General features: G+C 38.8%; 2 protein-coding genes across 3 annotated transcripts; one reads left to right on the forward strand and one right to left on the reverse strand.

Annotated features, from left to right (window-relative positions):
- Window positions 1–21,431: 21,431 nt before the first annotated feature.
- On the forward strand, window positions 21,432–28,982 carry LOC149819809 (tubby-like F-box protein 1). Its single transcript, XM_089983359.1, has 4 exons — window positions 21,432–21,925; window positions 25,736–25,823; window positions 27,415–27,544; window positions 28,116–28,982. The coding sequence occupies exons 1-4, from the start codon at window positions 21,548–21,550 to the stop codon at window positions 28,693–28,695; spliced, it is 1,176 nt and encodes a 391-aa protein (XP_089839485.1). The 5' UTR covers window positions 21,432–21,547; the 3' UTR covers window positions 28,696–28,982.
- A 14,013-nt stretch (window positions 28,983–42,995) lies between these two features.
- LOC149819810 (multiprotein-bridging factor 1b-like) lies at window positions 42,996–55,791 on the reverse strand. Of its 2 annotated transcripts, XM_089983361.1 has the most exons (4): window positions 55,538–55,791; window positions 46,189–46,272; window positions 43,367–43,449; window positions 42,996–43,284 (listed from the first exon to the last, which is right to left on the reverse strand). In XM_089983361.1, the coding sequence occupies exons 1-4, from the start codon at window positions 55,677–55,679 to the stop codon at window positions 43,165–43,167; spliced, it is 429 nt and encodes a 142-aa protein (XP_089839487.1). In that variant the 5' UTR covers window positions 55,680–55,791; the 3' UTR covers window positions 42,996–43,164. The 2 variants fall into 2 exon arrangements, with proteins under 2 accessions (XP_089839487.1, XP_089839486.1); XM_089983360.1 differs by lacking the exons at window positions 42,996–43,284; window positions 43,367–43,449; window positions 46,189–46,272 and adding an exon at window positions 50,357–52,980.
- Between the last annotated feature and the right edge of the window lie 16,298 nt (window positions 55,792–72,089).

Here is a 72,089-nt window from a genome sequence, read left to right on the forward strand (position 1 = left end):
AGACTCAACAAAAGCAAAACAGACTCTAAGCGCAACTGTACACTGTAAGTCGCAAGGGAACATGCTCCCCCCTTCAAATCATGCACCGTCCTCGCCGCCATCTGTTTCGTGGTAAGCCCTGACTTCAGCCGGGTAGCGGTTGTTCATTCGAAATGCAGGCTCACACGTTGGTTCCGTTGTTTCCTCCCACTGCACCAAGTATTTCTTCGTTGGTCCCAAGTAGTTGACCTTGTGGCGAAGGATCTGACTGAGGTGCTTCTCGGCTCGTTGTGCTGCAGGGGCCCTTTGCATGATGGGAGCGCGTTGTGGCACACTGCGTTCTGGGTCTCCATCATCTGGATGAAACTGCTTGAGGTTGCACACGTGGAACACCGGGTGCACCTTGAAGTCTGGGGACAACTTCAGCTTGTATGCCAGCTTGCCCACCTTCTTTGTGATGGTGAAGGGTCCCTCATACTTTCTGAGTAGTCCGCGGTGCCGCCCGCGGAAGATGCATGTGCGACCAGGATATAACTTCACCAACACTTGGTCTCCAACTTGGAACCCTGCGGGCCGACGGTGTTTGTCCGCCCACTTCTTCATTCTCTTTGCCGCTTTGTGTAAGAATGCCTTCGCCAACTCATTTTGCTCGTGCCAGTCGCGAACAAACTGATAGGCGAATGATGACCTTCCCTTTTCTTGTGTGGCAACAGTGTGCAGAGTCAGTGGCTGCTGTCCCGTGGCTATCTCGAACGGGCTGTGGCCTGAAGACTCGCTCTTCTGCAAATTATAACAAAACTGTGTCACATCAAGAAGCTTCACCCAATTTTTCTGATTGGCACTAACAAAGTGCCTAAGGTACTGCTCCAGTATTCTGTTGATACGCTCTGTTTGCCCATTTGTCTGCGGATGAATGCTTGTTGAAAACAACAACTCAGAGCCAAGTAGTCGAAATACTTCACGCCAGAACTTGCCCGTGAAGCGAGCATCACGATCACTCACAATGCTCTTTGGTATGCCTCAGTGCTTCACCACATGCTTTACGAACAACTCTGCAGTCTTCTCTACAAGGCACTCCTTGGAAGCTGGGATGAAGGTGACATACTTTGAGAAACGATCCACCACAACCAAAATAGAACTGAGGCTCTCTACCTTCGGCAGACTAACAATAAAGTCCATGAAGATGCTATCCCAAGGACGTTCTGGATATGGTAGAGGCTCAAGGAGACCGGCAGCCTTCTGGTTTGTCCCCTTATCTTGTTGGCAGATGAGACATGTCCGCACATACCCCTCAACGTCGTCTCTCATCTGCGGCCAATAGTAGCCGCGCTCAAGGAGTGCTAAGGTCTGCTCCTGACCAGGATGGCCGGCCCATAGTGTATTATGGCACTCCTTGAGTAGCTCTCAGCGAAGGCTTCCCCACCGTGGTACAAAGATACGTCCCCATTTTGTTACGAGGAGGCCATCCTGTAGCCAAAATCACTGAGTCTTCCCCGCCTGCGCCAGAGAAACAAGGTGTTGTGTGGTCGGATCCTGCTGCGTACCCTCGCGGATGCGGCTCAACAATGCACCCTCCAAATGCACTTCAGAAGACTCCGCGCGCGCAGCTGTCAGTTCAGCCCTACGGCTCAGAGCATCCGCCACAACATTGGTCTTTCCAACCTTGTACTCCAAGGCAAAGTCGAACTCAGCCAAAAACATTTGTCATCGAGCTTGTTTAGGCGTCAACTTCATTTGTGTCTGAAAATAGCTTGTGGCCACATTGTTCGTCTTGACGACGAACTCGGCACCCAAAAGGTAGTGCCGCCAGGTTCTGAGACAATACACAATGGTAGTCATCTCACGTTCGTGCACTGTGTAACGCCTCTCTGCATCCTTCAGCTTGCGACTCTCATATGCGATCGGATGACCATCTTGCATAATAACTCCGCCAATGGCAAAGTCTGAGGCATCAGTGTGGACTTCAAAGGGTCTCGAATGATCAGGCAGTCGCAGCACTGACTCCCTCACTAAGGCTTTCTTCAAGCCATCGAAGGCATCTTGGCACGCTCCTGTCCAGAGCCATATCCGATTCTTCTTTAACAAATCTGTGAGGGACGCAACAATGAGGAAATAACTTTCGATAAAACGCCGATAATAGTTTGTCAAACCAAGGAATGACCGCAATTCTGGCACTTTGCTTGGCAGAACCCATTCCTGAATGACCCTTATCTTCTGCCCATCCATACGCAGCACACCACGCCCCACAACGTGGCCAAGGAAACTGCTCTCCTCCTGCCCGAAGAGACACTTCTCTTATTTGACACAGAGGTCATTCTCCTTCGGCACCTGAAACACTGTTCGTAAGTGCGCGACATGTTCCTCCATGTTGCTGCTGTAGATCACGATATCATCCAGGTAGACTACCACAAACTTGTCTAAGTAAGGGTAGAAGATCTTGTCCATTAAAGTCATGAACGTGGCTAGAACATTTGTCAACCCGAATGGCATTACTAGAAATTCATAAGCACCATAGTGGGTGATGCCAGTTGTTTTCGGCTCATCACCTTCGGCAATCCTCACCTGCCAGTAACCCGATCGCAGATCTAGCTTGAAAAAGATACGGGCACTGCCTAGCTGATCGAACAAGTCCGCTATCAATGGCAATGGGTATTTGTTCTTCACTGTGACCTTGTTCAAGGCACGGTAATCCACACCTAACCGTTTAGAGCCATCACGTTTCATCTGGAAAAGGACCGGGGCACCAAATGGGGCTTTTGATGGATGAACAATGCCTGCGTCCAACATCTCATCTAGCTGCCTGCGCAGCTCTTTCAGCTCAGCTGGCCCCATACGGTATGGAACCATTGCAGAAGGCTTCGCTCCCGAGGTCAACTCAATCTTGTGGTCGACCTCGCATCTTGGCGGAAGACGCTTTGGCAATTCCGGGGGCATCACCCCCCGAAACTTCTCCAATAGTGGGGCTAGGGTCGGCGTCATTGTTGCTTCTACCTTCCCTTCATCTGCATGCACTGCAACTAAGAATGTCTGCTCCCCATGCTTGACACCCTTCTTCAGTTGCATTGCCGATAACACGGAAGACTTGCCTTTCTGCGTAAGGCACTGCACTGTGTGTGACAGGTCTGACCCCATGATCGTCAACGTGTTAAACTTTGGCAGCATCATAACATTCTGGCTTCGCAGAAACTCCATACCCAGAATCACCTTGAAATCGTCCAGGGGCACCACAGAGAAGTTGGCTTTGCCGACCAAACTCCCCACTTGAGTAGCTACATCTCTTGCTTCACCAAGGATGGACTTGGCCTCAGAGTTTACTGTTTTAATAGTCCTCTGCTTTGGCCCAGTTTTCAAGTCCAACCGCTCTGCCTCTTTCCGCGAGACAAAGTTGTATGTGGCTCCCGAGTCTACCATTGTTGAAGTAGACTTTCCATTCATAATGACTTCTACGTACATAAGTTCCTTACTAACCTGCATGTTCTTAGCTGCACAACTTCTAGCTACGTTAATCGATCGCATGACCCCCATCCTTGGTTGCATGGTCTTAGTGTCACTGCATTCAGTATCGTTGCATTCTTCCTGTGCAGCATTAGCTTGTTCGTCGTCCTTTACAAGGCGCTTTGGGCACTGCCTGGCGATATGTCTATTGCCACATAACCAACATGTCACAACCGCACCCTTGTTGTTGTTGTTATGCTTTGTGAAGTTCTGTTTCTTTTCGGATTGATGGCGTGTCGACGCCTCACCTTTATCATTGCGCTACTCATCCTTCTTGCCTCCGTGGTCAGGCTTCTTCTCAACTTTGGTTGATGGGGTGAAAGGCTTGCGTTGAGTGTCAACTAAGCGCTCAGCCGCCACATATGCATCTTCCAAAATACGGAGGTTGCTCCTTTCTACTTCAGACTGTGCCCATGGCTGAAGTCCCACAATGAACTAGTTGAGCATGTCGTCTTCTGGCATGTTAGGTATCTCCAGCATAAGCTTCTAGAACGTTCTGACATATTCTTGCAACGAACCAGTATGTTTGAGCTCACGAACCATCCGATAAGCCTGCCTCTGTGCATTTCTTGGCATGAAGTAGTTGCGCAACTCCATTTTGAAGTCATCAAAGGTGTCTATCACACATTGACCCCTCTCCATGTCATTGCGCTTCCGCCTCCACCAATCCCCATCAAGTAAGGCCGCTGCAGCCTTGATCCTCAGATCTTCGAGGGTCACATTCTGGATATTCAAATAGTCTTCTACTTGGAACAAGAAGTTCTCAATGGCCTTACTGTCGTGAGAACCATTGAATTTTGCGGGTCTTGGTACATCAATCATTGATGATCTCTCACCATTTCTGCCATTTAGGGTCACCGTCCGCTGCAACGTACGGTTCTTCAACTGAAGCTCCCTTACTTCAGTCTGCAAGTCGGCCACTGTAGTCGTCAACGAAGTGACCTGCCCTATTAATAAGGTTACCTGCTCTTGCAGGCTCGTCACCACATCATTCAGTCCATTGAATTATTCACATGCGCGTGAAATCACTTCATCATGCGAAGTCACCTCTTCCACCAGCTTGTTAACAGTTGCTGCCAACTCTTCTTGGCCCTGAGGTGAACCCATCTCCTCAGCTTCAACATTATCTTGCCTTTGGTGTTGCGCAAGTTTTGATAAGGCGCCACGATGTCTTGCTCACAAATCGCAGCCTGTCGGCGTGTCTGTCGACACCGACTCCGAAGTCCCTTCCCCAGCACGAGAACGGGCTCTGGTACCACTTGTCACGGGCCTATTTTCTTCAATGGGCCAGCGCGGCGCGACAGTCCTTCCTCACCGCCGCAAGCCTACTTGTCAGCTCGCTTGCCGATCGCGGAAGCTTGTAATCAGAGTGCAAGAGAGCAAGAGAGAATAGAGGGAGAGAAATTGCAATCACAAGAAGCAATCACAACGAGGGTGAACAAAAGAAAGCTCAACGCATTTACTTCATTCACAATTTTGCCCGCAGGCTATTACAGTTCGAGTATATGGGCTGCCCCTTCGGGGTATTGATTCACCTGAACCGGGCAGCTTACATCAAACTCAACAAAAGCAAAACAGACTCTAAGCGCAACTGTACACTGTAAGTCGCAAGGGAACAATTGGTATCCTGCATAAAAACCATATTTTGCCTTACGTATCTTGTTTTAGGTTTGCCAGTACATGGTACTGACATAAAACTAGTTTTAAAAACATTGAAACTAGTTTCCGAAACACCAATAAACTTATTTCTAAATGCATATAAAACTTGTCTTTAAGAATATAAGAAACATGCTTCTTATACAAGTGAAAACAAGACCAAATTTAGTTGTATCCCTCTCAAACATGGTAAGACATGTGATAATAAGACCTCCACCACCCCTTCTTACACCTGTGGATCTAGCTTACTTTTATTGAAACTTTCAGTAGGCTTCTCTCACTTTCATTGAGGTTGCCATGAGAGTTTATTTTTTTTTCTTTAATCTAAATATTATTTTTGTACTTTTATATTAATTTCATGATCAAGATTTGAGAAGACATGCAAAAGATCATTTTCATACCTCCATATATATACTTTTCATAAATTTGAGACAACCCTTACATCATTAGCTTGAGATTATTCTATATTTTTCCTTTATTTAGTTATTGTCTTTAGACGTTTTGCTTTTATAAGTTGCTGGAGACATTCACTCATTTTTTATAGCTATACGTGGTGAAATTAGGTGATATTTTGATTGGTAGTGCTTTTACTTTTCTTAGTATTTTTGTTGTCACAATATGTATATGATGACACTATTCTTATAACTTAGATGATGAGATGTAATTTTCAAAAAATTATATGATAATTAAGAAAATCATGTACCAAAATCTTGTATCAATGTCTATTAGAAACTTGTACCAAAATTTTTAGATACACATTAAGGTACCTGAGGGCCTTGCATACCCGTACCTGTACCCATACCAGTCTTGGCAACTATGCTTAAGATATACCCATTTTTTGCACTTAGTTCTAGGTTAAAAACTTTTTGGAACTCTCAAAATTTGTGGAATTCCCAAGTTCTGGTTCCCTCATTATCCCAAATCAGTCAATTAGTTATGAAAAAATAACTAAACATAGATTGAAAACTACAACCAAGTTTACGGGTTCCCTTTTTATTTTTTTATTTTCTTTTAAGTATAATAAATATAGACATATTTTAAAGTGTGATTTTAAACTTTTACTAATAGTAAAAGCCAATTTCTTTTTTAACGTTATTGATTTATTTGTTGTTTAAAATAGGGTGAAAATAGATGAATGGGATATAGGCCATATCATAGTTGATCCGAATCTGAATCTGAATCCAAATTTTGATCAGTAAGCCTAGATCTGAATCTGAAATAGATGCGCTGAACTTTATTTAGATCCAAACAAATTGTATACGATATCATTGGATTCTGTAAAACTAGAAGAACCTACAAATGGATTAGAATGTAATCTGGATCTTAATACAAATTTGACAAAAAAGAAATTGTTGCAAAACCCCAAAAGAGTTAAACTATCTATGTACATGCAAATGCAGCCCCAAAAAAACGTTTTGTACCTATTTTAAGATCCATATTCTAGTGTATCAGATATGGATCCAAATGTCCGATCAAATCCTATCCATTAGCATGTCTATTTAGCAAGATTATATAGGCTTATTAGCATAGTATCATCTGAATGAGGGTATAATGACCTGGGCTGGGTTGAGTTGCATATATAGCAAATCGATCCTAGTTGGCAGGTTTGGGTGGATCAAGGGATCCAATTGATGTTTCACCTTTCACCAAAGCACAAAGTGTACTATATATAACCTGATTGCAGAATCCACCATAGAGGTGCACCGAGCTTAGTCTGTTCGAGCTCATCTCATTCACCCAACATACAACATGTTCAAGCTTGGCTGGAGCTCTAGCAGAGCATGAATATGTTGGATCGATTTTCGGATCACACAGTTTCACAATCATAATCATGATATAAAACATGATATAAATCATAATATGCAGCAGAATACAAATCATGATTTTCAGCAGATCAAAACATAAACAGGGAGCAGGCATATCAGGTTCCACCATATACCAAAATCCAGAAAGCAGCATATGAACAAGCAGATGCACAAAACACAATAAACACAAGAGAATCATGTTAATACTGTGTAAAAGGCTAAGGCGTACGAAGGTACTTCCCTTAGAGAAGATTCACCCCCACATACAATGCAAAACAGGGTCTGGCATCCTTCCCTCAGGATACAATAGCCTCGACGATCAGAACGGTGCACTCCGATGGATCGTCCTTCGAAAACAACCTCCACGAACCGAAGTTGCAGAAAAAACCCCTTTCGGGATAACTCAGAAAAGAGAGAGAGAGCAACAGGGAAATGGAAAACTGCAGACTCTTCTTCAGAAATTAGAGCATCTCCAATTTGTCGTAACCCCTGCCCTAACCACGCATTTATAACCCATGAAAGGTTACAAAGCGTGAAAGAAACCCGTTACAGAATCCGATGAGACATGACCCATTAACGGAAATCGAAGAGTCGAGATCCGTTAAAGGAATCCGAAGAGTCATAACAAGCACGGACTGCGAGGAGTTGTGACACGTTATCATTTCTCATAACCTGTTAAAGAATCCAAATATCGACAGAAACTTTGGGCAAAAAGGTACTTTGGTCTTGATTGGATATGACCCTAAAGGGCCAATTACCGGAACCCGGCTCGGTATGGCATGACGGGCGGGCGCGGGCGTGTGGTAGTCATCCCAACCTCTTGTTCTCATTAACAAATGTAAGAGTTTACATGTGGCTTATAAAGCTCACAACAAACTCAAGCACAATCAATATGAGACTATTCCACGTCATCAAAACCACTTTCTCTAAAACAGCCCAGTTTCATATTTGAATTCTCTCTTCCCTTCCTTCTTACACCTAACAGAATATGCCTCGCCCGAACTCATCTCGGGCCGAGCTCGAGCCAGGCTCAGCTTGGCTGAAGCTAAGCTGTGTTCATTTCAGAAGCTTGAAAAACAGTGAAGAGGGGATGGAATATGAACCTGCCACCTCCCAAGTTAATGGGCAACCATAAATTTTTTTTTTTTAAATTACATATTAAAAGAGTCTAATCGAGCTTAGTGAACTTTGTAGGCTGATAAGGATTGGCTTCTTTGCACCAACCAAAACTGAGTGTTTTGTTAATTAGAGCTCGACTCGCTGGTGTTAAACAGTCTGTGCTTGAGCTAGCTCGGTTCGTTGTGCAGGCCTAATCCACCCAAACACAAAGGCTAATGCTAGAGTTAGCTTAAACCGTTCTGGATTCCTTAGATCTGAACCAAAACAAGTTCATGTTCTAGTGGATGATCACTATGTTGTGAGGGTGCAAATGGATTCGGTTTTTTGTTCAGGAAAGATGCATTCTGGTCTTCGTGCCGGCTACAATCTTCTTCGGTTTATAAATCTAAAAAAAATGTATATATTTAGTATGCTCGGAACCATATCATGATGAACAGGATGAACTGAGATGGTATTTTGTAAATATATATTCTTGAACATATCAACTAATTTTTTCTCCTTTAATATGAAATAAACAAACCAAAGAACCAGCATCTTGTCATTTCTTAACAATTCGTGATCTCTAATGAAAAGTATGGTACTACGTTCACAATTTTTACTTTTCTATTATCTTATGCTCGTAGTGTTGGTGAAATATATAATTGCAGGTGAATTAGTAGAATTTGAAGAAAATGCAAGTATTCTTCACGTATGAAATCAATAATGTTAGCGTTATTTTAATGACTGACGGCTTAATGATATAAGGGAGTAGTTATGCAAAATGATTAGGGGTAATGTTTGCTACACTCGTGGATAAATAGGGATGGCAGTGGAGGAAGCAGATCAGGTCATGCTGAACATGAGCGTTTTTTCTCAGCTGACATCGTGGCCATCCGATTTGCATTTTAAAAAGTTCAAAAGTCAATAAAACCACGTGGCATTCATCCAAAATACAAACAGACGGCCACGATGTCGGCATGAGAAAAAACACTCATGTTCAGCATGACCTGATCTGCTTCCGGCAGTGGACAGGTGGGATGGGGGACAAGGTCTCTACCCCTGCCCCGTCTCAAAATCATGCCCTCCATCCCCGGGTTTTGATTTTAATCTATGTCCCCGCCTCCATTCCTGTTTCATGCCCTCCATCCCGGTACGGGTTGAGAGATCAATGGCTTGCTTACAATGTACTAAATTTTTAAACCTAAAAAAAATCTTATTTTTACATAGAAAAATTATCATCCGAGAATTGATTCCTACTATTTTGACAATATCGAAGGATTCATGTGGTAGAGTTACAAATTAAGCATTCACTATGATCAACGACAATACATATTCCATTTGCTTTGGCTGCATATATACTAAACCATCTGCAGTCATAGCTCTAGTCTTTCCCAAAAAAACCAAACCGATCAACCCTTGAAGTCTTGATTATCGTAGCAAGGATCCTTTCAAAACCTAGTAGACTGCCCATGCTTAACCTTAGATTATGACAATGAAAACATTGAAGAAAAAAATCTAATATACCCAACCTTTCTACGTACAAGTACTGAATCCCTAAATCTCCAAACATGCAAGTATGAAACCCAAGCTTTTTGAAAAACTAGAACAAACACTGCATTCCGCAACACAACAGTGGCGGAGCCAGAAGTTTTTCGTTGGGTGGGCAGATTTCGGGTGGTGATGATCGACCTCTATCGGTGGTGCAATGACTCGAAGCCTCCGTGGTGGTGAAGATCATAGATCGAGATCGAAAGCCTGTTTCGATAGTTGAGCCACCTCCTTCTCGGTGGTGATCCAGCAGCAAGCCAAAGGTCTTCCAACTGAGGTGCCTCCTCAGCTCCCTCTCGGAGGGGACGGTCCTCGCCACAGCATGAGGTGCAACTCCCTCGGCTGGCTCCATCCCATGTCCACCGTCTCTTGCGTCTGGGTGCCATAGGGTACTCTGTATTGCAGGGAGGCTAGATCTCCACTCCTGCACCACCCTGCTCTGATCTTCGACAAGCATTCGCAAGGAAAGAATGCAACCACCAAATCGTGCGGAATGAAGAAGAAGACCTGAGTCGTATCATATTTCGACTTGGTTTCTAATTCTGGGGTGGGCGACCGCCCACCCATGCCCACCCCTGGCTCCGCCACTGCAACACAAACAACAACAAATCAAAAGGAGGACGTGAATGGCAAATCAAGAACCCTAAAAGAAACCAAAAACCTAGCCAAAGATATGCAACAACATAACCTGAGCCTAAAACTGTGTTTCGAACCCGGCTCATTTACATTGGCGCATGAACCTTGATCCGAACTTAACTAAACCAAGTCTGGGCCTAGCCCGAGCTTGCTCGGTTCATTGCTCAGGCCTATTTTCACTAGGGCTATCAATGGATCACACTTGTATCAGGACCAAACCTGAATTTCTGGATATGGATATGAAAAGTGCCGACCCAAATAATATTCAGGTTGACCCAAACCCGACCCGAGCAATATGTAAACTGGGTTTGCCGGAATTAAACAAGTAAACATCTTCCTTGACTTTGCCGGAATTAACCAAGCTAATTCTAACTTTTTTTTCTCTTTTTTTAGACTCTCCTAAACGTCCATAAAAGTGTATTCAAAATGGGAGGTTGACCACTAGGTGGGTCCCACAAGGGTTGGCTGGTATGGGTCTTTTTAGCTCAGCTTTGTCGAACTCTAAATTGAATCCAAATCCCATATGCAGAATCTGTAGAGAATTGATTATTATTGATTGCTTGGATTCCGGTATTCGACACTTCTCTATACTTGGACCCACTAGATTAATGGATTTGAATGAGTATGTCATATACTTGGATCCATTTGAGATTATGAGTATTGGTTGGGGTCTTCAACACTAAGGTTCGTTTTGCTTGACTAGGGAAATGTATCTTATAAAGCTTGGTCCTCTACAATTTGATTGTATCACTTTTTTACTTTTTCGTATTATCCATTGAAATTTGAAAAATGCCCATCAATATTCCTAAAAAAAACAAAACAAAGGTAAATAGGGCTTATATCAAGAAAAATAGAAACGTGAGGTTTATTTTTTAAGTTAGGGGCAAAAGGTTGGGCTCCTAAATGAAAAATTTCCAACCATCTATCCAATTTAAGGGTGTCAATAGACCCGACATGTACCAAACCCTATAGGATCATGGTTTTATGATAAATAAGATGACCCGATTATAATCTGGGTCGAACCTGAAGAGTCCCATTAATACATGGAGCCGGGTATGGTTTGTAAAATTTTATACCAGACTTGGGCCTGACCCGAGTTCCGACTAAGATCTGCAAATTTTTAATGTAAAAATAATAATATATATTATTTTATGAGGTATGGTTCGGGTCTGGTTCATGCAGTACTTATAGGATCCGGGTATGGTTTCTCTTATGGTAGATTCGATTAGAACCAGGTCCGCACCGATACATCTCAAATCTGGTTGGGTTCAAACAAAACTCGACCTGTTTACGCCCCTTAATTCAAGTAGGCTGCTAGCCAACCCGACCTTGAAAGATGGTAGCATGACATTATAAGGCTTGATCTTTTGGTTCTTCTGGTTGTCACGATCTGCTGCTTAAAACATTCATGCAAATGAGACTTGAAAGCAAAATTGGACGATGAGTAATGTCTTCAGAGTCAACGACTCAAGGACTCACCAACGACAGAAAAGGTGTGTGTTTGGGATGGAAGGGCTTGACTTTGACTTTTCAAAGTTTTCAAGATCAGCGTATACTATGCCCGCAAGAGGTCCGAACAGCTAGCTTAGGTGGTCAGATGCCTATGCCACAATGATTCGTGCACTTGAGGATGTAGATTCGGATTTGGATTCGACTTGAAATTTTAAAAATTTAGAAAAAATGGTATATGAGGACAAATTTTTTAATTTTTAATCGCTAATTTTTTTAATAATTTAATATAAAAAATAGTTTTTATTAAAATAAAATTAAAATATTTAAAGTATTAAAATAATACAATATATATATATGCAGCTGTTCATCTCAGTATGTCACTAATGTGGTGATGAAGCCACAGAAATATTGAGAATCCAAGATAAAGTCACGATGGCATAGGTGGCATGTTCAAGTTGAAGGATATTATGAGTTCAATATCTCAGATGGGCGTCTCTTGCTACAAGACCCAAATAACAGGCTCGGAGACTTTTTTTTTGAATAACCTAACGAAACTGTACCTAACATAAAGACTTGATCGTGCTGGCTCAGCTTGTCATAGGGGGCAGGTTATATGCCCTCCCCCTAAACACTTACTGTAGCTACAGTGCGTGTTTGGGAGGTCCCAACTGAGCGCCGCATGGCGCTCAGTCGGGTGTACGGCCCCCTATACCCTGCCGTACACTCGCCTGCAGGTGTATAGGGTTCCGTACACCCGACTGAGCACCACACGGCGCTCAATCGGGCCCCCAAACATGCACTGTAGCTACAGTGCATGTTCGAGGGAGAAGACGCAACACCCTCTCTTGTCATACCTACGGACGACATCATAAAACCCTGAGTCTAGAACTCCCTCGCCTAATGCATATAGTGTTGGCTTGCGCAGGAGGGGTGACATTCGTGAGAATCAAACCTTGACTGGCCGTCTAACGGCAAGGCTCACCCGCCACACCAACCCCTCTCGGGTATAGTCAACTTCTCGGCAAGACTTTATAGTGCAGGTTTCCCCATGTAATAAATTGTGTGTTCATGGACTCAATGGGTCAGACCAGATCCAATCAATCTTCGGAACTCAGTACTGCAGAGCAAAGACTTTGCAATTTCTAGATTTTACTAAAGGAAATCTCAAGATATTGGGGGAAATGGAATCGCCAATTGTCCACCAAACAGGGATTTGGATCTTGACTTGATAAGGAAATCTTGGAAATGGATCTGAACCGATATTAGATTAAACTCATTTATAACCCGAGATTAAAGTCAACATAAGCTATTGACTATATATTGGATACAATTTGGTTATTTGGATACACTGATTGTTGGTACCCAAACAAGCTACATCTGTTGGTCAAGGATTAAGACAAGTGAAGGAAATAAGTGTAATTCGGTGTTTAATCTTGTCTCAAAATGGACCCTATCTTCCTACACAACCTTTATGATTCCCAAGAGGCTTACAAAACAAAATTATTTTGAAAATGACTCTTATCGACAAGAATTAAGTCACACCCCGTCTGGGTCCCACCACCATACATATGGCGCAGTCATTGGTGATAAGGATGTAAATTGGTTGGAGCTTTGACCCGGTTCCTATCTGAATCCAACCCATATTGTTGGATCCGGATAATGTCCCATAAATAGTGAAGCCCACCCGAGTCTCCATGACAAGATGCACCAAACCATAAGTAGATACGTCCGCATGGGCGTGAAAAGGTAGTACATTTTTTGTACATCTTGGTTGCACATCTATATAAAGCTTTTGGATAAGGGTCATATGGGCAACAGTGTTTTTTTCTCAGAGAGGAGGGCCCATTAAGTGCCCCGGTTCTTGGTGAAGGTTCCTTCCCCAATCAAAAAACAATGTTTGGGAATTGGTAAGACATCTCTCAGGGAGGAGAGCCCATAAGTGACCCAGTTCTCGGTGAAGGTTTCTTCCCCATCAAAAAAAAAAAAAATGTTTGTGAATTGGTAAGACAGATTTATAAGCCCACAAGGGCTCCGATAACCTGGCTAAGTGGGTCTGCCTAAGGCTTTTAAGTTAAAGGACCAACCGGGCTCCGCTTATCTGTAGGAGTAGCTACTGCACGTCACATTGTGTTGGGAGTCGGGACATTGCAAGTTCGAATCTCAATGGTTTCGGTCAAAGCCAAGTAGAAAAACTCTCTCGCTCTCAAAGATAAAAATCAGAGTGCAAACGGACACACACACACACATATATATATATATATATATGGAAATGGGTCCATGTTAAACCAATTTGGTGCTAAACTGCATGTTAAATTGCTTTTTTCGGGCTTTTCCGGTGCTTTTTATACGGTTCGGGCCCCATAAATGTGTTGGGCATGGTCGATTTACTAAGAATCCATACTTGGATCATGTGTTTTCCATGAAAAAAATGATGTTTGGAGCCTCCAAGATTTACAAAGATTTTGGACCGTTGATTTTTCAAACTTTATAAAAAACCCACCAAAGTGTTGGAATCAAACACTTAAAGAGCTGATCCCTCTAAAATAAAGTACATAGATCACATTTGTACGCTTAGAATTTAAAAATAAAATAAAAAGCCCGTTTAACACCATATTGGTTTAGGAAGGACCCCATTACTCTCTCTCTCTCTCTCTCTCTCTCTCTCTCTCTCTCTATATATATATATATATATATATATATATATATATATATATATATATATATATATATATATATATATTGCAAGGAAAAAGCCCCAAAATCACCAACCACACATTGAGGTTTCTGCCCACCACCCAGCTTCAACCTTATGGCAAGGGTCGTCACCCATGAGTCTGGAGCTGGTGACATCCCATCAACTTGGTGACATTCACAGGTCACCCCTACTAGATGCCCCTACCAGATAAGCGGTGCATGGACTTAGTGTCAGAACATACTTGAGATGAACCCAAGTCCCAGTTATAAGCACTAGATCTGGATCCAAATGAGATCTAACGAAGAAGGGTTGAAATGGATTCTATACAGGAAATGCATGTAATACAAGATCCATTAAGGGAAGGCTGAAAGCAAGATTTTCACACGTAAGGGGTACAATTAGATCAAGTATCCAACAAAGTTTAGTTGGATTAGATTCGGTAACAGTTCCAACATAAAATACTGATTTGAATCCAATCTGAATGCAAAATAATCCAATTAATTAAATTACAAAGGGATCCAAATATACATTTGGATCTTATTTTAAGGATCACCAGTAAATAAAGTGCCAGGTTTGGATTGTAGGATTAATCGAACCAGATCCATTTGCACCACTAAGATGCGAAAGATACACTTTATTTCTACCATATCTCTTATTTTATTGCTTCCATTTAAAAATATTATCTAGACCAAGTCATATGAGATACATATCTCTTACATGTCTAAAATGACACAATATTTCTATATACATGGCTACCATATCTCTCCACCATACCCCACATAATTATTATCTTGAGACATAGTTTTGATCATTTAATGTATATTATTGTAATTAATTTTACAAAATCATATTTAACTTTTTATTTGCCAGATGTGAAATGTGGAAATAATGCCAACGTGCCATCCTTATGGGAGAATCCAAAAGCATTTGGGTCCATAACCAATCACCACAATATAGGGTCATCCCTGTCCCCAGAATGAGCTGCCCTAATAGGGGAGGGATATGCATGAACAACCCTAATCATGATCATATCTTCATGAATGGAAACCAATGGATGTTGATGACATAGGGCCCATCAAGCCTCCAACTCCAAGTATAAGTTGGATACCGACCAAATCTGAATCCATTTCTTCGGATCAGGTAGCAGAAGTTAGATCCGATTAATAATCAGATTCACATCCATTCAAGTTCGAATCTGAACACTGAATGTGTTAAATATCAGACCCAATTAGCTATTTAAGCTAGTTGAATCCAGATTCAATTTTAGGTTTTTCCATCTCAATCTGAATCCAACATCGAATCCAACCCGTTTACATCCTAATGTTGGTTGCTCTATCTAGACACAATTAAGTAATCAATGCCAAAAGGGGCCAGGCCCATGTGTAAAAATACACACACTGCAACGGGATCAGCCCATTAACTAAGTTGGGCCTAAAGAGGCCAAGATATGGGTCGGACCTGTTGGAACGGGTGGCATGATGGCCACCCTTGTTCTAACCATGTTGCGGCCTCCAAGTTATGTTAGTCCTTCAAAAGCATCTTTTGTTACATGGAGATACAATTAGTGCCTAATGGATACAAGCATAGTGACAAACGTTTTTATCGGCAATTTCTCGTTTTTAAAAAACTCATGAGAAATTGAAAAAAATCATAAATCTTGCATTTTTTGGCAAAATCTCGGCAATAAAAAATTAAATTAAAAATATATAAATTATTTTTTATAAGAAAATATTAATAAAAATTATTTAAAAATAAAAATACATGATTTTTTCGTGATAAATAACCGTTTAAAACATAAATATTGCATTTAAATCTTGGTAGTTATGTTTTTTTCATAAATCTCACGATATTTTGTAAAATCTTGCGAGAAATTGTCGTTTTGAACTTTCAGGCAATTTCTCGCTATATTATCGTGAGATTTTCATAAATCTCACCATATTTGTCACATTGGATACAAGTAGGGGTGTCAACGGGTCAGGTTTGGTTCAGACCCAAGTGAAACCAGATGTTATGGATTACCTTGAATTTGATCCTAAAAAAAAAAACGGTTTCAAGTTTTACTGATAAGATCTGCATCATCTTTAGATCCAACCTAGTCAGGATCAGATTTGGAGGAGCCACCTAACCTAGGATCCACTCCAGGAAAACCCGCCCAGCTTGGAATCCTACTCAGGTTAGGTCTTTGGTGGGACACCCACCTAGACTCCTATCTAAAGTGAGATTGTGCTTATGTATTTTACTATTTTGTCATCTTGTAAATATATATAGAGGTATCCTGCTTAATTTATTTTCAATGAAGTTTATTCAGTTATTTTTCTAAGCTTTATTCTTGGTTTGCTTCTTGATTCACTGAGATAACATATTTCTCCCTCGCCTCTCTTTCACATCCTTTATAAACTCAAAAGAAATAATTTTTCTTCCTTGTTGATCCACCATCTACCTCACTCTTCTTTATATAGCTGATCAGATTAGACGACTCTCTCTCTCTCTCTCTCTCTCTCTCTCTCTCTCTATATATATATATATATATATATATATATATATATATATATATATATATATATATATATTCCCCAACGATGCATGCTCCTCTTACTCATGGTTCATACCTCTCTTTGGAGCCATGCCTCATGTTTGGCTCATCGAAATTCATAGAACTATCTTTTGGCATCAGTATTAGGATATCTTGCCTTGAGGGCAAGGTAAGTTTGAGAGGGGTGCATTGTTACATACTTTCCCAAGATCCGATTCAAAGAAGCTTACCTAGTCTGGAGTTTCAATCAAGTTGGGATTGTGTAGAGAAACTTGCCTAGCCTTGAGTCCTACCCAGGCTAGGATTGTGTTGGATGACCCCTTTGTATTATGTTACATGTTTGTTATTTTGTATTCTATAAGTATTTATACGTAGTTTAGATAATTTTTAATAAAATTTATTCAAAGATTTATCTAAGTCCTCTTTCTAAGAGAACATATTTCTCTCTCTTCTCTTTCACGCCCATCATTAACTTTGAGAAAACACTATTTATTCCTCTCTTATTGTCGGCCCTCCCTCCACATCACTCTTCTTTGTGTAGCCAACTAGGGGAGATGATTTTATCTCTCCCAACCAAGGTTGTTAAATGCGATGAGGCTAAGCGAGGCGTTGAGCCTGCGCTTCGCCTCTGAGGCGTACGCCTCTCACAACTGGACTGGAAGTGAAGCGGTGGGAGGGGAGGCAGTAGGAGAAGGACCACGCGCCCAGCTGGTACGGAAGCGAGGGGGGGCGCATCCGGTGGTCGGAGAAGACTGAGCAGCCAACGATGAAGTTCGCCACCGGGGAATTTGTAACCCGGGAACTGTGATGATGGGGCAATTTGCGCATCACAGCAACACCTCAGTACCTTGAGCGTGCGCCTCGCCTCGCCTCTGAGGCGTACACTTCAGGTATTGAGGCGTACGCCTCTCACAACACTGCTCCCAACATTGCACGCCCTCCTTTTTTGTTTAAGACTTGCTCTTTTGTTGCCCTCTTGAGGCCCTTTTGTGGAATCGTCCTCAATGAGAGCTCGAGTTTTAATAGTGGTATCAAGAGCATTTGCCTCAAATTTTATGCAACAATCTCAGGAGTCACACCCTCAACCGTGCTTTGTGATGATGCAACAAGAACTCAAGCTCTACAGATCCAGTTGCAATCAATGGTAATCTGCATCAATTATGATGATTTGTATCCCAGTATCTCTTCTCTGATTATTTCAAGGATATCACATTGGCATCAAGTTCTTTAATTTTTTTACTTTCAAATTATTTTTTGAACTGTTAGAATCCGACTTTCGGTGACCTTGACCCGACTTTTGAAAGTCAAGCCAAATTTTTACATATTTTTAAAAATGATCTGCACACACCTGCATTCAATTATGGTTTTCAAAAATTCATTCATATAGTTTGACAGACCTAAAAATCTCTAAAAAATCATCATAATTAGCTTTATTTATCCTAAATTGAACCTAATTTATAGATTGGAAAAATCAAATCTTAATATGTAAATATTACTGTTTTACTAAAATATGTTAGATCCACTGACTGGATCATGATGACCTAAAGTTTTTTAAACTTCACAAAGTTCTCTACGCCTGATACTAGATCTATAAATCCCTTCCTTAAACCCTAGCCTTATCCCTCTGCACCATCCGAACTTTGGATTGACACTAATCTATCTTGCAGTCACACAACACAAATAGAGAATGAATGAAAACTTGATGATGGATATTCAATGCTTCTTCCTTTTTAAAGGGTCAAAGTTTGTATAAGAATATACATAAATGTTTCATTGCACGACATGAGAAACCCAAATTCAAGAAACCACATAGAAGTGGATTATGAGGTATATTGAAGGACTTTGATTTTTCTATATCCGAAAAAATGAAAAGCATTACAACCACTTCTCTTGAGCAAGCTATTCATCATTCTTTGGATATTGAAAACTAATTTAATAAGAAAATGAAAAAGCTTTTAGACACCCCTTTGTTTGCCCAAAAATGAGTAGATGAAACTCAATGAAAATCCAATCTAGGCATCCCTTCTTTAAAACCCATCCAATACATTTCTTAATACCCAAATCCAATTCAAAAGGATTTAGATCCAAACTCTTGTTTTGAATTCAAACCTTAGATGTTGGGCCCTCATAAACCTATAGTGAACCCTTACATCCTGAAAACCTTAAAATGAACCTAAACATGAGCTTGCTAAATCAAATCTCAAAACCTTTTCATGTCTAATTTCCTAACTAAATCCAACACCCGACCCAAATTAACCCAAGTTGGATGCATAATGCCATTAACCCTGATCATGTTCACATTCAACTAGATTCAACCCAAAACCTTTATTTTCACTCTCTTAACCCATATCCAAATCAAACCCAAGTTCGAACACAAGCATATTACCTATTAAATCAACACCAAACCTACCCAAACCAGTTTTATAACCCGCAAGTGCATCAAGGTCTATGTCCAATTGAACCCCAAAGAGGTGTAGGGGGATGGAGTGAGCCTATCAGTCGAGTTATGGGCATTGCCCCACAGATAGACCCATTTTACACAGACTGACAAGAGTGGGACCATCACTTCGGGGTGAAGATGGAGTTCTTTGAGTTTGGGAAAACTTGGATTCAAATGAGTTTCTTTACTAACAAAAGGAGGCAATGGAATGCTGGTTGTTTGATCGCAGAGGGGTTAGATTAGTGGATCAGAAGTTGCGTTGAAGAAATAACTTGGAAGGAGGAAGACCAGATAGCAGCTCCGTATCTAGAGTTTTTGCCTTCAAGATAAGGCATGTTTGAGAGGAGTGAATTATTATAAACTGCCCTGATACTATCCAGAAAAGTTGCTCTAGGTCTGACCTAGATTATTTACCCTAGTCAGAATCGAATCCAGATAAGCCAACCAACTCCTGGATCGACTACAGGGAAACTTGATCAGCCTGAAATCTTACCTAGACTGAGACTCTTATGAGATGACCCCCGTAGACTTCTATCTATAGTAGGATTGTGCTCGTGTATTTTATTGTTTTGTCCTTCTATAAATCTATATATAGATGTATCCTACTTAGTTTATTTTCAATGAAGTTTATTAAGAGATTTCTCTAAGCTTTATAGAGAACATATTTCTCCTTCGTCTCTCTTCTGCGTTCGTCATCAACTCAAAGAAAATATTTTTTCTCCCTCTCTTGTCGTCTGCCCTCATCCACCTCACGCTTTCTTGTGTAGCCAACAAGAAGAGACAACTCTCTCTCCCTCCGAACATTACGCACCCTCTTACTTGTGGTGTGTGCCTCTCTCTAGAATTGTGCCTCACGTTCAGCTCGACAGAATCTGTAAAATCGTCTCTCATGTGTGTTTGGTTTCTAACAAAGGACCCAATATTGATTTGAGATATAGTACCAAGTTTGGATTTGAGTCTCATCGGATCTATTATAAGAAAAACCTTACCCAGATCCTATAAGCATTACATGAACTACATTGAAAATTTCTAGATCTTAGTCAGAACTTAGGACGGGTTCGAGTCTGGTGTAAAATTTCACAAACTATAGATCCATATATTAATCAAACCCTTTGGGTTTGACCCGGATTTTAATCTGACGGTCTCATTTATTACAAAATCATGACCCTATAGGGTTTGGTATATGTCAGGTCCACTCAAACCCGACCCATTGACATCCCTAGAAACAAGGGTCTATTGCCATCTTCTAACAAAGCCATCTTCTAACAAATCTTCTCTTAAGTATGTTTGGTAAACATGGGAATACCTATATATTCTGCCGAAAAAGCAAACACACAAAGAATTTGACCATTTCAATGGTTGGATAAATCCCAAACCTTAACTGTCGATTAGGGCTGCAAACGGATCCGATACAGTCAGATATCCGATCTAAGTTTGATATGTTATTTTTTTGGATATGGATCCCTTAAGTAAAATCCAATTTCACTTTTGGATTGGATTCATATTTATTCAATCATATTATTTTCAGATTCGGGTCATATTTGGATCAACATTTTAAGTCAGATCTCGAATTGATCCCATTCAAAATCTCACCCGATTACATTTTTCACATGTAAATAGTTTTTTTCGTTCTATTTTTTCTGTATCCAGCACCACCACATGTATTTTGGATTCCTTCTCGGATCTGATTTGGATCTACTGTTTATATTTCGGATTTGAATTTGAAAAGATCCAGACAGAGTCTGACCCGTTTGCATCCCTACCGTCGACACCATCAGATCCATATTTAGCAAATCTCTAAAAAGGCAAGAAATGATTAAACAAAATCTAACCCCGATTAGCAAAACAGTTTAAGCAAGATCCAGATAATTTCTTCTTTTTTTGAACGGACACCCTTAAAAAAAAAAGATAAACTAAAATATTTTTACAAGGTCAAAGGAAAAAGACAAACGTAGGGGAGCAAAGCATGACGCCTTGTCTCCGCGTCCTCTCATCATCACCAGCTGCCATGATGATGATGATGATGATGATGATGCATCGATGAGCATGATGATGACGACGGAAGGGCATCGACATCGTCATCATCATCACCGCTCACAAAGCCTCCTCCTCCCTCTCCATTCTCTCCTCTCCTCTTCTTCTTCTTCTTCTTCTTCTTCTTGGATTTAACGGGAAAAAAGGTAGAAAAAAACGGTAGAGACTTGGAAAAGATGTCTCTGAGAAGAAGCCTGGTGAAGATCGGATCTCTGGGACGGAGCTTCTCTGGGAAGAGTAGGGCGTTCCCTTGCCTGGGATCGGATTTTAGGAAGAAAGGGAAGGAGGAAGGAGACGATGAGGAGGGGTTTTGGAGGAGGAGGGAAGGAGAGGAGGAGGAGGAAGCCGAAGAGGTGAGGGCGTGGGGGAGGATGCTGCCGGAGTTGATGGGGGAGATCATACAGAGGGTGGAGGCGAGCGAGGAGGCTTGGCCGGTGAGGAGGAACGTGGTGGCGTGCGCGTCGGTGTGTAGGAAATGGAGGGAGATCACGAGGGCCGTCGTCAGGTCGCCCCAGGACAGCGGCATCATCACCTTCCCCTTCTCCCTCAAGCAGGTCGGAGGCCCCTTTCCACCCCTACGTCTAGGGTTTCCTTTTTTCTCGTTTTTGTGTGTGTGATCTCGGTCTCTGGCTCCTGCTTCTGTTGCTCTGTTTCTTCTTCGCGTTTGATGTTGGAGGAGTTTGGATTTCTGATCTGGTGGAGAAATTGCGTATTTGCTGAGAATATCTGTTTGTGTGTGTGTGCGCGCACGCGTGAGTGTGCATAATTGGGATGCGATCTTATTCGTTGCATGTCTGTGTTTCCAAGGGTTGCATATTTGGTTTTTGTACTTTATTTTTCCATTTAGATTTTTTTTTTCGTTTTTTTGGTTGAGATTCATCTTCATTGCGTGGATGTGATAAAGAGGAGGCGTTTCTGAGATAAAGGAGATATGAGATTTGAATTTTAGGGTGATAAGCTTCGGCAAGCTTTCGGATGGTAAAAGCTTCTATTTTTTAGCTTTTTTCAAATTATATCATAGAAATAGAAAAAGAGGAAGAAGATGGCATGTGAATCAGGAGCCATTTTTGAGGTGATATTCTTGTATGACAGTATATTCATGTTATTGAGAACGTCAGAGAGGAAGAAGATGGCATGTGAATCAGGAGCCATTTTTGAGGTGATATTCTTGTATGACAGTATATTCATGTTATTGAGAACGTCAGAGAGGAAGAAGATGGCATGTGAACCAGGAGCCGTTTTTGATGTGATATTCTTGTATGACAGTATTTTCATGTTATTGAGAACGTAAGAGAGGAAGAAGAAAAGTAAATCTCGGAAGCTCTTCAGCTGGAGAAAATTGAAAGAAAGATGTGAATTCTCAATAGCTGGTAGGGATTCCAAGTTTCAGCGAAGAGCTCGGTGATGAAAGTATGGCGCACTGAAACTGCAGTTGGGTAAGAGTCAGGAGCGAAATTGTTGGATGACAGGTGACATTGGACCAAAGGTGAAATTGGAATCCTCAGTATTTCTGTGGAAGGTACAAGAGGGAGCATTAATGGAGAAAGAAGAACATATATGTAGGAATCAAGTATAGGCATGTTATACCAGCTAGCAAGTAAGGACCTACATTTTTTGTCTATGCTGAAAATCAATGGCCTTTTGTGATATTCGGAGTGGCTCTGGAAGTGATTGATTCATATTGTTCTATTATGTGTGGAAGTGTTCCAACATGTAAATCAAGTTTATCAAACCAAAAAAGAAACTATAACATAAACTAATTTTTTTCTGGAAATCTGAAATTTGGAAAAAAATCTAAATTTGTTAAAGTATATGTAAAAACCATAGTCGCAAATATCGGTATCAGCTATATCTTAGTAAGGCTATTTCTCATGATATTATAGGTTTGGTGATAAATCTCAGGGCTTAAAAAGTATAAAAATAACAAAAATAAGAAAATGTCATGTTTAGACAAAAAACACATATATAATAAAAGAAATAAGTGAACAATGTAAAAGAAAGAAGAAAAACATATATAAAATGTAAAAAACAAATAAAAACTAAAAATGATTGATAATATCATGATATTCACTTGATATATCATGGTATTATCAAATTGGTGTTATTTTCAAAATATCACGATATTTTAACTATAATATCATTTGCTGAAAATACAGCAATAATATTACGATATTTTGAAAATATCACCAATATTTGTGACAATGGTGAAAACTTTAATGGAATAATCCACAGTGGACATATCAACATGTGTATAAGAGCTGCTTCCAAACAGAGAATATATGGTTGGTGTACATATGATGTTGGAACTAGTAATATAAGATGCAAAGGAGCATCATAGTTTGCCATGTACATCTGTTTCCAGCTCTATAAGCTTTGAAGTTCTTGCATCATTGAGGGTATCATGTTGATGCAGATGTCCTAGTATCACACTTGGTAGTTGGTACAACAAAAATCTCATCAGTGGTGTTCCAAGATTTGGAAGTGATTTGTGAGGCATAGTTGCCAAACTCGTGACTCGGATTTGGATTGCTTGATCCTTGACTCACGAGTCAGCGGGTCAACTTGGTAACTTGGACGAGTTAGGACTATGCATTTTCTAGATATGGAAAAAATCAAAATTTGTACTGTATAATCACTAAATTTAGCACATGATATCAATGACTAAGTTATATAAGTATTCAACTATACATAATTGCTAATTTTTATGATTTAAAAACATATGATTCTTCATAACAAGTAATATTTTATAAACATTACACACTAAAACCACAAAATGCATGACAAAAAACACATAAGAAGCATGTGGATCGGTGGTCCTGAATCGGTGACCCTGTTAGGGCCCGATCCGGGTCTACTCGGGCGATTCCCGAGTTGACTCCCTGGGCTTGCCAACTGTGTTGTGAGGTACCCACTAGAGACTCCTTAGAACTAAAAGAATGCTTAGGGATATTTATCTTGAGTTGAATTTGATATAGCTTGGTTTTGATCCATTGGACTCGGCCAAAGGACCAGCTTGGTTGGGTATAGGAATAACTTTTGTGTCAAGGTATGTCACATGGGTGCGGGTGCGGCGCAATTTCAAAAATTTTGGACACGGGGACTCGGCTATATATATATATATATATATATATATATATATATATATATATATATATATATATATATATATATATATATATATAAGACTTGGTCAAAGTTGTGCCCATTAGGGGACAGGTGATGAGTTGTGAAGCCTGATTCAGGGTTTTTTTCCTTACAGGAAGGGGGGGTCCCCCTGGCGCGGGTCCCGCTGCGCAGTCAGCGGGCGGGTGTCCAGGGGGGGGCTTCCCCTGGCAGGGGATTATAGGGGGGCAGCGCCCCCCTCCCCCCCAAGATTTTTTTTTTTTTAATTCTGTAGCCCAGAAATTAAAAAAAAAACAAAAAATGGACCAAAATGACCCTGGGTGCGTTGACCGCACCCAGGGTCGGGTTGACCGAGTCCGAGATGCACCCGTGTCGGTGCGTGTCGACGTGGGTGCGTCGACCTTGGAGCCGAGTCCTTGTGACATAGGTGTCAAGGGAAACACACAGTGTTTTCGGATAGAGTACTGGAAAGGTAAGGCCTGATTTCATTCAGGATTAACTTTGAGTTAGCCCAAAAAATTAGTTTTCTCAGTTAGAATGCCAAAAAGGTTATCTACTTACGTCTTTACTGCAGGTGCAATCAGTCTGCTAGTTTGGTGAATTTCAGTTTTGAAGTAGCTAGGCTTATCTGACTTGGTTGAGATAAAGAATATTTTTGGGTCATAGAGGATAATCTTACTTTCAAGATGTGAAGAATATAAGTCATGAAAACACCAAGCTCCTATGTTAAATCATAACATGAATATTCATTGAAATAATGAGGTTCTTGATCCAACTTTTCTTTCGTTTTATTTAGTGCTGCACTTGATTTTAATAGATAAATTAATCTACTTTTTTCTACATGAGAAAGAGTACCATTTAAGCGAATCTGAGCACTTGGTTAGACTATATTGATAAAAGGCTGGTAACCAAAGGGATAACAAGTTTTATGTCTTAAAGAATATCTAGTTGTTATAAGTAGTGCTTCCAGGGACCATCTGCTGTGAACAAAAGGTCCTAACAGTATTCTTTCTTTAACCTAAGCCACAAATCTAACTGTATTTCATTTTGAATATCTACATTATCTGGTAATGACCATTCAGTTTCCTTCATATTGATGTATAAATCTTGGCTCTCTGAGCATTAGCTAGATTGATGATTGGTCGTGTCTCTATTTTCAGTTAACCAGTAAGCATTCTTGCAGTCATTCTTACATTTTACAAGATAAGGAATGTTACTGAACACATAAGTTGGTTATGCAGCCAGGGCCACGGGATCTTCCTCTCCAATGTTTTATAAAGAGGAACAAGAAGACTTCGACATTTTATCTTTATCTTGGCTTGACACAAAGTAAGTTAATTTTCCAAGTGCTGATTATTTCTTATGTTGAACATATTTGACGACAGTTATTGCTGATTAGAGATTATCTATTGCATATAAAAGCATGCTGAATGCTAACTTCTCTTTCTCCTGTTCTTTTCTTGGTTGATTCTGGTGGCATCTAGCATCTACGGCGTTGCCTGGTTCATATGTTAGCTATGTCACACTGCATACATTTCAAACCTTTTGTTTATGCTGATTGAAGAAGCTAGAAAGTTCAGATATATGACATGCAGCAATAGTATGAGATTGGAAGGTTCATTTTCCCTTGAAAATTAAAACTACCTTAAGAACTAAATGTTTTTTTGAATGTTTCATCTCTACGTACAACTTTATTTGGACAACAGATGATGTCAAATTCTTTTATTGAATTATTGACAAGTACTGTAGATATGTACTGATGTTTGAAATCATGATCTCTAATATTGCCTTGTTTTTCTAAATGTATTCCATTTGCAAGTCCCATTATATGAAAAACCTAGATTGAATAATAAAAGCTTAAACTTGAATGATGTGTGAACTGTGTCTAAATGCTTTGATTTTCACTAATCATATAGGTGTTGTGTTCTCAACTATTTTTGTGAGTAATGTTATCAGTACATTTGTTCGTTGGTTGCATAAATCATTATTCTAGTTGAAACTTGAAAGTGTGGTTGTTATGAATATAATACAGAGGTTTTGTTAGTTTGCATTGTACTTAGGAATGCACATTAGCATTATCCTATTGATTGCCCAAGTCCTTTTCGACCAAATGTCGCAGTCTTCTGTCAAAGATTCTTGGTCATGTATTATTCCTCTGTTATAGGAAAAATATAGTTTATATTTATATTTCTGCTGTTTAACTTACTGAGAAAGAGACATACCCATATTTACTGAGTCTCCACTAATAGTGTCTTTTGAACACCTATAAACATCTAAAAAATGCATCTGCAATAATGTGTAATTCATTTCATGCCTTTCTAGGTCAATAATCTCTTGCATTTGGCGTCTACCTACCATATTGAATTGGGTGCTAGTAACCATCAGTAACATAAAGCTTTCAGCTACAACCCTATGTAAGACACATGGTATGTGCACCAGCATCAAACCAAATGGTGGTCTGTAGTCTGAAATGGGACCTGGTGCCAATGAGCTTGTGGTTCCTGGCTTCAGCCTAAATCAGAAGCAATCTTGACACTGTATCTTATGTATCTTTTTCATACCTAATGTTCTTATGCCAAATGGGTTTGATTCATGTTTAGTTTTCATAGCCAGTCTTTAGACTATTGCACTACATTCAGGCAACTTAACTCATATAAGTTGACATTATCTCATATCATTGTTGGTTGTCTTGCCTAACTGCCTTTGCATTTTTAACAGTTATTTGCTTCTTGTTTCACAGTTGCAATGCGGTTTACTATGCCTTCCAATCCAAGCTTTTTATAATGCTTTTTCTTTTGTCTGACATGAGCCTTTGTTTTTCTTTGGGCCATCTATTTTCTTTTCCAAGCCAGTGTATATGCTTTTTTGCTTACTCATGATATTACAGCGCAATCTGAAATATGTTTGTATTATCCCTCAGATTCCACAGAAAAAGGTAAGTTCCTCATGTCTGCTCGGAGATATAGGCATGGTGCTCATATTGAATATATTATTTCTCTGGATGCTGAAGACTTGTCGCAAGGGAGCAGTGCATATATTGGGAAATTGAGGTAAGCTACAAGTTTTTTTTTCCTCATCTGTTGCAGTTGAAAATTTTGAAATTATGGCGCCTTGTGAACCACTTGTGTGCTTCAACCTTTGACCATCTGATGGAAATCATGCATTTTTGGTTTTCTCTTTTAAATTAAGATTTAAGAGTTCCGCTTAAGTTGAAGCTTAACCATGAATTGTGCTTATGTTTCTAAATTTCATGGTAAGCTGGACCAGTATATTTGAATTTTGCATAGATTTTGACAGGTCCATTTGCAAGTTAGATCAGTTATTTGGCTGCTAGCATCTACTCATGTTTTTGTTTTGTTTTGATACAGTATCACCTTTGATTACTTTGAAAAAAAATATTAAGATTTGTGTTAGGTTTCTGTTTGCAATGCAGCTTCTATTATTTGTTATGCTATCTATTCTCTGGGTTGACAGAATTTTTTCAAGAACTCCATTTCATCTACAAAAATACTTATCTAGTTATCAAACTGAAGGACATGGATCTGTTGAAATCCTAAAAAGTTCTAGGGTTGTTTAAATGCCGGTTTCCAACCTGTTAATTCAGCTCTTTTCCTTTTACAGCTCTGATTTCCTGGGAACCAACTTCACCATATATGATAGCCATCAGCCATACAACGGTGCACGCCCTTCAGGCTGTAGAGCCAGCCGTAGATTTGCCCCAAAGCAGGTCTGCCCACGAGTTCCAGCTGTAAATTATGAGATAGGACAGGTCTCATATAAGTTCAACTTGTTGAAATCGAGAGGGCCAAGAAGAATGCTTTGCACACTTTACTGTTCTTCTCAATCAGAAACCAAGGATAAAACTCATACCAAGGATAAAAGTTCAAAAGATATGGCATCTGCTTCAACCTCAGGAAACATGGTTCTCAAAAATAAGGCCCCAAGGTGGCATGAGCATCTGCAGTGCTGGTGCTTGAATTTTCATGGCCGTGTCACAGTTGCATCTGTAAAGAACTTCCAGCTTGTTGCAGCCATTGACCCAAGCCAACCTGGGGCACGAGGGGATGATGAGCTGGTCCTCCTCCAGTTCGGTAAGGTTGGGGATGACCTGTTCACCATGGATTATAGGCAGCCCCTATCTGCTTTCCAGGCTTTTGCTATTTCTCTCACCAGCTTCGGTACAAAACTTGCCTGTGAATAATAACCATCTCTAATTTATTTTGCATTTGCGGCAGCTAAGTTATAGTGGTGGTGTTCACTTGCAATGTCTATTGCAATATGTGTATTTTGTTGTTGGGCTGTACGGCGGTTGTGTTGTTTATGTATGTATCAGCAATGCTGTATTATGGCTGGTTATGTCTGTCCACTATCTGCTGAATTATTGGTTTTCAATGGAGAACGAGTGGTTGAATCCCCGCATGCTAGTGATCTTAATCTTTGGAGTATGTAATTATGTTTGGTCAATGGTGCCGACCTTTTCCTTTCTTATGAAGATGCTATTATCAATTTTCCTGAATTTTGTGTTTTGTCATCATTATATTCTTGGTATTTCACGTTAATGACATTTTAATGGGTAACTGCAGGGTTTTTTAGTACCTGAAAACAGGTTTTTCTTCAAGGATAAGAGACTTGCACTCAGATTTTATGCTATTATCAGTCATTGATTGTCATGGACAGAGGGTTGCTTTTCCTTCTGGGGAAACATTTTCTGGTTTTGCTCATGATTTAATTGCATCAATTTAGTAATGTTCATATGGCCCATATATGCATTCTTAAAGTCATGTTGGTCATGATTTTGTCTCAGCAGTTACCAATGCCATGGAGCTGGAGATTGGATGGGTTGAGAGCCATTCTCTTACCTACCCTCTTTTCTGTTAGAACACACACAACACACAGAGCAAACTATTTACATGGTGCAAGATGTTAAGCTATGTGAACAAATGAGGAACGGAAATGTGAAAGAGAAATTAACGTGGTATGATAGCCTACGTCCACGGCGGCAAAGATGGGTCCTTTCTGATCAAGTAAAAAACAGATTACATCAGATCTATCACCAGATAATTTCTAGCCTCTTAATGAGGAGGCGATGGAGATAAGGAACGAGGTTAAACCGCGTAGATACCACCCGGATACTGTGCCAAATGTGCTGATGCTGCACGTGGTTCCGACTCAATGCTTCGGTGAGTATGTCTGCAAGCTGCTTTCACTCTTGACGAATGGAATGCTAATGAGTTTTCCTTGAATCTTCTCAAGTATGAAGTGGCAGTACACTTCTATGTGTTTAGTTCTCTCGTGGAAAATTGAATTTGCGGCAATGTGAATGGCTGCCTTGTTATTGCACTTCAATTGTATCGGTGCGGATGTGACGATCCCCATATCTTCAAGAAAAGACTTCACCCATATGAGCTCGCATGTAGTTGATGTCATGGCCCTATATTCAGCCTTGATGCTGGAACGCTCCATGTCATGAGATTTCTCCTATGAATACACAATACCCCGTAGTCGACCTCCGATCATTTGGGTCCCTTGCCCAGTCGGCATCGGAATACCCTACTATGTCAGTATGACCATGTCTCTTTAATAATATGCCTTTGCCAGGAGTGGCCTTGAGATATCTCAAAACTCTATATGCCGCTTCGAGATGAGGAACTCTTGGAGAGTGCATAAACTGACTTATTAGATTCACAGTGTAAGAGATGTCAGGCCTGGTCACAGTCAGATATATCAATCTCCCTATCAAGTGTAAGCTCCTAACGTCTGTAATGAGTTCTCCATCATCTTTGAGAATTTTGTGATTCATTTCCATGGGTGACTCTATTGGTTTTGTTCCAAGCATCCTAGTTTCTTTTAAGAGATCTAACATATATTTGTGTTGACATATGAATATTTCTTTATCAGAGTGAGCAACTTTTATGCCCAAAAAATATCGCAGCTTTTCGAGATCTTTGATTTCAAATTTTTTGTTGAGGTTTTACTTTACCTCCTTCATGCCTCTCTTGTCATCCCCCGTCACAATAATATCATCTACGTAGACAAGGACAAGGACGATGCCGGAGACACGTTTGGCGACAAACATGGAGGGATCGACGCTACATTTTTTGAATCCTTGTTCTAATAGTGTTTCGCTCAATTTTGTAAACCAAGCCCTTGATGATTGCTTCAAGCCATACAACGCTTTCTTCAATCTACATACATTGTCCGGATTATGAGTTCCTTTGAAGCCTGGGGGTAGGTCTATGTACACTTCTTCCTCGAAGTCACCATGGAGGAATGCATTCTTCACATCGAGTTGGTACACGTTCCACCTTCTGAAAGGAGAATTTTAATGGAATTCATCTTAACGACTGGTGCAAAGGTCTCATTGAAGTCAATGCCTTTGATCTGGGTGTAGCTCTTTGCCACTAGTCTGGCTTTGAAGCGTTTTATGCTACCATCATTGTTATACTTTGTTTTGTAAGTCCACCTGCATCCAACTGGCTTTTTACCTACAGGAAAAGCGACAACATCCCAAGTGTGATTTTTTTCAAGAGCAGAGTTCATCTTGCATGACCCTCTTCCAATGAGGTTGTCAGTCTGCTTCTTGGAAGGACTTTGGTTTGGTTTGGAAATAGGTAGCTGCTAGAAAATTTAGGTATTGGTTGGACATGTTCTGAAAGGATAGGTATTTTTCGATGGGATGATTGGTGGAGTTGGAGGTGAGGTAGGTATAATAATCTCGTAAGTGTGCTGGAGCTTGAGTGGTCCGAGTGGACCTTCTGATGGGTTCGGTTTTAATCATAGGTTGTGATGGTTGAGTGCTAGGATCGAGCAGAGATGGAATGGTGACATTTGGTAATGGATGTCGCTCGGTGTGAGTGGATTAAAAGGCTTGTATTGTGGATGTTGGGTAAAACGAGTTCAAGAACTTGGTTATTGGTGGACTCCCCCTGAGGTTCATACTCCAGTTTATTCGAGTTGGTGTTGTTAAAGAATGGCTCATGCTCAAAAAATTGCACGTCATGAGAAATATAAAGTTTGTTCCGTTGTGGGTCAAAACACTTGTAGCATTTTTTGACAAAAGAGTAGCCCAAGAAAATACATTTGACGGCTCGCCATCCAATTTTCCCCTGTCCTTGGTTTGTAAATGAACGTAACAAGTGCAGCCAAAAACTTTTAGATGAGCAATGGAGAAACTCTTTCCACGCAATATATGCATGGGGCTCATGCCTCCGATGTTTTTGCTCGGTAACCTATTTATGGTATAGCAAGCAATCGTAAAGGCGTCAGACCAAAATTGTTTTGGGACATTGGTTTGAAATATGAGGGCTCTCACAACATTCAACAAGTGTCGATTCTTGAGCTCAGCAAGCCCATTCTGTTGAGGTGTGCCAACTCATGTGTTCTGGAGTAGGATTTTATGTTGACCGAGGTATTCTTTGAATTCCTTACTAGTGTACTCTCCTCCATTATTGGATTAGAGAGTTTTGACGTAGATGCCAAACTTCCTATGAACCATATTGTAAAATTCTTTGAAAACATCAAGGACCTCATATTTTTTTGTAGAAAATAAATCCGCGTAGCTCTCGATCAGTCGTCAATGAATGTAACAAAATACTTGAAACCGGAATATGAAATGGAGGGGGCTGGACCCCAAACGTTAGAGTGGATTAGCTCAAAGATGTTCTTATACCTGTCTTCAGACGCCAAATGGAAGTCTTGTTTGCTTTGCGTATTGACATGTGTCACAAGATGTATTCGTATCAATGACTAAATCAAGGAGTAAAGCTTTTAAAACCCGATCGGATGGGTGACCAAGTCTGGAGTACCATAGTTTGTTTTCGTCAGCCCTCTTATTCGCCAACATGGCCTTAGTTTCTTTGTCCAAAACGTAGAGTCCATTGACTTCCGTTCCTCTACCAATTGTTTTCTTTGTCTTGAAGTCCTAAAAAATCACCTCTTTAGCCAAAAAAATCACATCACAATTATGGGATCTAGTGATCTTACTGATGGATATGAGATTTGATGGGAACTTAGGTATGTAAAGGACGTCAGAAGTCTTCATGCTTTGTAAAAAAATTTGAGTTCCCTTGCCTTGAAAGAGCACAAGGGTACCATTAGCTATGCACATAGGGCTAAGGAATGTGTTATTGGCTGACACGAGCCAATCGCGGTATCCGGTTATGTGATCTGTGGCATCGAAATCTATGATCCATCTGTCTTAGAGTGAGCTAACGGTGAGAGCAATGGGAGACATACCTGAGGGTTTGTTTTTATCATCCATCATTGTTTTTACTGCTAATTAAGTTAGCTTTATTGAGTTGCTTAAGGAGTCTGGCAAGATCATCCATGTTTATTTTCGAGGCTGGAGGCTTCTTGATGTTCTGATTATTGAGACGAGATGGTTGACCGACAATCTCCCAACACCAGTCTTTGGAGTGCCTAAGTTTGTTACAGTGTGCACATTTGAGTTTCACACGTTCTTTGTCGAGGCTTCTATCATTGGAATTGGGCTTGCCGAGATTGTTGTTGAACTTTGATGCATTTTGCACTGTGAATGCTGATTTGTCATGAGCATTGTTGTTGCTGGTTTTGTTTTTTGTCCCTATTACTTGTTGCCTAGTCTCCTCATGTTGTATGATGGTGCACGCATTGTTGAAGGATACCGGTGCATTTGACATCAGAATTTGGCTTCGCAAATTATCGTAACTATCATGCAGACCAACAAGAAGTTTAAAAACGTTATCTTCCTCTGCTTGTTATTTGAGCACCATTATGCCGGTAGTGATGGGCCTGTACTGGCTCAGTTCATCGATCATCCCGCGCAAATCACCAACGTATTCCTGAAAGGGCCTTTCATCCATTTGAAGCTTTGAGATTTGTTGTTGCAGATGATACACTTGTGCCATGTTGTTCTGCTGTCCATAGACCTCAGCTAAGGATTGCCACGACTCTTGGGCCGTGTTGTGAAAGAGGAAGCCTTCGGCTAGTTTGGGCTCCATTGAGTTTAGGAGCCAAGACATAACCAAGTGGTTTCCTGATTCCCATTCATCCTAGGTGGCGTGCTCTTTGGCAGGGGCAGGGTTCTTTCCATTGACGAACCCGAGTTTGCCTTTTTTGCTTAATTATAACATCTCAGCCTTCTACCACGCCAGGTAATTGGTACCATTGAGGAGTACCGTGGTGATCCTGAGCGTGGGATTCTGCTCCTGCACTATAGTCTTGGTGATGGCGTTGGTAAGGATGTTGGTGCTGTTGGCGTCGCCGCTCATGGTTATGATCCAAGGAAGGGGATCAATCTCCAACCTGCTTTGATACCATGTTAAACTATGTGAATGAATGAGGAACGTAAATGTAAAAGAGAAATTAACGTGGTTCAACTTTGATAGCCTAAGTCCACAGCAGCAAAGATGGTTCCTTTCTGATCAAATAAAAAACAAATTACATCATATCTCTTATTTATACATATATCACGTGGTTTCACCAGATAATCTCTAGCCTCTTAAACCGCTTGGATACCACCGGAATACCGCACCAAATGTGCTGATGCTGCACGTGACACCAGTCCCGATAGAGAAAATCTAATACAAGAAATACAGTTGCACGTATTATGTCAAAATTGGACAAACATTATGATATATTTAATTTGCCCGCGTGAGTGAATGTTGTTTGATGGTATTGAACAAACAACTATGCCTTAAAATTGGGAGCTTTGGACTTTTATCCATATTTTACATGATTTGAATGTTGAGGAGCACGAACACCGGCTCGGCACAGCTTGGAAGAGCTCTTATATAATTAAAGCTATATAGATTTTTATGTATACTATATATTTTGTGTAATATATAAAGAAAAAATGCATACAATATATATATATACAAGGAGAAGGATGCATGAAAAATATATACATAAAATATGAACTATGAAGTATAATATAAAAAAAATATATATTAAGTGTAATATAATATATATCCAAATATAAATAACATGGAAAGTTTTTACACGAGTCGACTCTAGCTTGGCTCTCGTCTCATTCAATTGCCTATCACGTGGGCTTAGCTAACTGTTTACACCATCCAAAGGTGCTTGGTTGAACCCTCATATAGAAAAGTGCGATGAGCCAGGAGGATATACTACACTGGGTTCCAATGTGCAATTTCTCAGGTTATTCAGCATGCATCATAACGCCATCAGGGAATTTTTTAAAATTGGGTTTGACTATTTCAGTCTTGCAAAGATGATAAAACTTGTCTGCATGTCGTTTTTTTTTTTACCCCACTCTCTCCTTCGTGATCTAACATCAGTATAGTGAAAACAAGACCTAAATTTCATGAAATCAATCACATGGGGAGGCCCATTCTTTTGAGATTTGGTTTATTCCACATACCTTTTTTTTTTTTTGGTTTTCCTTAGGACAACAGAACAACATACTAATATACTATATGTCTAAGAAAAACAAGTTTAGAAGGGAAAAGAAAAACAGAGTCTTCATTGAGCTGCTTTTTCATCATCCACACCTATAGTGCAGGACAAGAACCGAGTTAGGCATATGTTAAGTTCCAAAGCCTTAAAGCAACAAACATTTAAGTCATAGTTGGCAAACTCGTGACTCACTCGGATTAGACTCCTATTGGGTCACCGAGTCAGCGGGTTGACTCAGTGTCAGGACTCTATTTTAGTGTAAGCACATGAATAAAACATGAAAATAACTAAACTTCAAGCTAATATGTCAATAGATAAGTTTCAAAAAACATATAATTATACATTATTATTAACTTTTTTCATTGAACAATATTAGATTCTTGTGACTTCATATAAGAATTATGCATTAAAATAATAAAATACATGATAAAAAAATGTATTTAATGGGTTGGATCATCAGTCCTGAATCGTGACCCAGTTGGAGTCTGATCTGGGTATAAGACTCGGGCGATTCCCGAGTCGACTCGCCAAGTTTGCCAACTATGATTTAAGCATACAAATATAGGTGGACAGGTAAAATTTTAGGAGCAGATCATGTAAAATGCTGAGAATTTCAGTATACCAACCACATAGGTGGTATCCCATGTGGTAAGCAGGGTCCTGCTGAAGGCCCATGTTTGAATCCCTCCCCACATGGGGATTAAGAGATATCTGGTAGGAGTCTGCCTAACCCAAAGACAAATTAAGTGTATCAACCGGGGCTCGGCGCAGCTAGTGCACGTCACCTTGTGTTGGGGGGTTGCAAGTTCAAATCCCAATGGTATCGTTGTATAATTGATAGGGGTCGAGAGGGCGGTGTATGTTCTCCCCCGATGATGCACTGAATCCCACATCTCATGTTTGGGGATCCGAATGAGCGCCACGTGTGTAAGCACATGGGGCTTGTATTCTCGTGTATGTTGGCATCACTTTACATCGGAGTATGGTGCGGTTGCAAAAACTTAAGTACCCTTTCTTGATATTCTTGCCATGAAACGACAGTTCGAGAAGATGACAAAAATGTCCTCCATTCAAGAAAAAAGGAAACAATAGTTCAAAAAAAGGACAAAAATATCTTCCATCCAGAAAGTCGAGGATGATGTTGACTCTTCAAAGTCTAAACAGCGCAACGAACCTGAAGCACTCTCTCTTTCTTTTCTATTTGAGCTTTTTGTCGTTATCTTCTTCTTCTTCCTTCTCCGTGAAACACTGGAAAACCCTCTTTGTCTCTCTCTCTCTAGAGAAGAAATTAAGGGAGGCAAAGAGTCGACCATCCGATGGTGATCGTCATCCTCTTTCTGCTAGCAGTGGTCGGAATGCTGCCTCTGTTCAACGGGCAACCGACTGTGCTAACCCCTTTGCTGCCTTCAAGGGATACCTACAACAGAATCTTCCTCCAGTACACCTACAACAGAGACTTTCGAAGTATAATCTGTGTACCCCTACGTTGGCAATACTTTCGATCACGCTATGCCTTCCAGGCTACCCTGACGCTGCTCAACACGGGCGTTCGCACCCTCAGGTCTTGGAGGGCATTCGTCATGTTCTGGCACTCATCTCGACCTCCGGCGCCGTGCTCTCCGACAAGACCCACCTCTCCACCAAATCAATGGCAAATCGCTAAATCGAGTAGCGATTTACGAAAATCGCATAGTGAAAAAAAACAAAAATCGCTAAATCAAGTAGCGATTTACGAAAATCGCGTAGTAAGAAAAAAAAACGCTAAATCAAGTAGCAATTTACGAAAATCGCTTAGCAAGAAAAAAAAACAGAAAATCATGAAAAATGGTGTTACGAAAACCTTGAGCAAGAAACAACTGAAGGAAACATGAGTGTCACGATCAAACAAAACACTTTATTGTTCTTTTTTGACAGTTACAAGAGGGAAAGAAAAGAAAGAATTTATACAAGGCCCCAAAAAAAATCTTTCGGGGGGTGCTGCCCCCCACGATCCCCCACCAACTGAAACCAGGTCTCAAACATAAGCTTAAGAAAAAAAATTGGTCCGGGAGGTGCTGCCCCCCCGAGCCCCTCGCCAGGGGCGGCCCCCCTAGACCCGCGTCGAGGGGATCCCCGGGATATCCCTCCTGTAAGGGCAAAAACTCTGAATCAAGCTCCACAACTCATCAAGTTGAACCATGCTACAGTCAGTGTGCAGGTCAGTCGGTACAAAAACTTTGAATCAAGCTCCACAACTCATCAAGTTGAACCATGCTACAGTCAGTCGGTGCTTGATGAAATAGTGTAGGATCGTCTGCTGGATGTGCACAGAAGTAGAAAGAGAAGGGAGAGAGAGAGGGTTGATGTTCATGGCCTTCTCCAAGGGGATTCATTTCTCGGATAATCCTGCAGTGTAGGGACTGGGTCTTAAATAACCATCATCCGGGTACTTAAGTCTTTGCAACCACTCCTTTTCTAGAATCGTCATTTTTTTTGCACCAATGGAGCAAATGGTACTAAAGTATTTGCAACCGCATCAAACTCCAACGCTAAGTGATGCTGACAAACATGGGGATACGAGCTGCACATGCTTACATACGTGGTGCTCATTGAGACCCCCGAACACTAGATGTAGCTAACGGCGGTCATCTTGGGGGAAACATATAACTGCTTCGATAGAGTCTGCCTAACCACAACTTGCCTTTTAAAAAAAACAAAAGGTAAACTTTCAATGTGGTTGTTGACTTGCTGTCACGAGAAAAACAACCTCCCAGGTATCACTAGTGCTAATTAAACTCTCATAACGGTTGATATTTCCTCTAGCAGACGAAGGATCTTCAATGAAAAAAATTATTAAAAGTTGTATTCTATCATTCTTCCATTGAGAACTTCCCATCAAGCATATTGAGTAATTGCAGATGTTCTCTTCAAACTTGGTTTCCTGCTAAACACACGACAAAGCAGAGAGAGAGAGAGCACCAACAAGTTTTTTCACCCAGCTAAGGCGAGAAAGACAAGGATGGCGAGAATACCAACAGGAATCAGTAGCAGAATCAAAGGTGGTGGTGGCAAGGGCAGGAGCACTACGGGGAGAAACAACGGAGCAGCAGTGAGAATCAACATTGTCAAAACACAAAAGGCCGAGAAATGCTTGCCATCTTTACCTGCCCTCCTTATCCACCCCTCTTTTATCACTCTCAGAGACGAACCCATCAACAGTTTAACATCAGAGATCAGGCCCTTAGCTACATATATACTCCCCAAACCGCCTCATACAAAACGAATAAAAAGCCAAAGAAAAGATGGCTTGAACTGTCAAAAGTGGTGCTAGCTGCTTCCTTAATCAGTAAGGAATCCTTAACCAGCAAGTAATGCAACCGTTGCCTCTTCCTAGTTTTCTGAGCACATGTCAGATGAGACAACAAACGCACAGCGATGAGATACAGATGCTGCTGCACCGGTCGGTGTGTTAGAGGTGTTAATGTTGATGGACTGGAGTTTCCGGATGCTTCTTTTTTTTTTCCTTCTGTTTAAAACCGATTGATTCTCAATTCTATGCCTTAGATCCCATATTGCAATTAAATTTTTAGGTGGGGGAGTGAGTAAAGATGGGGCTGATCTGCCACTGCCACAGATGTATATTTTTGACGGGTGGGCAACGTGCCCGGCAGCCGGGCCAAGCCCATACTGCAATCATGTTTAAATATTCTTGCTTTGCTTTTATGTTGCTTAATGAGTTAAACCATATTAGTGGATTGAAGAAACCACGTTGTGATGCATAGGACGATTAGAATTCAAGATCAGGACGATCGGAATTCAAGATGATGTTTTATGTAATTTTGGAAAAATTGATGTTGATTTATTTGTTCAAATATGCCTGGACGAAATATTTTGCTATGAACTTTTTAAATGTAAAAACTGAAATTTATGTTTTTTTTATTTAATTCTGGTATTTTAAAAATTAATTTATGACCTACAAATGGGTTTGGGTTGGGCTGGACTGACCCGCTAAAAATTAGCCGATTGGGCCAATGGGCTGCACTTCAAACCCGAGCTCATTAAGAATCGGGCCAAAACCCATCCTGTTACTAAATGGACTGGGCCATCTCCGGGCCAGGCCATACTTAACACCCGATGGGCCAAGCTTTAAACAGGCTTGGGTAGGGCCGATGTCCACCTCTATCTTGGGGTAAGAGGTAAGCCCACAAAGTTTTAAGCTGCCAGTAAGTATGGCAGACAGAGCCAGGGTGGCTAGTTCTCTGATTCTGGAGATAGTTTCTCTGTGTAAATATAAAAAAAAAATGCCTCACACCATTCACTTGTCAAAACCATGAAACGCAAACTACTTGTGTCTTAATAATATGAGACCCCACAACGTGAGTCAAGAGCATCTCAAATTATTTCCTGTGCGAGGGAAGGATAAAACAGAGCGTTCTTGCTTAGCAGTTAGTCGACCCGAAAAGAAAAATAGTTCAAGCAACGTTGGTTAGTATCAGCCTATCCATCCTTAATTTTTTTTGGGATATCCAATAAGTAAATAATCTGAATTTAAATCCAGATCTGGACTAAGTCCATTACAGTAGATCCGATCTGTATTTCATATATTAATGTGAGAGGTCAAAAAGCGTGAAAAGTGCAAGCTAATTGAATTGGTTTTATATTCATGTCCAAAAAATACACTCGGATATAACCAAACTCCAATATAAATTAAGATGTTATTTTAAGCTTCTTATGTGACTAATTTCTATATTTCCCACATCAACGGCTGATTGATCCGTGCCCCATTTCATCGCGTCAAGGATCGTTTTCCCTATATTGGTTATTGACCAGGGTGTGTTTGTAGTTTTGTCCAGCAAATGGTGAAATTTTGGTTGAAGTCAAATGAGCTAAGCATAGAAAAGTTTTCTTTTCTTTTTTTCAATAAGCAAGTTTAGAAAAGTTGTGCCCCAAAGGGGTTTGGCTTAGTTGAATGGGGCCTAGGCCATTAGGCAGGAAGTCTAGGTTCAAATCTCATGGGCATCACTCCTTGCTCCGAAGCATCCCTGGGTGCAAGGGGTAAGCCTATAGAGTTTTATGCTGCCAGGACAGTGACCGTAAGTATAGCCGGCAGAGCCAGCGCAGCTAGTCTATGTTTCTGGGGGAGATTTCTCCATGTAAATATCAAAAAAAGGTATAGAAAAGTTTTATCACCATTTATCCCGGTTGAAACAGACATTGGGTTTGGTACTTGACCTGGGCTAGGCTTGGGCTACATGTGCAACTTTAAAACCAAGCATGACCTGGCCCCAAAAATGGACCGGGCCAACTAAGATGTGGTAAAAAAAAATTTAATTTTAACAAAAATAACCATATTATCCTTGAGAATAATGGTATTTCACAGAATAGCCCAAAATATCACAATATTTCTTTCATACCCACCAACTTGATTCCCGTTGAATTTGGGGCATTTATGATGATTTTACCCTTTCACAAAAACGTGAAAGAGCAAACCTCACAGTTTCAATGAAACTCGACTTTTACTAGTGAAATTAATAGTTTCAATGGCCAAAGTCCACATTTGCTAACAAAACTTAGATTTGCCTATACATTGAAATTGTGAAACTCAATTGTAAAACCTAGTAATTCAAAAACTAATGAATTTGTTGTGAGATTTACTTTTTTTTTTACTACTACTTTTCTTCTACTTTGCAAGTATCATCCTCATCATCACCACTACTCCACCATCATCACTACCACCACTTCTCTACCATTATTACCTATCACTACCACCATCATCTACTGCCATTACCACTACTACCATCGAGCTACGGCCTTTAAAGTTTTAGACAAACTCAACTTTTGACAATGAAACACAATTGCAATGGTTGGTGGTAGTGACGATGGTGATCATGATAATGGTGGAGAAGTGGTAGTGACGATGATAGTGTTGGTGGTAGTGATAGTGAAGAAGTGGTGGTGGTGAGGGAGAAAGACGATGGAGGTGGAGTGAAAGAAAAGTTGCAAAAAAAGTCTCACAATTGAGATTCGTTAGTTTTGTGACGATTAGGTTTTGCAATTGAGTTTCGCTGTTTCGATGTATAGATGAATCTCAGTTTCATTGATGAAAGAAGAGTTTCACTGTCAAAAGTTGAGTTTTGATGAAACTGTGAGTTTTTCTGGCAAAAGTAAAAGTTTGCTGAAATTGTGAGTTTCATTAGTTTAGTTTCTACGAAACTGAAAGTGAGTTTCGCTCTTTCACGTTTTGGCAGAAGAGTAGAATCATCAGAAATGCTCCCAAATTCAGCAAAAAGGGGGTAGGTGGATATGTGAAGAATATTGTGAAATGTCATTGTTTAAAGGGTAGTAAGGTATTTTTTTTCATAATTTCAACTCGACCAGTTTGACCTCAACCAAACAGGCGCAACCCCACAACTAATGGTACCCAAGCTCAGCCCAAACGCAGTATGGGTCGAGTCGGGTTGTTGGTTGGCTGAGGCTTGACCTATTGCACTCTAGTAAGCATTCGGTTGAGTTGGGTGTCGCTGTTTGATGTCCTAGTGGCTGGGACACGCACTTTATGACTTACATATGAGCCAAGGAGAAATGGACAAACCTATCGAATGAAAAAAAATTGGTATTTTTTTTTCAAAATTCTAACCATAAAGATGCGTTCATCATGATTGATTAATATAAATCCATACTTGGATTATGAATTTTGGACTAAAAAAATGACATTTGGAGCCTTGAAAATTGTCCGCTGTTGATTTGAAACTTATAAAAAACTGTCAATGCATTAGAATCAAATGCTCCAAGAACTGATTCTTATAAAAACAAACACATAGATCACGTTTGTCCTGTCAGAATTTTTTAAAAAACATCAAATATCAAATAAAACGTCCATTTGATATGTTTCGGGAGGGTTTTCCATTGGAAAGTTTTTCAAAATCCTATGTGTGTGTGTGTGTATTTTTTATGTTTCTTCAAAATCCTGCTCATACAAATGTGATCTATATGCTTGTTTTTATAAAAATAACACCGTGGAGCATTTGATTCATTTTTATAATTTTTCAAAAATCACCGGCTTACAATTTTCATAAATTTTTTAGGCTCAAAATACCATTTTTAATACAAAATACATTATCCAAGTGTTGATTTCTAGTAAATCAATCATAATAAACTCATTTACGAAGTCAGAGTTTCAAAAAATAAAAACACCGAAAATCTTCCAATTCCCTATATATGTACATGAAAACCTTTTAGCTTGAGTTCGGGCTTTCATTTTCTCATCCAAGAAATTTATGGTTTAGATTTAAGCACTCGTCTTCTCAACAGGGCATAATCCAAGCCCAAGTTGAATGATGAATGGATGACCCTTGTTATTCCAGCTTCTTGCACTTCGACAGAGGGTACGGATATGGTGGGGTTGAGTTTGAGGCACTATGGAATCCGACCTCATTGGCTAAGTCAAGATCGGATTCAGAGTCGAATGTGAGTTGTTACCGAATCTAGATGCCATTAGCTAAAATAACTAATCAGATACAAGTTATCTGTGTAAACAGCTCTGGATACCGATCAGATTTGGGTTTGTTGTGCTACAATATTTACGAAATCCACTAAACACCCAAATTCTGTCAGATACCCAACCCAAATCTGACCAATTGACGTTACCAAAAGAAGAGCTAAATATGAGCTAGCTCAAAAGTTGGCTACGCCACTCTTGAAAAATACTGTCTTAACCAGACAACTCTACATAAATTTCAATATATCAGATCAGGTGGGATCGTGGTTATGCCCAAACCAAATCTCGCATTATTATCACACATACGACCAACAACTCATAACTCGGGCGGGTAGCACTAATTCAACATGAAGCAATTTTGCACAAATTTCATACCAACCAGACCAGAGGCTCAAGATCGAGTCTCATTTGCTCTATAGTTCCACCCATTTCCAGATGAATCCCAAACCAGACCCTTACCTTACAAACGCACCAAAAACTAAGTCGCTAATATAATCTCAAAAGCACAAAAGAGTAACAGGCTGATATCTTCTGGGAAGGAAACAGACGAGCAACATGGTTAGACAAAAGCTCCAAGCTAAAAGTGGCAGGATGAAAATGAAACGTAACGGGCAAAGGACAACAAGTTGAAGTCACAAACTCATCTTTTTAGCATTAGTACAGTAAACTCGTTCACTGATGTGTATCTGACACTCAACCTTTTGATCCACAAGCACTTAAAACAGCCAGACTAGACAACGTATCTCAAACTGCAGGAGCGAGCCATGATCTTCTACCAAGCGTTCGTTCGTGCGTTTATTTCTTTCCCCGGAGCTTCACACCAAGAACCCTTTCCAGTTTAGAGATTATCTGTTGATTTGGAATGGCTTTTCCAGACTCATATTCCTGAATCACCTGTGGCTTCTCGTTGATCAACTGCAAATACAAACTTTTAAGATTACGACAACAGCCAGCTGGGAAAACAATCATGGAAACGGAACCAGGAAAAGCTACTTACCTGCCCCAGTTGAGCTTGGGTAAGTTTCTTGTCCATTCGAGCTTGCATGATGTTCTTTTTTAGCTCAGTAGGTACTCGTTCATCTGGTTCCAACACCGACCAGAGTTAGAAAAGCAAGGCAAAATTCCATGCCCCAAATCTCAACAACAAACATTGTGCAACAGCATGGACCATGATAACTCTCGTGAAATAGTTTTAGATGTATGACAGACAAAATTAGTCGTCAAATTGCACAAACATTCCATATAGGTCTTGGTGAAAGGCAAAACAATGAAAATTCAAGTATCACATAAGCAGCAGGGAGGCGAGGACAGAAACAGAGATAATGCAAAAAAATGAGCTGAAGTAGCCCATATTGATACTTCCAAGCAACAATGAGTTGCAGATAAACCTCTTGGCTAGCAAATCCAGACACTAGGACGCACCCAGAAGGCATAGTTTTCATTTTCTTCATGCTGGACTTTTCATATAGGACTGGAGTATCTTAAAATCGGTTCCAGTGAAATCTACACTGGACTTCAATCTTTTTACAGTTTAAACACAGAGGAAAAGAAGGATGATCATGGTATTAAGAATATGATTTGCTGCAAGTACCAATGAATTTAAATGAAGGGATGATTATCTAATGCCTAGCAGACCTATGAAAAGACGCCACTGACTATTCACACGTAGCAGAATCATAAATATAACAAGAAAAGGAAGTATATACAACTATGGAACCGAAAAGCATGAAAGAAGAATTGTGACAAGTAGTGGAAACCCTTTCACCCATATTCTTAAGCTGCAAACGAAATTTGTTGCTGTCTCCCGCTAGTTTCTGAACAGCATTCTGAAGGTTGATAAACACAATAACACATACCCGACCCAAACAAGCTGTAACCTACATAGCTGGATCAGTGTCCATCTACAGTAACTTCTGCATGAAAAAGACTTGATCCGAACCCTTTTTTCAAAGGGCAGGCATCAACCACCCTGTTCTGCAATATAATTGCACTTTCGACTGCGAAGTTCTATCATGATGATTTCATTAAACCATTGAACAGCATGTATCAAGTATTGATGAAAGCCTGACCTGAAATATTTAGACTCACCGTACAGAAGGCCAGATCTGAAAACAAAAAAAAATGCACAGCAACAACTAGCATGAACAAAATGAGATGAGCAACAGCTGCCCCAACTTTGAAAAAGGACATATCAATGCAACCAGCATTCAGACTTCAGAGTCATGTGGAGAGACGGGTTTAAATGCACAAGAGTATGACTGGATGAGGCACCAGCGGATCAAAGTTAGTTTATTTAACGCTACAGTTATTTGGAGCGGAGACTGCCAACTTCTCCATCATAAGAGACACTTTTGAGGAACTTTACAACACCTTCTACAACGAGAAACATAGTTCTTTCTAGCTGAATTTGTGTCATTTCAATCCCTCCTGGTATAATAAATAGCACAGGCAGATATTCTCATACTGTACCAGTTAGTACCATAAAAGGTGGGCAAAATTGCAACTTGGTCATGGAAACAGCTAGCATGTTCTGTGAAACCAGACAGCTAAAATCAATCAATCAGCCCAACTTATTAGCTGCTGCTCCCTTAGAATCATCACAAACATGCACAAAAATTGCAAATTTCATCATGGTTCTGGAAATCCCTTTCTCGCTGATGTAATCACCTTCATGATAGGTAAGTATTACATACAGGAAAAGACAGTTCATGATTTTTATGAGTTTGTCCCCAAGAACATTTTAAGAAAACCACCCACCAAGGTTAGATGAATTATAAACACAAAGATGCTCCACTTGGTGCCGCAAAAGTTAAAACCAAATTCTTGGGCATCTATACGGTGAAAAAAGCAATCCGTATATGACCAAAAACTACAAAACATAATAAAATATTGGGAAGATGAAGACTAAATACAGGTCATCAAAGCTATTCTTCATTTCCCAAAATTTCAAATAAGTGTTGTTTAGAAAAAAAAATAAAGAGAGAGAGAGAGAGATCTGAGCAGTGACAGAATGTGCGGCATAGTTTTATGTCAGCCCATTGACCAAGTGCAGTCCCAAAAAAGAAAAATAGCCTGGTGATATGCCTATAGGTTGAGGACCCAGAGTGACAAATTCATATGAAGCGAAGTCAAAGAGGCATTTCATCATGTTAAGCACAACAATAGGAATGTCTCAACACAACCAAGATATCAGACCAAGTCACCAAACCAACATCTATACCCACTGATTACATCTAGAGATAAGTGCATTTTAATGGAATTAAAAATGTTTTAGCATAAAAAACATGAATTGCATTTTAGACAGGCATAACCATTGCATAAAAAATATATTCCCCAGATAAGCTATACCACCTTTTACATTTCAAAATACTTATCATCCTGTTATGGTGCACCAAAAGAATCACTAGAAAACGCTTATGTTAACATGTTGAATGCTTAGATCCATCATCTCCCCTCCTAATACCTGTCAACTCAGGAGAAGGATACACACTTCGATTTCAACATCTAGCACGGAAGTAGGAAAATCGTTAATTAGTATGCAGTCATAGATTATTGAATTCTTTGTGCATGAACCCCATATAAAGTCCTGTTGCTAGTGGTTACCTCAACAACTAATAAATGCAACATATATAATAGGTACCATAATTTGAACAGATTAATTGCCAAAAAGTAAACTAAAAAAAGTAGCTAAAGAAACAGGTTTCATTCAATAAACAATACATTAGGAAAAAACTAACACAAAACTTCCATCGTAAAGAACAACTATCAGCCTGAGAAACCTAAGCAAGAGGAAGTAAAAAGCGAATGCAGAAAACTCACGAGATAGATTTTCTGTTTCTTCATCAAGCTTTCTTGTGTTCAAAGTAGTGCTGCTAGAGGCAGCTTTATTTGTTCCTGCAGTCGCTGCAATGAAAGAGATCATCTACCTTGGACAGAGCCATGGTTCCAACATCAAAAGGATGAATACCACAAAAATACAAGACGATGGGAAGATTACAAAGAAACCTAGCAGGAAAAAACAGCTAATCAGAAATCCTATACAGCATCAACAAAAAATACATAATCAAAACTACTATATATAGAGAGAGAGAAGGGGGACCATCCAACTAAAGGAAGGTCCAAAATCTACAATCGATGATAATAAACGCCATTCCTTCTCTAACGAAGAAGTTTTTCATCGGTCAGACTTTACATATTGGATTTCATTTAGTGGGTGACATGTTTTGGATTATGAATTTTTTATGTTTAGATGTGTTTTTGAAAGCTAAATATCAACTGCCCACAATACTCTGTATTGTAAAGTTTTAAATGCATTGTGAGCAGTCTATTTTTTCAAGTTTTGAAAATTTTGTCTATACGTTGTAAAGCGAAGCAGGTTATATGTCCCCCCCCCGCCCCGAAGACGCAGGTGCGTGTTAGGGGGTCCGAATGAGCGCCACGTATATAAGCACGTGGGGCTTGTATCCTCGTGTGTGTCGGCATCACTTAGCGTCGAAGTCCATTGCGGTTGCAAAGACTTAAGTACCCTTTCCCGACATTCCCGTCATAAAACGATGATTCGAGAAAAGGACAAAAATGTTCTTTCCATCCAGAAAAGAGAGGATGATCTTAACTCTTCAAAGTCCAAATGTTTTGTTTTCACCCTAAGCAGTAAACTCCTATGATGTCACCTTTGACAACGCACTATTTGCATCACTTAGCGTCGGAGTCCAGTGCGGTTGCAAAGACTTAAGTACCTTTCCCGACATTTCCGTCATAAAACGACGATTCGAGAAAACGACAAAAATGTTCTGAGGATGATCTTAACCCTTCAAAGTCCAAACATTCCGTTTTCGCCCTAAGCAATAAACTCTTATGATGCCACCTTTGACAACGCACCATCTGCTGTAACAGGAGCTTTCTTTGATAACGCACTATTTGTCATCGTCTGTTGCCCCCAGAGCACCCTTTGTTGTCGTTTGCTGCCATTGGAGCACCCTTTGCCATCGTCTGCACAGTGAGAGCATTGTTGCCACCATCGGCTGCATCGACCTTTTAAGTGTTTTTCCTCCACAATCGGATTACCAAAACTCTGGTCGTTTCGGTGAGTTTCATGTAAGGTTTCGTTACGTAAACAAATCGATTTGTAAATCTGAATATTAAATCTTACGACTGGTTGTATTATTCATGCTAAATAACACCTATTTTCATACTGAAACAAATCGATTTATACCTATCCATATTCTGGGCGTCGAAAAACAGTTGACACGATTTGTTCTGATGAAGGCTAAACATTACAACGATATGTACTTATGAAAGCTAAATTTCTACAGCGATTTGCACGTTTGAATGCAACAATGATTTATATATTTAATGCAATAACGATTTATACGTTCGATGCAACAACAATTTATACATTTAAAGAGTAGCGATGTGTATTTATGATTTATGAAGTTACCACGATTTGTACTTAAGTTTGTTAAATCGTACAACGATGTTTACTTATGAAGCCCACCGCGACAATGATATATCATTGTTTGTCTTTTTAAACGATATCGATATGTAATATCACGATTTACTCATATCGATTTGCAATTGTTACTAAAATATTGTTTTAGTATAAAACTTAAATCGGTATCAAGTTGTCAATCGATTTGTATTTATGAAGTTACCTCGATTTGTATTGTTGAAGTTGCCTCGATTTGTACTTTACTAAGTCTAAACATTGTGTCGATTTGTGTATTGTTTTTTTTTTCGCCTTTTATGAATCCGTCATTGTGTAAATCGTTCAATGGCCAAACCATTGGTCATGATGTATTGTCACTAAATACTCATATTTTTTTGTAAATAAATGTGGTTGTAAATCATTAAGTTACCGCGACAATGATATATTTTTTTTTGTCTTTGCGAACGATATCGATATGTAATATCATGATTTACTCATATCAAGTTGCAACTATTACTAAAATATTGTCTTTGTATAAAACGTAAATCGGTATCATGTTGTAAATCAATTTATATTTATGAAGTTACCTCGATTTGTATTGTTGAAGTTACCTCGATTTGTACTTTACTAAGTTTAAACATCGTGTCGATTGGTTTATTGTTTTTCTTTTTCGCTTTTTATGAATCAGTCATTATGTAAATCGTGATAGGATATATCGTTTATAGACAAAGGTCGTGAAAGCAAATCGCGCTAGGACAAATCATTTTCGCTTTATATCCATGACTGTACAAATACCGCAATAGGTCAAACGGATTTGGTGGGATGGGATGTATTCAAGTGAGAGGATGGGTTTAGGTGGGGGAGTGATTAGATTGGGTTGGTTGTGAGACCCATTTAGCTCTCATCAAATCCAAACCAAGTCTAAACTATTATATATACATAGCTACATATTTACATATATATTTTTTAATTAAATTTATTTGAGATTCTAGTGAAATTTATTTGAATATCAAACTAATCTAAATCTATATTTTTTTTAGGTAGGATTCATTTGGGTTAAGTGGATCCAAACAAATTTCACAGTACACTAAGAAGATTCATTTAGATCATAAGTGAATCCAAAACTTGTTTTCTTAAGTAGGATCTATTTGGGTCTCCAATTGAATTCAAATCCAAACAATTTCATTTTACCTTCATGAGATCCATTTAGGTCTCAAATAGATCCAAAAGCCTTATTTAGTTATTAGAATTCAATTGGATCTCCAAATTGGTCCAAATGTTAATTTACATAATAGCATCTTAATTGAGTCTTCAAGTAGATTTGATATCTTATTTTCTTAGTAGGATCCAATTTGGTCTCTAAATGGATCTAAAATACTTTTAACATTAGAGAAGATATATTTGGGTCTTAAATGGATCCAAATTTCTTATAGGTCTAGTCCAAACCTTGATCTGAGTCTAAACTTTTTTCATATCCATTTGGGTTGACCCAAATACTCGACAAAGATCAAATAATTTTTTCAATTAAACATTAAATAACTTAAATAAATGTTAAAATATTATTCATAATGAATTTATACTACTAAATCGCGTCGATGGGTTACATGATATAGAGCTTTTACTATAAACGTCAATAAGTTAGATTGTTATTTGTAGCATAGACAAATCGTTGTCTCCGACATAAACGTCATTGTGTAAATCGTTATAGGACACTATATGGTATAACGATTTATATAACATGTTGGAAGAAAAAAAGTGTTATGTATTTACAACGATTTGTACTTGTGAAGGCTAGATGAGACGACTTTTACTTTTAATATAGTTTATTTACATAACAACTTTTTGCGCAATGATTCAAATACAATATTTGTACAATGATTTGTATATATGAAGGCTAGATGAGACAACAATTTATACTTAAACTTTTACCGTGATTTGTACTCATGTATAGTGTGATTTTCATTCAGTTGTAACCGACATAGACGTCATTGTGTAAATCATGATAGGATACTAGTGATCATACACAGGTATTAAATGTAACTTATCGACGTGGTTTACAACCACAAACGTGTTAGTGATAGCAATTTAATACTAGCGATTTACCAAATGGAGAAATTTGGTAAATGCTATATTAGTTAGTGCCCCTTCTACAAATATCATCATACGTTTAGTATTTATAAATAAAAATCGCACTGAAAGGAAAAAAATGCTCTGTATCTACAACGATTTGTATATGTCAAGGCTACATGAGACCGATTTTTACTAATGGTATAAGCACTAAACAACAGCGATTTACCAATGGCATCAAAACTATAGCTTTATAGACTAGATTAGACAATAATTTATACATGTGAAGGATACATATTACAACGATCGAACATGTTAATACAATCAAATACAATTATGTAGCTGAAGAATTCACACGCGATTCCTATATTTCGTTGCTCACTTTTGAATTGAACTGAGCCTGTCATAAAACATAACAATATAAGACACTACATTAAGTTTCACAATAAATGCAAACATCCTCCCAACATTGATTACATACCAAAAGACTTGTAAAATCGATGACATCGTTCTACTCAAGTTGGTCGGGAGGATTGAAAGTTTCAACGTTATAGTGCACATTTGTAGGGTATTGCTACATGTTTAAAATTACACAAGTTAGATACTCATAAGTTGAATGTAATACAATTTACATAAGAAGCGATATAATGTATTACATACCGGTTCATGGGAAAGACTTGGTTGTTTTTGCTTAGGGGTTAGTTGTTTTTTAGACCTTTTCTTGCCAACCAATTCTAATGCACCTTTTATCATCCGACCACTGCGATCAGAGGCAGGTTTCCTTTTGATACCCTTCGCTTCGTGAATTTTTTCATCATAATCTATAACATTGACTACTGACTTGTTGAAAATGTTTACGGTTCGGTGCAACTTCTTATGCGAGTCAAGAAAAGCATAATTTTCACCTTCGTTGTTCGCTCCCATTTTGTTAGACTGGTCTTCATGAGCTGCAATGGACTGATGGTGAATTAGCTGCACGTTTTCAAGTAACTCCCTTGATACTTTTCTCATGCATACATAAGTTTCTTCACTTTTCGATGCCAAATCTGCAACATACATAAGTGACCTACATAGTTGTTGGTAACGAGAGGCTATGTGGCACTTCTTATCAACACCAGATGGACTGACATTATCTGTATCCAGCAGTTTAATCTTTGCTTGTTTCATCCATCTTCGCATTAAATACGACTTAGGTATTTCTTGTATCTTTTCTTGATTAAGTACCTTTAATGCATGACGACATAAAATACCTTTGAATTCATACATTTTGCACGTACATTCAACTGTTTCGTTGTCAACATTGTACGTAACATGTGCTTCTTGCCTTTTCAGATGCTCTTCGCCCTCCCATAAAATATGGTATTTATGTATATTCTCGGTTTGCATACATCCTTCTATATTGCAATTCATGACCTGTATAACCTCATTCTTAATCCATTCAAATACAGTGAGTGTATACAAATCTGCAGGTCGCGTCAATATTTTCAAGCCCAAAGTTTCAGGGCGCGTGTTGAAGCATTTTACATCTTGTTCAAGCTCATTCTGTCTAAGACCGTCTACAAATAATTCATATTGTTCCATAAAGTGAAACATTGTTAAACATGAATACAGGGTTTTCTTCAGTGTGGCATGCATAGATTCGGCTCTTTGCATGTTTATCATACCTGCACAAAAATATTGTCTTCCATATGCCAATGCCCACTTCTTTTTGTCTGCATATAAATTTTGTAACCATACACAGTCTTCAAGGTCGTACATCTGAATCATTTCCTTCCAATCAGACATAAAGGTGACCTCATCTGCGCTCTCAAGTACACACTTTGTAAACTTTTTATCAAACTCGGTCTTCTCATTAAATATGTGTCTTATGTTCTTTGCTGCATTTTGAAAGATAAGCCACAAACATAAGCGATGGTGTGCATTCGGCCATACATGAGACACTGCAGCCACAATTGCGTGATCATCATCTGTAAGTACAACTTCAGGGTGTTTCTTATTCATTGCCTGTGTAAATACTCTGAACAACCACTCGAAGCTTTCCTTGGTCTGGTCATACAAAAAAGCGCCGCCTAATATGCAACTTTGTGAGTGATGGTTCACTCCGACAAACTGTGCAAATGGCCATTGTTCAGTATTAATCTTCATGGTCGTATCAAAAACAAGCACATCATTGAAGCATTCATAATCTATTCTTGACCTTGAATCTGCCCAAAACATATTCACAACATATCCATCTTCATCCAGTTGCATTGCACTAAAGAAACCAGGGTCATTGCTTGATTTTTTTTGTAAGTAATCAACCAAAGAACATATTTCTCCATTCTTCATGTTATCTGTCATTTTCCTCCTCAAGTGTTTTCTTAGATCCACAGGTGTGAATGACACATCATCGCAACCACCATCTACATCATCGCAACCACCATCTATGGGCGCACACAAATTGTATGTCTTCCTTGGTGCAATGTCGACGCTATCAGCTATTTCAGTATGTGCTTCAATTACTTTACAATGTGACCTTAACATAGGAGTCATAAATGAATCTGCTAATTCATGATTATGATCATTGATTAAAGTACGAACAAAATATTTTCCATTCGGAAGTCTTCTTAACACCATTCTCGCTGGACAACCACATCTTGAATCAGGCTTGCTCCTTGTTGGATTTCCACTTGACTTCTTCCAACCTTGCTTAGAACAAACATATGCCTTTCTCACCACGACACCCTGTGCATTTTTTGACCAAGAATACCTTCTAACACTGAAGCCAAGTTTTAAGGCATAATCATTGTAAAATTTGTAGGCAGCTTCCTCATTATCAAATTGTGTTCCTTCTACGGGAACATAGTCAAGTGTACTATCATGTTTATTCACAGTGTTTACACCTTTATCAAGTGTATTGTCATGATCGTCTACATCATTATCGAATTGCATTTCTTCTGCTGGAACACTCAAGTCAAGAGTGAATCCACAGTCTGCACCCATCTTATCATGTGCATCATTAGTGCACATGTTCGGTTCTTCAGGTGCGTCAGCGCTATTAGTACAGATGTTCACTTCTCCATAACTTTTCAATGATTGAGATGCATCATCTTCACCGCAACCACATGATAAGCTCACCACTGTCATAAGAAAGATATCAATTTGTGTTAGCCAGCGCATACGTTTAATACGATTTACTCAATATGCATATAACGGATACTGATTAGTTAAGCAAGTCAAAGAAACGAATGAATGAATCAAAGTATGAAAGCAACAATGATTTGTTATTTGCTTATACTATGCATCGAGTTGTTATTTACCATGCCAATAAAAGAAACAATTTATTGTATATGTGTGTTGACGATAGCGATTCACGTAACAACGATTTAATTATATCTATGACATTATAAAGCGATTTCAATAAAAATCGCTAAATGAACAGTGATTTGAATACGCAAATCACCACCGCAAGTGTGCAACAATGTATTTTTACACGCAAACGTTTTAAAATCATACTATAAATATCTTATAAAACAACACTAGAAAACACATAATATCTTACAAATCGATATGCATATCGCATAATATATTACAAATCGATACGGCAATTCAACATAATAGCTTACAAATCGACAATAGAAAACACATATCTTACAAATTAATATACATATCGCATAATATATTACAAATCGATACGACAATTCAGCATAATAGCTTACAAATCGATATTAACAAACAAAACAATATCTTACAAATCAATAGTATGTTACTACAACCGCGATTTGCGTTACATTGCATATACTAAGTGAATGGACGATACCGAATGGGGTAGAGGCCCTTCCTCGCATATATAACCAAGCATTCTTATCAACAAGTCCCAGCGTCTTACAAATATCTTTAATTTTCCAACTGTCGAAAAGCCAACATCCACCCACAATAACAAAATGCCTTAATGGCACTCACAACGACATACGTTCTTCAACAATAGCATGATGACATGAAAAGGTACTCACAACTCCTTAATGGCACTTGTTCAAATGTTTGTGTATTATTGCTTTTTTCCATACTGCCTAACAAAAACGAAGAAGAGAAGACTGTAAAAAGAGATGGTCGACAAATCTCCCTATGACGCCCACCAACGATCGAACCAATCGATAGATTTAGGTAGGAACGAACCCGAGAATGTTTTATAACACAAGGCAGGAACGAGAAGGCGGCAATGTATTGTAACACAAGCTAAAAATCAATGTGAAAACCTCGACTCACGGGAATGTGCAAAGCTATTTATGGGAAGACATTTTCGTCAAACGCATATCTATCTCACGGGAGGATATTTCCGTCAAACACATATCTATCTTTTTTACTTGTTATTTTATTATAAAATCATCAGGGGTAACATTGGCATATGAATTATTATGGGTCCCAAGATATTCCTCCGTACACCCCTGAACACACGAATTTGTCTTCAGGGGAGAACACACAAGCGTTGAGGCGTAGCGAGGCATTCCACCAAAATTTGAGGCGAGGCGTAAGCCTCAGAGTTTTTTTTTTAACTTAAAAAAAAATATAAAAAATATCTAAAATTATAAATAAATAAAAAATCCTTTATTGATGAAGTAACAACCAATAAAAAATAAAAAAATCTCAAATAAATATTGAAAAATATAAGATTAACATGTAAAAATAACATTACTGCAACAACTTAATCTACCTAAGTATCTAAGAAATAAAACATGAGCATTCATTAAATAAAAAATTAACATTAACAACGAAATGCATATTAGCATTTAACAATATCATGTCATAATTAGAAAATGCATTTTAGCATTAACAACCAAATATTAATATATATATATATATATTAGAAAATGCATGTAATTGCATGACTTGATTTTGCCACTAAAAGGGTTTAACGTGATTATTGCTCCTAAGAAATTGAATACATTGAACAAGTTAACATGGTGATATTAATTTTCTGTGAAACGAAGCAACTAATCTCAATGACTTCATTAACGCGGTTGCTTTGAGTGTCTATTAGACTTCAAATTGGTGAACCTGCTACTAAGGGTGTCAATGGATTGGGTATGACCCGATCCTGACCCATATTGGATCTTATAGGGCCAGGGTTTGGTTGCAAAGAAGGGATTTTGATTAATTATTCAGGTTGGACTCATGAGGTCCAATTATATGGGTTGGGTATGGTTTATAAAAGTCTAGGGAATAACTAAAAAGTCTAGGGAATAACTAAAATCAATCAGAAAAAAGATGAATGCAAAACGACAATATTACTTTAACATATCCATGACTTTACACAAAATCCACAGGATTTAAAGGGGAAAAGGTTCAAACGATGAATAAGCGAAAGAAATAGACAATCTATCAAGAAAAGCCCATATTTTGACGTAGAAAAGAAGAAATTTCTCAAAATAAAAAAGAAATATGCCATCTCCGAAAGAAACAAAGGATTAAATGATCAAAATAATCAAGGACAAAGGGGTCTTGTATCAAACAAGAGAAAATATCAACGAGATATAGAATTTTCCAAGGGAAAAAAGGCGGATCGGAAGATAGGGGCGAGAAAACGAGGGGAAAGACAGAACATGAAGGTGATCGACGAGGAACTCGTACATTTTGCGATTTTTCAAGGTAAAAAAGGAGAGACAGGAAAACGAAAGGAGCGATAGAGGAGGGACTCACACTTCTTGATGGTCTCGATCTCCGCACCGCTCCTCCTCGCGGCGTTCACCGCCTTCTCGTCCTTCTTCGCCGCCGAGTTGGGCGCCTTCTTCCTGATCACGACGGGCTCCCAATCCTGCGTCAACGGGCCGATTCCGGACATCTCCTGAGGAAAAAAAATCCAAGCCGACGCTTTTGGATGCACTCAAGAGAGAGAGAGAAAACCCTAATTCGAGATCGTGGAAGCAGCAAACCCTAATCGCTCTCTCTCGCTCTCTCTGAACAGAGTCGATGACGATCTTTTATGAATTCAGTTTTTTTTTATATAGTGTGAAATTACGTATGGATGCCCATATTGTTTATTATTTCATTCAACGTCCTCTTTCTTAATGGCTTTCAAATATCAGCATGGTTGGATTAGGTTCGGATCTAAATTTGGTCTGGATTAGAAAGATTTGGTTAGAATATGTTTGAATGTAGAGATGTAAACGGTTCAAATTGGGATCAGGTGTGGCCAGTTCCATATTCGACTAATAGGATGTTGGCTGAATGGACTTGAATTTAGACTCAGATTTGGATGGTAGAAACCTCATACAGATTCACTTTTTTTACATGTAAACAGATTCGTATATTTTATCAAATTTAGGTATTTCTTCAATGTAGTAGCAAAGAAAAAAACATTTCCTCGCATCCTATAATGGTTCTGAAGAGGGTGGTGTATGTTCTCCCCCGAAGATGCACTGAATCCCATATCTCGTGTTTGAGGTTCTGAATGAACGCTATGTATGGAAGCACATGGGGCTCGTATTCCCGTGTATATGGGCATCACTTTGCATCGGAGTCTATTATGGTTGCAAAGACTTAAGTACCCTTTCTTGCTATTTTTGTCATGAAACACTACAAGAAAACACGTTGTTAGCGGATGGTAGCGACGGAATATTTATGTCGCTAGTTAGCGACGGATTAATGAGCGAAAAACATCTGTCGCTATAATTCATGAAGCATACGAAACCAGCGACGGAATATAGTCCGCCGCCCAGTCCGTCGCTATTTAGCGACGGATTTTGCGACATACTATTTTGTCGTTACGGCCGCACGATTTACCGACGACTCTTACGACAAACTTTAGTCCGTCGCTACTTAGCGACGGACTTGACAATGGCGTATAGTCCGTCGCTGGTTTCGTAAATTTGATTTACGTGGGCTTAGCGACGGATTTAATCTGTCGCTAAGTTTCGAATAACCCTAATCCTAGACAGCTTTTCCTTTTCTTCTTTCGCTGCTCCCGCCGTTCGTCGGTCCCACTCCCGCCGTTCGCCGGTCCCACCGTCCGCAGGCCCCGCTGCCCGGAGAAAGGTAAAGGACCCCCCCCCCGCGCGTTTTCCGGCAGAGGGTCGACCCCCTGCCGGAAACGCAGAGGGTTAACCCCCTGTCCGAAAACGCGGGGGTTAACCCCATGCGTTTTCCGGCAGGGGGTTAACCCCCTGCCTATTTCGGCAGGGGGTCGACCCCGGCAGGGGGTTAACCCCCTCCCTTTTCGGCAAGGGGTTTAACCACCTGCCGGAACAGGCAAGGGGTCAACCCTCTGCCTGCTCAGGCAGGGGGGTGACCCCCTGCTGTTCCGGCAGCGGGTCGACTCACTAGCGGAAAGGCTGGGGGTCGACCCCCTGCCCGAACAGGGGGTCAGTTAACTCCCTATGTTCCGTAAGGGGGTTAACCCCCTATGTTCCGTGAGGGGGTCGACCCCCTGCCGGAACAGCAAGGGAGTCGACCCCTTGCCAGAACAACTTTTTTTTCGTGGTGACTTTATTTTAAAACAGTGTTTTTTTGTGCAAATTTTTCAACAGAAACAGCTCGTGCTCAGCTACCGTGGTAAGTAAGTGTAAAAAACAATGCAAATTGGGTAAATATCTGTGGTGAGAAAGTGATGCAAGTGTATCACATGTTATTTAATTTATTATATGTAACGCTTTATTGTTTACACACTCACTTCGTTGTTGATATTTATGGTTGCTTTGTTGGAGTTCGGAGATCATGCTGAGCATGATTTTAATGTATGAATATTGAAGTGTTCTTATTTTTGGAGTACGGAGTCCATGCTAGGCATGGTAGTAGTTAGTGAGATATTGAAGTGTGTTTGCTGCAGGTACATATTTGCCATTTGTTTGATATGAATGATTACGATGTATTGCAATGTTTGATGTAATTATATTCATGCTTGCATGTAGTTACTTTCAATTTGATTATGACTTCCATGTGAAATTGTATAATGAAAGCATGTTTCAAATGATTGTATTGTGTCATTAATAGTTTGCACATAAAAATATTAAGTTATCAATGCATGCATCAAAATTCTTGTTATTGTATGACATCATATATTGCATGATAAATTTGATATGTTCTTCATCGTAGCATTCTGATTGTTCTCTTTTAATTCGTTAGGCTATTATTTGTAACATCATAAGAAAATGACTGCAAACCATAAATGGATGTACCGTAGGATAGTGGGCAATGAGTTATCACATGAATATATGGATGGTGTTGACAGTTTTATTGAATTTGCAACGACAAGTGTCAGTACAGTGGATCCCATAGGTCAGATTAGGTGTCCCTGCAAGATTTGTAAGAATAATCGATTTGTAGAACCTCATAGCGTTAGACATCACCTATACAGAAAGGGTTTTGTGAGTGATTATCAGAACTAGATGTTTCATGGAGAAGAATTTAGAAACGATTTTGATGCACGGGTGAATGTGGTGCACGATAATCCATATACAGATTTGATATTTGATGCCGCAGGAACAGAACTGTGTTCTGCTATGAGTTTTAGTGATGTAAGAACTGACGTAGATGAAGAATCACCAAACGATGCAGCTAGTAGATTTTATGATTTACTTAGAGATGCTGATGAGCCACTTTGGAACGGTTGTGAGAGTCACACTATCTTGTTTGCAGTTCTTCAACTAATGAATTTGAAGTTCGAGTATAATTTGAGTCAATCATGTTTTGACCGTTTGTACATGATTGTGAAGAGTATGTTGCCCAAAGATGAGAAATTGCCACAAAATTTCTATCGTGCGAAAGTTATGGTCAACGCTCTAGGTATGAGTTACAAAAAGATTGATGATTGTCCAAATCACTGCATGTTGTATTTCAAGGAGCAGGAAAACAACATATCATGCCCGTCATGTGGGCATCCTCGGTTCAAGCCAAAGACAAGAGGCAATGGTAGCACGAGATCAAAGGAAGTTTCATACAAGTCGCTTCGCTACTTTCCTATCACTCCTAGATTGCAGCGATTGTATATGTCTTCAAGGACAGCTAAACACATGAGATGACATGCAAATAAAGTTCGACACGATGAAAAGAAGATCATGCATCATGTTGACGCTAAAGCTTGGAAGCACTTTGATCGTACTCATCAGAACTTCGCAATGGAAGTGCGAAATGTTAGACTCGGTCTATGTATAGATGGATTTAATCCATTTGGGGGTAGATCAACTCCATACTCATGTTGGCCAGTATTTGTAACTCCATACAACCTTCCACAAAACTTGTGTATGAATCGTCCAAATCTTTTCTTGTCTCTGTTGATCCCTGGTCCGACCTCACCTGGCCAAAATCTTGATGTATATTTAAGGTCATTGATTAATGAACTAAAAATACTGTGGGATGACTGTGTTACCACGTATGATGCCCACAAAAAACAAAATTTCAACATGAAGGTCGTTGTTCTATGGACAATCAGTGACTTCCCTGCATATGGTATGCTACTTGGTTGGAGCACACATGGGAGGTTGGCTTGTCCGTACTGCATGAAGGATTTCAAAGCTTTTAGATTAAGGCATGGAAGGAAGCCTTGCTGGTTTGAGTGTCATCGTCGATTTCTACCCAGCGACCATCCATTCCGACGACAAAAGAATGCGTTTAAAGCAAGCACAACTGAAACGGAAGGTCCATCCTCAAGATTGTCTGGCATAGAGATTCTAAGAAGATTGCGATATTTTCCAGATGTATTAACAGATGCTCGATGTCCTACACCCTTCCGTGGATTTGGGAAGGATTACAATTGGACGAAGAAATCTATTTTTTGGGAACTACCGTATTGGCCGACCCTATTGATACGACATAATTTGGATGTGATGCATGTGGAGAAAAATGTGTTTGATAATGTGTTCAATACAGTAATGAATATTAAAGGGAAAATGAAGGATAATCCGAAGGCCCGTATGGATTTAAAATCAATATGTAAAAGACCAGAATTGGAACTCAAAGAGTATAATGGCAAAGTACTGAAACCAAAGGCAAAGTACGTGCTTGGACCTGATCAAATAAAACATGTATGTCAATGGTTGAGACAACTGAGATTTTCAGATGGATATGTCTCTAACATTGCTCGGGCTGTGAAGATTGACGATGGACAGTTATATGGGTTGAAGAGCCATGATTGTCATATCTTTATGCAACGATTAATACCCCTAGCATTCCATGATATGTTAGACAAACCTATATGGGGGATATTGTCTGAGTTGAGCAGATTTTTCAGAACATTGTGCGCATCGGAGGTCGTAGTATCAGATGTAAAAAATCTCGAGGACTCTGTCATCACCACTGTTTGTCTGCTAGAAAAGATATTTCCGCCAGCATTTTTTGATGTTATGGAACATTTGATCATACATCTGCCATATGAACTAAGGGTTGGTGGCCCTGTGCAATATCGATGGATGTACCCATTTGAAAGGTATATGTTTTTTTATATTTGTCTCTTTAATGACAGATATTTAAAATTTGAAATGTATTTTTTTGTCAGATGCATGTTCGACCTAAAAAAAAAGGTTTGTAATAAAGCAAGAGTAGAAAGCTCTATTTGTGAGGTGTACACTTTAGAAGAGATTTCAAATTTCTCATCTATGTACTTTGAACCTCATATTCCAACACATTACACATGCCCACCCCGTAACGATGATGGAGAACAAGTAACTGTAGCTGACAAGCTGTCGATATTTTAACTACTTGAGCATGCATTTGGTAGTTGCCGATCAAGGCTATTGACAGATCGAGAGCAAGACGCAGCACACATCTATATTCTTTTTAATTGCTCAGCAATCGACCCATACATTGAGTAAGTATATGAAGATGCAACACAATTATAAATCCTTTTATGTTCTATATGTGGATACATGGCTCGGTAATATAAGTAGTTGTGGTTTCCAGATGATTTAATCTGGAGTTGCAAAGAGAAGTTTCACATCTCACTGATACAGAAGTACAAAAAGAACGTGAAACTAAGTTTGTGGAGTGGTTGAAACAGTTGGTAAAGAAGCTAACATAAATTGTGTACTTATAAACAACACTAAGTTACTTAATTGATCGTGATCACAATCATTGTTTATGTCTGTGCGTAGGTTCGCTATGGTGATGTTAAAGATCAAGGAATATGTGATTTAGAAAATGGTCCGACCAAAGTTGTGCAATGCTACAACGGGTACATCGTAAATGGTTATCAATTTCATACAAAAGATTATGGTATAAACAAATCGACGATAAATAGTGGCGTGTGTGTCAAGGGTAGCAGCTACGGTGAAAATGAACATGATTACTACGGTGTTATAGAGGAAATAATGGAGTTGACTTACTTAGGCATAAATAATAGGGCAACTTTATTCAAGTATCATTGGTTTGATCCAACTGCAACAAGACTCGACAAAGCTTCAGGCATTGTGGAGGTGAATCATAAATCCAGGTTTGGAACATATGAATCATTCATATTAGCCTCGCAAGCTTAACAAGTTTATTATACTTCATATCCGAGTATAAAAAAGTCAGATAGAAATGAATGGTGGGCAGTTTGCAAGGTGAAGTCTAAACTATACCCTGAGTATGATTAGTTACAGAAAGATGAGTTAGCTGAAGACAGCGATTACTATCAATCAGATGATGTCTATGACTTCGCTTATGGTCACGATGTTGTGCATGATATGCATGTCATATCTCCATTGGCTGATGAAACATTCATAAAGGAATGTGATCCAAATGATGTACCAAGTGGATGGGCAAACAATGAAGAAGAAGAAGAAGAAAGTCAAACTAGTGACGAGGAAGAATTCTTAAGCTAGTGAGCAAAATCTTGTACTACAAACCTCTATTTAAATGCATTGCAGTACTTGATGTGAATGATTTGAATTATTTGAATGTATTGTAATACTTTATGTGAATGAATGAGTTGTATTGCAATACTTGATGTGAATGATTAAAAATTTTATTCGAATATATTGTAATACTTGATATGAATGATTCGAATGCATTGCAATACTTGATGTGAATGATTTGAATTATTTGAATGTATTGTAATACTTGATACGAATTATTTGAATGCATTGTAATACTTGATGTGAATGATTTGAATTATTTAAATGTATTGTAATACGTGATATGAATGATTCAAATGCATTACAATACTTGATGTGAATGATTTAAATTATTTGAATATATTGTAATTTATGCAACAAATGATTTGAATTATTACAATACTTGATGTGAATGATTTGAATTATTTGAATGCATTGTAATACTTGATGTGAATGATTTGAATGCATTGCAATGCTTGATGTGAATAACTTGAATGCATTGCAGTACCTGATATGAATGATTTGAATTATTATAATACTTGATGCGAATGACTTGAATGTATTGTAATACTTGATGTGAATTATTTGAATGTATTGTATGACATATGTTATTTGTTAGAATATGGTTCGTGGAGGTTACAGTGGTCGTTCATCCAGTAGTAGCCAGGCCCAACCTTCATCTTCAGGGGCTCCTGTGATAGGTATATCATTTAACTAATTGGATGCTTGATTAGTTCAAATGCGCATTCTGAGAATTTCTAACATATTTTTTTATAGATGATGTTTCGCCTATACACGACCCACCTACACCAGTTGATCACACAAGTCAGGAGCCAACACAGAAAACAGGGTCTTCTCAGTTTGGCACAAGAAGACTCATTCGAATAGTGTATATCGATAATCGACCGTAAGTATTTCATTTTCAATTATTGTATATCTTATAAATATTTTATATTGATATTTATTGTGTAACAATTCATGTGCAACACGAGGTTTGAGCCACAAGAAGTAGTATGGGAGATTAGGAATTCACTTCTTCAACATCTACCAGGACCGGTTGCTCAATGAAAAGAGTACCCAAAGGAGGTGTTAGACAGATTGTGGTCCTCATTCACGGTATACAGTTGTTCCTCATAGTTAATGTATTTCATATTTAATTTTTTTAAGTAATGTCTACTAACTTTCTGAAAATATTTGTAGGCTTCGAATCGCTTCGCAACTACGGTGGAAGAAAATGATGGAAAGAAATGTGTGGCAGAAGGTGACTGTCAATCGATTTGCAGACATGCTGCACACTATGAAGACTGCAGCAAAAAAAACATCTGGCGTAGTAGATGATCCACTACAGTGGAAGGGCCATGACCCTATTACTATCAGGAGAGATTACTGGGATGAAATGTGCGATAAGTGGACGGGAGATGCATTTCGAAATCGCTTTGCGAAGGCTGCACAAAATTGAGCGAAAATGCCCGAAGCCCATCTACACACAGGTGGATCTAAGACATTTGGGAGCCACTTGAAGAAAATGGTAATTCATCAATATATAATATTAATTTTATAAGTATTGTTGCAAACTTGTGTACTAAATCTTTTGTCCTTTAACTTTGCAGGAAGCAGAAAAAGGAGACATTGTACCATATAAGGATGTGTTTGTTGAAACACATAAATGGAAGACCACGGGAATCTTCATATCAGAGAAGGCGAGAACGACAACAGTATGCATTTATTCTATTAATAATCATTGCAATATGCAAGTTATCATAATGTTATCATTAATTATTAATGCATACTTTAAACATTATTTTGTAGGAGGCATATGAGCAACAAATGGTAGAGCGATATGGCGATGACGCTACTCAGCATCCATCATTTGATCCTGCAGCATGGGTGACTGCAGCAGGTGAACCCAAAAAAGGTCGCGTGTTCGGGTTTGGGAGTAATCTGAACACTTCACCAGTTATTGCTTCTTCCAGTTACGGCTCACAGGCTACTTTCGCCGACATAAGCTCCAAGCAGCAACCTATTCTTTCCGGTGATGATGTACGCCAGATCATTAAGGACACAATGAATGACTACTTCCATGACACTGTCGCCCCCTTTCTCCGAGATGAGATCACCAGTATTGTGCTGAATAGAGGATCTTCGATTGCAGGTCCCTCTCAGTTATAATCACATATTCAGTTTTTTTACTGCCTTAGCACACATATGAGCATGATAGAATCACATATATAACTTTTTGCCTGCCTTAGAGCACATATGAGCATGATAGAATCACATATAGAGTTTTTTTATTGCCTTAGAGCACATATGAGCATGCTATATTCACATATAGAGTTTTTTTATTGCCTTAGAGCACATATGAGCATGCTATAATCACATATAAAGTTTTTTGCCTGCCTTAGAGCATATAGGAGCATGATAGAATCACATATAAAGTTTTTTTGACTGCCTTAGAACACATATGAGCATGCTATAATCACATATTCAGTTTTATGACTGCCTAAGAACACATATGAGCATGTTATAATCACATATTCAGTTTTTTGACTACCTTAAAACACATATGAGAATGCCAAAATCACATATAGAGTTTTTTTACTGCCTTAGAACATATATCATTTATGATAGAATCACATATAATTTTGTTTGCTTTGCCTGCCTTAGAGCACATATGAGCATGCTATAATCACATATTCAATTTTTTGACTGTCTTAGCACACATACGAGCATGATCGAATCACATATATAGCTTTTTGCCTGCCTCAAAGCACATCTGAGCATGGTAGAATCACATATAGAGTTTTTCTAGCTGCCTTAGAACACATATGAGCATGCTATAATCACATATTCAATTTTTTGATTGCCTTAGCACACATATGAGCATGATAGAATCACATATATAACTTTTTGCTTGCCTTAGAGCACATATGAGCATGATAGAATCACATATAGAGTTTTTTTATTGCCTTAGAACACACATGAGCACATGATAGAATCACATATAGTGTATAATTTATTTCATTATATTTTGTTTATCAATACTGATTGTTCTTTTCTTGTGTAGGCTGCTAGCGATAATCAGCGTAGCGGAGCTGAAGGGACAGATAAAGGCAATGAACAAGAAGACACACAAAATCTTGGCGATGATTAGAGAACTGTGTTGAAGAAGTTCTATTTTTTTATGTTTCCTAATTGTAATTGTTGAATTGTAAATAATTAAACTTGTTAATTTTAAGGTGGAACGATTAATTGTTGTAGATTCCGTTTATATGGAATTTTTTTGTGTAGTTTGTTTTTTATTTACAGAAAATATAAATTGTACCATTCTCGGTATTTAATTTTCAAATAATTTTTTTTATTTTTTTTCGTGTTTGCGACGGATTAGCGACAGAAACATCCGTCGGTATGTATATAAATCTAGCGACGTCTTAGCGACGGACGTAAATCCGTCGCCAAGCCGAGGTCGCCATTTAGTACCGACAGATTGACGATGGAATACAACGCTCGTTAGTCCGTCGCAATTAGCGACGGACCTGGCGACGAATTTATTTCGTCGCCAGTTAGCGTCGAAAAATTTGCGACGTAAGCATACCATCGCCTCGTCGTCGCTACGCCTGTTAGCGACGGCATAGCGACAGAATGTGGTCGTCGCTAATCTACTGCTTTGTTGTGGTGAAACGATGGTTTAAGAAAATGACAAAAATGTCCTTCATTCAAAAAAAGGAAAACAATGGTTAAAAAAAAAGATAAAAATGTCTTTCATCCAGAAAGTCGAGGATGATGTTGACTCTTCAAAGTCTAAACAGCGAAATGAACCTGAAGCGCTCACTCTTTCTTTTTTGTTTAAACTTTTCGTTGTCATCTTCTTCTTCTTTCTTCTCTATAAAACACTGTAAAACCCTCTCTCTCTCTAGAGAAGAAATTAAGGGAGGCAAAGAGTTGGCGATCCGATGATGATCATCATCCTCTTTCTGCTAGCAATGGTCAGAATGTTGCCCTTGTCCAGCGGGCAACCGACTGCGGCAACCTCTCTGCCACCTTAAGGGACACCTACAACAAAAACTTCCTCCAGTACACTTACAACGGAGTTTTTCAAAGTATAATTCGTCTACCCCTACGTCGACAATACTTTCGATCAAAAATATGCCTTCCAGGCTACCCTGACGCTGTTCAACACGGGCGTTCGCACCCTCAGGTCTTGGCGGGCATTCATCTGGTTCTGGCACTCATCTTGACCATCGACGCTGTGCTCTCCGACAGGACCCACATCTCCGCCAAATCAATGGCAAATCGTTATGCGATTTTCGTAAATCACTATATCAAGAATCGCTATATCAAGTAGCGATTTACAAAAATCGCATAGCAAAAATAAATAGCAAATCGCTATGCGATTTTTGTAAATTGCTAAATCGAATAGCGATTTATAAAAATTACGTAGCGAAAAAAAAGCAAAAAATCACTAAATCAAGTTGCGATTTATGAAAATCGCGTAGCGAAAAAAAAACAGAAAATCATGATAAAAGGTGTTACGAAAACCTCGAGCAAGACACAACCGAAGAAAACATATGAGTGTCACGATCAAACAAAACACTTTATTGCTCTTTTTCAACAGTTACAATAGGACCCGCACCGGGGAGAGCCCCCAGACCCCCCTCCTGTAAGGGCAAAAACTCTAAATCAGGCTCCACAACTCATCAAGTTGAACCATGCTACAGTCAGTGTGCAGGTCAGTCGGTGCTTGATGGAGCAGTGTAGGATCGTCTGCTGGATGTGCATAGAAGCAGAAAGAGAAGGGAGAGAGAGGGAGAGGGTTGATGTTCATGCCCTTCTCCAGAAGGGATTCCTTTCTCGGATAATCCTATAGTGCAGGGACTGGGTCTTAAATAACCATCTTTGCGGTACTTAAGTCTTTGCAACCACTCCTTTTCTAGAATTTTCATTTTTATGGCACCAATGGAGGAAAGGGTACTTAAGTCTTTGCAACCGCACTGGGCTCTGACGCTAACTGATGCTGACAAACATGGGGATACGAGCTGCACGTGCTTACATACGTGGTGCTCATTGAGACCCCCGAATAGGAGATGTAGCTAACGACTGTCTTCGAGGGGGAGGGACATATAACCTGCTTCGATGGTTCTGGCTTACCAAATACATGTAAAGGGAATCAAATCGAATTTGATAGGTTATCAGATAATATTTGATATATTGACATCCCCTTTTATTGTAAATCAGTTGGGGGTCATGGCAATTCAAATGGAACCGTCAGATTCTCTAATTTGCTGTGGAGATTGGGTGTTCAAACGTATTAGCAGAAACATCAGATTTTCAAAAAAGAAATAAAATCACAAAACATCTTCCTGTTTGTTTTCTCATATTTTCCCTGGAATACACTCAAACATGCCTTATTGCATAACAAAGAAGGAAAAAAAATAAAGATCACTAGCAAATTCCTAAGAAAGTTACTCATGCATACTATTTCACTCTGCCCCTACTCATGCACACGCAACTGCAGCTTTGAGACCATGATCAGCAGATACAAGCGCCTGGGAGAGGCTCAGAATTCTCCGGGTACAGTATTGGTATTCTAAGAAGATTTAGGCATGGTATTGGTAGCTCCCAAGGGGTTTGGCTACTTTTTTATTATTAGCTAACTGAGGTTAGGGAGACCCTTTTGATGAAAACAACTTGCAACAAAGATCTCTCAGAAGGGGGTGTGAAATTAGAGTTTGAAGAAAGGAAGTGAATCCCATTATGTGTAGATGTGGGATAATTATTGTGATGCATCTGATCTCAACTTTGCCCCTAGGCCAATGGTGGATACTTTGGTGCAACATTTAGGCTATCATGAGCAGGGACAACCTTTGCAAAGAAAACACATCACATGATCATAATTCATGTTTAAATATCATGCATAACTTAAATAACATAAAATGCATGTATAAAACATACAAAAGTCATTCTTTCATGACAATAAACACCTATAAAACATGAAAAAATAACAAAAACATACTTTTATGAGTAAAACTCAGGGTCCTCATGTTGAGACGAATAAAAAAGTATTTAAAACTTGTCTGAAACAACCCCAAAACATGAACATAACAACTTTGATTTGCGACTTTCATAACAGATAATTGTGTTTATCAATTTTGATAGACACCAAGGAAGAAAAAGTATTCAACTGAATAAAGGAATTTGACATGCGAGATGCAACAAACGATGATAATGATGAAAGTTTGGATGCCATGAGGAACACGACTAGTGTCTAGAAAATTTTGCGCACATTGTCATAGGTACTGAGGCCGTTTGGCTCAGATACAATAAAGACAATAGACCCTCAAGATAGAAGAGGTCTACATACACAAAGAACACAATAATTTTTACGTGGTTCGGTAACTTGACCTACATCTACGAGTTTCTCTCTCTCTCTAAATGATGAGATAAAAGAGGTTTTCTTCCTTATTATATTGAGTTACACAGTTTATAGTCCTTTTATATTATGATTTATCATGAGAACATAAAGAAATATTTAAGACTCTATAATATCCATTTGGATTACATTGATAAAATTGAAATAATTTATGAGACTCTTTAGACGGTTTCACCATTTGAGGAGTCTTGTACAACTACAACTTATCAAAATAATGATCTACAAGAGTTTCCTGAGATGGAGTCTCATTTGGTTGACTTACATGATGATCGACCTCTTCTAGATGAGTACGACTGAGAGTCCCACATGAACTGCCATTCTTAACAAAAATGAGGAGATGAAAGTCCTAACAAATTTCTTTTTACTTTATTGTGGGCAGACAAGGCTGCTTGGATGCTTTACTGCCCATTAGAGGCTCCTCCAAAATAGGAGGCCCTAGGCAGTGACCTCAACTCTCAAAGAGGCCAGCTAGCCATGGATGGATGGTGGTGGTGATGGTGAGATGGTGGTCTGTGGTGGTGGTGGAGAGTGAAAAAATAAATTTTCTCTTAGTAGAAAACATTCCTCCACCCCCCTCCCATGGAGGAATGTTTCTTATCAAAAAGTGTATTTTTTAGAAAAACGTTCTTAGCAAAAAAGTCTCTCTTATTTGGAAGGGTCAAAAAAATTGTATGGATTTTTCATTATAAAACGCTTTTTCTACATCTTTCTCGCTTCCAAACGTATCCTAAGTATGAATAAATTAGTGTTTTATATAAAGGAGGTTATATGATAGTATATATAAGGATGAGCAAAGTGGAGTCTGCAATTGAAGGAGCAGGCAAAGTGAAATTCATGTGCACAACAAAGACAATGGCACCACGAGGACTACATGCAAATGAAAAGTCAGATGCATCTTCATCAACCATCACATAAAGTTTTCCCTATTGTGGTGCAAGTTGTTTGGCATACCACCATTGGAATTTCATTGTTACAAGTTGTTTTGAGTAAATCTAGCATCATAGATAGTCTACATGGTTCATTTAGGATATGATTGGGTGCCAGCGTTGGAGATAAGATGAGAGAGATAACAACAATGTTGTCAAAATCGTATCGGCTATCAAATCATTTGGTCAATGATTCAGGTGAATCAGTGATACGATTATGAAATGAATAGTTCATAATCAGTTAAAAAAATTTAAAAATATTCTATGTCAATCAAAATGTGACATGTGCTAAAACCATTAAAATAATGTTAAAATATTAATTTTAAGTATTTTTATATTTATTAAAAAATAGCTAATTTAGGTATCATATCAGTTTTCTATTGATATGATATGAATCATTCGATTTAGGTCATTTCTCACTGATACTGACAACATTGAATAATAAAACTAAAGATGAAAATGGGAAATGAGGTTGGAGTTTGTCAGGTACACACTTGGATGTAGTGGAAACAGGTTCATCTCCACTACTTTCTCTACTTTTTAGTCTCTGTTTAGGAGCTAGAGATATGAGGAGAGATGGTATTTAATGTGGATAATACTTGGGAACTTTCTTTTTAGAGAAGAGAAAGGTGTTGAAACTGGAGATGGGCCATTTTTCGGGACGTCAATGGGTCATATGTAACCCGAATCAAAATTTGGTAGACAAATCCAGATCCAATTAGAATTCAGATTTGATATTGAAACCCGACCTGAATCCAATTAAAATCTGAATCCGAATAAAAACCCGAATGTGATTAAGTGTAAATATCGGCTTTTAAGCTAGTCAGATCTAAATTCAGTTTTAACTTTTTTCAACCCACTTTGATTCTGATTAGGTCGAATCTAATTCAATTTTAGTTGTTTCCATCCGAATTTGACCGTCCTATTGACCTCACTAGTCATTTTCAACTACATTCTCACAAGGATGTTGTTGACAACTCCAGCCTCATCTCTCATTTTCTTCTCCACCCATCACCTCTCTTATCTCCTCCTCAGTACACCACTCTCATATGAGCCTTAACACCATCCTCATCTCCAGCTTCCTCACAAAGCCTTAGTGAAGATAGATGTTTGAATTGCTAGAATTTGACTTGTATTCAGAATTTTTAGGTGATTTAGTTAAAAATTATCTACCATAAAAGTATTAAAAGTATATAATTTAAAAATATAATATTTTTATAGAAGAACACAATTCAAGAATCAACTACAATCAAATTAACTATGTTGAATCAATTATAGGGTAAAAATTGATTAAAACAACTTACAACAAAGAGATTCTAAGAATGAAATTGCATGTCAAACCATAAAGACATTGTTTTGACAACCAACCTTTTCAATTTTGAAACCTTGTTTGTTCTAAATTTTATAGGTGTATAGGAATATGTATTTCATTACAGTCCTTAAACAATTATATTATATACAATATAAATGCAAGTATATATATATGATAATGGATTGGTAATGACACCATTATGTGCAAACAAGTTTGGATCTCCTATGTGCAAGTTGTTTTGATCCAAACAGACCTGCTAGATGGATTCAACATGTTCAAAATAATGATAACTGACTTTTGGATCATAGTCTTTTGATGAAAAAATATGATTTTATGACCCAAGAAAGTATTGTCCATTGTAAGCCATCGATTTTTGAAGACTTATAAAATCCTACTTATATGTCATAATCGGACAATTCAAAAGCTTACTGCCATTAAGTGAAACATGTAGATCACATCAATAAGGTTGGTTGATGAAAAACAGCTAAAAAAACAAAAAAAGACATTTATAGGTCATGGTGATATGATCAAATGTGACCCATATATATGTATATGTGTATGTGTTCAATATATAAATCTTAATACAAGTGGTGAACATGTATGATTACTTTAAAATATGAGTAGAATCTTGGCTCTCTCCTAATTTTTTGTTGGGATATCATCATTATGTTGAGTCATGAATCGTTGTCCAATACCAAGCATTTTGTTTAATACTAAATTAAAATACTTTATAATTATTTATCATGAGTGTTGAAACACATGCTGCACTGCTTTATTTTACTCATTATGATCCAAAGTTAATAAAAAAATTATAATTTATTCATTAACCTTTACATCACAAGCATCATGCAATAATTCACTATGGCAAAGAGTCTCACATAATGAGATGTATGCGTCTTTTTTCACGTGTAAGATGTCAAAACAATTTTGTTAATCGCGAATAATACAACTATGCATAAAATTATAACTCTTATGTATAAAATTGTGAGTAGTTGTGTTATTTGTTACAATTATGTACGGCTATGACCAAAACCATCAAAATGAGTAAGTAAACAAGTTCATCATTAATAGGCGTTATACTTATGCATGCACAAATATAATCATGAATATACATGAATAACATGCAAAAAAATTAAAAATTAAATATCATATTATAAGTCAGACAAATAATCAATATTTACATAAGTAATCTACAATCAATATGGTCATAACTTGCAACATTTCAATGTTGAACATTTAACACAATGATAACATAAAACAATTGTCTCATATAATCAAGAAGAAAATATATATAATGACATGTGCAAACATATACCTAAACATTTGGAGATAATTTATAGTCCAACCACTCAACCCATAGACTTTGAGGGCACTAGGTACATGGTGGTATTGGTTGTTTAGATTTGATGGTTCTATATTTATTTGTAGTTGTTGATTCTCTATAAATTTCAAAAGCATGTTGACAATATCTTCATATTTAGGCATTCTGATAATTCTTTCATGATAGATTTTTTCTCACATATTCAACTCATATTTCTTTATCCACCACAAGTATCATCTTTTTGTGTTCCATCCAAACTTCGAGTGTTCAATATTTAGTTCATGATTGTTAAATTAAGTTTCACAAGCTTTAATTTTTTTTTTTTTTTGATATTTTCCTCAGTCACACTTTAATTTGTTCTTGATTTTCTCTAAGGTGAATTCAGTGCTAAACTTCTTCGGCATTTGCTTTTCCATCAACCTTGTTAATTTGTCTTTCAACCTTCCAAAACATTTCATC

This window comes from Nuphar pumila, chromosome 12 (assembly GCF_984573655.1).
Source record: "Nuphar pumila chromosome 12, dmNupPumi1.hap1.1, whole genome shotgun sequence".
In the NCBI taxonomy this organism is placed as follows: Eukaryota; Viridiplantae; Streptophyta; class Magnoliopsida; order Nymphaeales; family Nymphaeaceae; genus Nuphar; species Nuphar pumila.

Excerpts from the sequence above, each read along its gene's own strand:
- LOC149819809 (XM_089983359.1), top strand. The coding sequence starts at position 21,548 with ATGTCTCTGAGAAGAAGCCTGGTGAAGATCGGATCTCTGGGACGGAGC. Across the intron at positions 25,824-27,414 it reads TTATCTTGGCTTGACACAAA|ATTCCACAGAAAAAGGTAAG; the intron begins GTAAGTTAATTT and ends ATTATCCCTCAG. Across the intron at positions 27,545-28,115 it reads GCATATATTGGGAAATTGAG|CTCTGATTTCCTGGGAACCA; the intron begins GTAAGCTACAAG and ends TTCCTTTTACAG.
- LOC149819810 (XM_089983360.1), bottom strand. The coding sequence starts at position 55,679 with ATGTCCGGAATCGGCCCGTTGACGCAGGATTGGGAGCCCGTCGTGATC. Across the intron at positions 52,981-55,537 it reads GATCGAGACCATCAAGAAGT|TGGTGAGCTTATCATGTGGT; the intron begins GTGAGTCCCTCC and ends TTCTTATGACAG.